The 72,089-nt window shown below is 46.3% G+C and overlaps 1 protein-coding gene across 1 annotated transcript; it reads left to right on the plus strand.

Moving 5' to 3' along the window:
• Positions 1-41,562: 41,562 nt before the first annotated feature.
• On the plus strand, positions 41,563-49,701 carry PRR20G (proline rich 20G). Its single transcript, XM_049642253.1, has 3 exons — positions 41,563-41,616; positions 43,188-43,230; positions 48,970-49,701. Exons 1-3 carry the CDS (start codon positions 41,563-41,565, stop codon positions 49,515-49,517), a joined length of 645 nt encoding a protein of 214 aa, XP_049498210.1. The 3' UTR covers positions 49,518-49,701.
• The last annotated feature ends 22,388 nt before the right edge of the window (positions 49,702-72,089 follow it).

The following is a 72,089-nucleotide window of genomic DNA, read 5'->3' on the forward strand; positions in this document are numbered from 1 at the left end:
AAAAAGACATCTCCTCCTTTGTTGAGACATAATTGAGAAATAAAATTATGTAAGTCTAAGGCATACAAGGTGTTGATTTGATACATTTATATATTGCAAAATGGTTACCAGCAATGGTTACCTTAACTAACACCTTTGTGCCATCACGTAATTACCATTTCCTTTTCATGGTGAGAACATTTAAGATCTACGCTCTTAGCAGATTTCAAGTATATGATACAGTGTTATTAGCTGTAATCACCATGGTGAACATTAGCTCTCCAGGACTTGTTAATCTTGGAGCAGGAAGTTTACACCCTTTGACCAACATCTCCCAACGTCCCCCAGTCCCCGGTGAACGTCACTCTACCCTCTGTTTCTCTGAGTTCCAGCTTTGTTAGGTTTGGATTTTTTAGACATATAAGTGAGATCATACTGTAGCTGTCTTTCTCTGTCTGACTCATTTCACTTAGCACAACACCTTCAAGGTCTGTTCATGTCACAAATGGCAGGATTTCCTTCTTGCTCATGGCTGAATAATATTCCATTTAACACAATATATTTTTTTAAAATTGACCTACTTATGTCATTGGGACAGCAGGTGTAATTTAAAGGGTGCGAATATGAAAACCTGGCCTTGTGCTGTGTCTTCTCTGTTCCACTTTAGACCATTTAAAACATGTCTTGGATCACTTGAAGTCACATTTCAGCAAAAGTGTCCAGGTCCTTCCCCCCGGATCCCCTCCCATGGCTGGTGGCTTGTGACAGGACAGGCAGCCTAGTCCTTTGGGTGACATTTGTCTCTTCTTCCCCCCCCCCCCCCCCGTTTGGGTAGAGGAGACGTAGGGTGACAGGTGCATCATCACAAGGTCAGGCGGGCCACTGCGGAAAGGAGGTTTTTTACCACTGGGACCTTTTTATGTGTCCTTTGCTGGCTCTTTCCATGACCAGGCCATTTTACTCTCAGAATGCACCTTCTCACTCCTGTTGGGCACAGCTTCTGGCTGTTTCTCTCTCCCACGTGGCCCACATCTGGTTCACTCACTCATTCTTGCTCCCATGTTGTTGCCAGTGTAGCTACTGCCCAGTGAGAGGTAAGTGTGCATGAAGTTTTGGCCTCAAAATCACCCCTTGCTCAGGTCCTGCCCAGGCCTGGGAGGGGTCCCAGCAAGGAGCTCCTGGAGGGAATCTGCTTTCCTCTTCTGGAAAGAAGGCCTTGCAAATTGTGCTCCATGGAACCCAGACCACCCATGTGCTCAGTGTGGGACTTTTTCTGTCTGCCCTGTGGCCCACAGCCGCAACTGCCTGCCTTCACGCCTCTCAGAGATGCATCACAGACCAGTCTCCACATCCCTCAGACTCAGAGACACATACCAGGCTCTCCCGAAAGTTCTCCCTGAAGCCCCCTTCAGTAAGTAAGAGGGGGAGGGCACACATGTTCCCTGTAATGTCCCTGGTCACCTCCCGCACGTGATCCACTCGCGGATCCCCAACATCCCTCTCCAGAAACCCTCCTTCCCCACTCTCTGACCCTTCAAGCTTGGGTCTGACTGTTTCCAGTCACGTCCTCTGTGAGTTCTGCCTCTGACCTTCCAACGCCTTCATGGAGCAGCACCTGTCGGGCTTGGAGGCCTCCACTGAAATTCCCAACTCCGCATCCAGTTGTGCTTAAATTTATTTTAAATGGAAACATTACATTGTAGATATCTTGGGCTAGTTATATTTTAGCAGAGTGCCCCTGAATGTAAATGCATTAGAATTTCAATAATAGAAGATGTGAAAATCATTGCTGGTGTCACCAACGGTGACACTGCCATCCTTCGGGAGCCACCGTGTTAGCAGAACGCCAAGGCGAGTCTTCGTGTGAAAGTGCACCCCAGGGCATGACCCGGTTGGCGGGGACAGAGGCAGCTAGGTCGCTGGGCACAATTAAGTGAGAAAATTGTTGAGCCATCTCTAGCGTACCAGGAAGGAGTGGGGGGTGGGGACACCCAGAATGGACTGAGAGAGGGAGGGCTGGGCAGGGGCAGGGATGCCTAGTGATTAGAGTAAACCCACTTGCCGTGTATCCTTTTTACTTCCTTGCTTGGCACTCTGGCTTCGGGACGAGGGGCTAGATTCTAACCTCACCGCAGGGTTCTCAAGTTCCGTGGGACCATCTGACTGGGGGGAGGGAAACACATCCCAGAACAACCTAACAGTCCTTTACCTTTTCCCCTGCTTCCTTGAAGGAGGCATGCTCTTATGGGTTCATTAGCTATGGCTGTGTAACAAATGATACCACAACCCAGTGGCTTTATTTACATTTTAAATGTTTATTGATTTATTTTTGAGAAAGAGAGAGAGAGAGAGCACAAGCAGGGGAGGGGCAGAGAGAAAGAGGGAGACACAGAATCTGAAGCAGACTCCAGGCTCTGAGCTGTCAGCACAGAGCCCGACGTGGGGCTCGAGCTCACAAACTGTGAGATCATGACCTGAGCGAAGTCGGATGCTTAACCAACTGAGCCACGCAAGTGTCCCAACCTGGTGGCTTTAAATAACAAGCATTATTTCTTATGAGACTGTGAGTTGGTTGGGCTGTTCTGCTGATCTCGGGTAGGCTCACTCATGCATCTGGGGCCAGTGAGGGTCAGAGTGAAGCCTATGAAAACCTCTAGCAGCCCCCAGTCAAGGCCAAAGGCATTGCTTCTCTACTATCGTTGGGACCCTCTGTCAATGCGGTTTCTAGGGTGGGAGGCACATTTCACTCCACCGGGAGGCAGGACTGCGGTGACCAATGCTGTGAAGGGGCATCAACAGTGAAGCTGCCAACAGGACAGCAGGGGCAGGACCCAGGAGCCACGAGACCTCCTGATGGGCGGTGGAGAGCCACGCGCCACATGGCTGAGAGCCTGTTCACACGCAAGCCCTCGCCAACACAGTCAGCCAAGGGAAATGAGAGTGCCAGAAGGAGCTGGAATTCATCTCCTGGCCCCAAGACGTCCTGGGCAGGGAACCGGAGGACTCAGGGCCCAGATGGTGTTTTTTATCTCGTATTCCAATTGGCGGTGGAGGCTTTGGAAGAGAAGGGGGGAACATATGGGAATTGAACAGCTGGCTATGTAGATGCAATCGAAGAACAAAACTTGGGTTTCTGGACCATGGCTGAAGATGCGTTCTTGGCTAGGACCTAATATTCACCGTCTCAATATCACGCATTTGTACAAGGCTGAGCTGTTGAGAGCTCACTTCTATCGCTATGGTGACTCATTCTCACTGTGCGTTGCCTGGGGTTGAGGGTGCTGGATTTTTACTCCCTTTCTCAGTGAGCGCCAGGGAAGAGAGGTCCCCTGCCTGGGATCCTATGGATTGGTCAGGGTCAGGGCCAGGTCTCGAATCTAAAATCGGTGCTGGTGTTACTTCTCCACCTGCTTCCAGTGAGAATGGTTTGGAGCGATGTTTTTCCCTTCTTTGTGACCCACAGACATAAAAAAAATTTATATTGAGGCTCAGGTTATATATATATATATATATGAGTGTGTGTGTGTGTGTGTGTGTGTGTGTAGTACTTGTGAAAAAGACCAGAAGGCGATGTGCCCTGACATCCAGAAGGAAATAACCGGCAAGATGTTCCACCCTGTGCCTGGATGTCTTTGTATAAAGGATGCAGAATGGGAGCTGTCCACTGTGCTCCCAGACATTCTCATGTGCCCCGCCTGATGTCACACTGTTTCCTCTGCACCTGGTCTGATCATGAGATCCCCAGCCTGCCCACTCCTGTTGGGACGGTTCCTCTGATCATGGGGTCCCCAGCCTGCCCACTCCTGTTGGGTTGTCCTCTAAACCCTTTTGCAGAGAATGGCTGCTGTTGTCGCCTGCCCCACCCCCCTGCAGTGTCCCTTCCCTCTCTCTGGCGAACTCGCTCATTGGTTTCACGGCCCGTCAGGGCTTGAGGTCCACAAGTTACGCGGTGGGAACTATCCTGTCTCACCTCCTGGGACTGCCTTCTTCACTGTTCCGCCTCCCCCACCATGGCAGTGGGGGAACGTGACCCAGGCTGGCTGACCAGAGTGTCCAGCTCCCCCAGGGCAGAGCTGGACCCCCAAGGCTGGGCAAGATCTGACCTCTGGGTGTGTGTATACTCGTTGCCAGTGCCCATCAGAATCGGACACAAGGGTGTCTGACTTGTTCACAGCAGTGCTCACAGACACCCAATAAACACGTGGCGACAGACCGACTGGCCCCAAAGGGAGGACAAGTGTAGGCATTCCCAGAGCAGTGTGCTCTCCAGGAAGTCCCGTGAAGTCGCTGTCCTTCCCCACGCGAGGGAGCATGGGGCATTGTCTGGTGTGGCAGTTCCAGCTGGCTGCTCTGGGAATGACGTGCGGGCTGGATGGTGGCAAGGTGGGAGGCGGTTGGGGGCTCTCTCAGCCACAAACGTTCCCGGAAGGGTCCCTTCTACCCCTGCCCCACCCATCCCAGGGTGATTGGGAGGAAGCTGTCAGGTGCCTTCCACGTGCTATCTCCCTGCACCCTCCTACCAGTCTGACAGAGACCACAGACCCCCTTTGACAGATAAGGAAACTGAGGCCACATGGCTGCCCCAGTCCTAGCTCATGGGCTGAGCACAGCTCCCTCTGACTCTGAGACAAGGCTCTTACACATCTCTGGTGTCCCCTGGAGTATGGTGGCTCCCAAGAGGCGTATTGAAGAGAACCAGGCTCCCAGCGTGGAATCCTCTCAGATTCCACAGTGAGAGGTTATTTCCCTACAAATTAAGCTGCAAGTCTTCCAGGCGCTTCAAGGAGAATGCCTTGATTTCACCTTTATAATCGTTGCTAATCTCTCTTCTTCCAATGAAGAGGGAGTGGGCCTAAGGCTGAGAGTCTTGCCAGGCAGTGGTATCAAATTAGTGTTTAGTAATAAATACTATTTTGACTTTATTGTGTTTTCTTGTACCCAAAGTGTGGAAAATGAGACTCCTTCCCATTTATGATGTGATTTAGAGCTTTGTAGACACAAAGTAGAAATGAAAGGAATAGAAACACAAAAGAAAATTTAGGCACAATTTGTTTATTTAAAAAAACATTTTTTTTACATTTATTTAATTTTTGAGAGACATAGAGAGACAGAGCACAAGAGGGGGAGGGGCAAAGAGCGAGGGAGACACAGAACCCGAAGCAGGCTCCAGGCTCCGAGCTGTCAGCACGGAGCCTGACATGGGGCTCGAACTCACAAACCGTGAGATCATTACCTGAGCCGAAGTTGGAGCTTAACCGATCGAGCCACCCAGGCGCCCCAAATTTAGGCACAATTTAAAATTAACTGAAACTTGAGAAAGTCTGAAATGGGAGTGACGGGAACAGCTGAAGGAAGATGTGGCACAAGTGACCAGACCAGGAGGACGTGGGCGACTGCAGGCCAGAGGGCCACCTCCTCAGGCAGGCAGCAGAGCGGCTGTGCACCCTGGGACCAGCCCACCACAGCTGGTCCTCACAGCTTCTCAGCCCGACCCTTCCCTGCCACCACACCCTGTCAGCTGGAGGGTCAAGATGTGGATGTTGGTACAAAAAACCCAGAGCTAATATCCTCAAAGGGGAAAAACTGAGAGCTCTTCCCCTAAGGTCAGGAACACGACAGGGTTATTCACTCTCACCATTATTAGTTAATGTAGCGTTGGAAGTCCTAGCCTCAGCAATCAGACAGCAGAAAGAAACAAAGGGCATCCAAATCAACAAGGAAGAAATCAAACTTTCACTCTTTGAAGGCAACATGATCCTCTACATGGAAAACCCAAAAGACTCCACCAAAATATTGCTAGAACTGATACATGAATTCAGCAAAGTCGCAGGATAGAAAATCAACGTACAGAAATCGGTTGCATGTCTATGCACAAATAATGAAGCAGCAGAAAGAGAAGTCAAGGAATCAGTCCCATTTACAATTGCACCAAAAACCGTAAGATACCTAGGAATAATTCTAACCTGAGAAGTAAAAGATCTCTACTCTGAAAACTATAGAAAGCTTATGAAAGAAATTGAAGAAGACACAAAAAAATGGAAAAATATTCCATTCTCCTGGATAGGAAGAACAAATATTGTTAAAATGTCAATACTACCCAAAGCAATCTACACATTCAATGTAATCCCTATAGAAATAATAGCAGCATTCTGGCCAGAGCTAGAACAAACAATCCTAAAATTTGTATGGAACCAGAAAGGACCCCAAATAGCCAAAGTAATGTTGAAAAACAAAACCAAAGCAGGAGGCATCACAATCCCAGACCTCAAGCTGTGTTACAAAGCTGTAATTATTAAGACAGTATGGTACTGACACAAAAACAGACACTCAGATCAATGGAACAGAATCGAGAACCCAGAAATGGACCCACAAACATATGGCCAACTAATCTTTGGCAAATCAGGAAAGACTATCCAATGGAATCAAGACAGTCTCTTCAGCAAGTGGTGCTGGGAAAACTGAACAGCAACATGCAGAAAAATGAAATTGGATAACATTCTTATACCACATACAAAAATAATTCAAAATGGATGACAGACCTAAATGTGAGAGGAAACCATCAAAATCCTAGAGGAGAACACAGGCAGCAGCAACCTCTTTGACCTCTACCGGAGCAACTTAAAGGACACATTGCCAGAGGCAAGGGAGACAAAAGCAAAATGAACTATTGGGACCTTATCAAAATAAAAAGCTTCTGCACAGCGAAGGAAACACTCAGCAAAACTAAAAGGCAACCGACGGAATGGGAGAAGATATTTACAAATGACATATCAGATAAAGGGTTAGTATCCAAACTCTATAAAGAACTTACCAAACTCAACACCCAAAACACAAACAATCCAGTGAAGAAATGGGCAAAAGACATGAATAGACACTTTTCCAAAGAAGACATCCAGATGGCCAACCGACATATGAAAAAATGCTCAACATCACTCATCATCGGGGAAATACAAATCAAAACCACAACGAGATACCACCTCACATCTGTCAGAGTGGCTAAAATGGACAGCTCAGGGAACCGTAGAGGTTGGCGAGGATTCGGAGAAAGGGGAACTCTCGTACACTATTGGTATGAATGCAAGCTGGTGCAGCCACTCTCGAAAACAGTATGGACGTTCCTCAAAAAATTAAAACTAGAACCACCCAGCAATTGCACTATTAGGTATTTATCCAAAGGATACAAAAATACTGATTTGAAGGGGTACATGGGCCCCAATGTTTATAGCAGCTTTGTTATTATGGGCAGAGCCCTATATATAGAGAGAGAGAGCCCTATATGAATATATATATATATGAATATTACTCAGGCTTAAAAAAATGGAATCTTGCCATTTGCAACAATGTGAATGGAAATTGAGTGTATTATTCTTTTTTTTTTTTTTTCTGGAGTCTTGGAAGCTTGACTACCCTACGTTCTCCTACAAATGGACCTTGAGAGCTTCTTTGGAGGTTCTAGCAGGGGAGCGCAGCTACTCGTATACCCTTGACCGAAGAACGGTCCTCCTCTATCGGGGAAGGTTGTCCTCTTTGACCGAGCGCGCAGCTTCGGGAGGGACACACATGGAGTGGTGAGGGAGGAAGGGGACACCCGCCTAGCCAGCCAGATCAGCCAAAATCAACCCTGGCGATCAATGGGGTGACAGATGTCGCAGCCAGATCACCCTCACATTCTAGAGTGTATTATTCTAAGCAAAATAAGTCACTCGGAGAGAGACAAATACCCTGATATCATTCATATATAGAATTTAAGAAACATAATAAATGAGCAAAAGGGAAAAAAGAGAGCGAGAGAGACAAACCAAGAAGCAGACTCTCAACTGTAGAGAAACGATGGTTACCAGAGAGGAAGTGGGTGGGGGGTATGGGTCAAATAGATGACGGGGATTCAGGCAGTGCACTTGCTGTGATGAGCACTGGGTGTTTTATGGAAGTGACGAATCGCTATGTTGTACTCCTGAAACTAATATTACCCTGTATGTCAACTAACTGGAATGTAAATAAAAACTAAAAAAAAAAAAAAAAAAAAAAAGATGTGGATGTTGGTTTCTGGGACCTCTCAGTTGCGTCTATGACTGAAAGTTGAGAGCATATGAAGTCATCTCCACCATCCACCTGCCATGGCCCAGGGATGGATGAGCGAAAGGCTGACTCTGGGGGATTGTCCATTTTTTCCAAATCCCAGGGTCTTGCGATGGTCCTGGAACACTGCCCAGCTTTTGCCCTGCCCATTCCATCAGTCAGAATCTTGATAATTATAAAGAACTGCCTATCACACTCTTAAATATAGACTTTTTTTCCCCACACTCCCTGTTATACCTGCTTTCCCTTGTGCCTGGGTTCATTGGGACCCTTTTGGGTGTTTAGACAAAGATCCTGGGATGGCTGATCTAACCAGGGTGGAGTATTGGTTGGTTATTCACTCAAAGCCATTGCTTCCATGTCCCCGTGGACCCCGTGTCCTCTGTGTTGTTAGAACCCCAGACCTGTCTGGGTGTCCACTCTCCTCCAGGAAGCCCTGAGCAGAGGTGGGTCTTAATTGTCTAAGCCAATCCTAGTAATGCCATTTCCCTAGCCAGTGATTGGTTTAGGAAGAAGCAGGTGACCCAATTCTGGCCACTGAAATGTGAGGTTGTCTCTGTGATGCCCGGAACCTTGGCAGCTATCTTAGCCTCATGGGGGATGTTAGCCTAAGGGAAATGTGCTGAGAAGGACTTGAACTCACAAACCGTGAGATCATGATCTGAGCCGAAGTCGGACACTCAACCAACTGAGCCACCCAGGTGCCCTTTTCCTCATTTCTTTACCCCTGTCCCTTTCATTTCCCTTCTCCTCTAGGAAGGCTAGGGTTTTCTTCTGCTTTGCTGTAGCCTGAGGGCATGAGAGTGGGTGGGGAAGCTTATTTGGTCAGGGGAGGCCTGGAACCCATTTTCTTTCTAGGGATTCCAGCAAATGTGGAGGTCAGGGCCACTCCCTGATCAGGCCCAGGCTGTGACCCCAGCAGTAGGGTCAGTGGGCTCGGTTTCTTCCCCACACATAGCACTGGACACTTCATCAACTCCTCCAGCCCCCATTCCCCATCCTCCAGGATATCTTCCTTCCCAGTCACTTCTCTGGCACGGGGCCAAGGTCAGGACACACACATCCCCCCACCCCTCAGCCCTGAACATTTCTTTTTATGGTTATTTTTACAAGCGGTGTAAGGTTTATTTCTTATAGATTATTACTCATCTATTTTTTTTTTTTTAAGAGAGAGAGCACATGATCTGGGGAGAGGGGCAGAGGAAGAGAGAGAGAGAATCTCAAGCAGGTTAGCATGGGGCCTGACACGGGGCTCGATCCCACGACCCCGGGATCATGACCTGAGCTGACATCCAGAGTCTGACGCTCAACTGACTGAGCCACCCAAGCGCCCTGCTACTCATCCATTTTTGACTTGACTGTTTTTTTAAAAATAGTTTTTCCCCTTTATTTTTACTATTTTTAATGTGTCTCACTAGGTATTGGGGTAGGAGATTCTCTGACCCTGTTTCACTGTAGCATCTTTAACCCAGTTCAGCCTGGCTCACCTCTGTGGTCCCCTCCTGAGCAAGGCATCCGGGTCACCAACCCCTCTCCCACCAGGAACACTCCAGCTCAGGCAAAACCGAGGTTACAGGTCCATCTGCCAACCCTCTGTGGCTTTGCATCTCCAAGGTGAGCAACCCAGAGGCGGCTGTCAGCACACGCATGCTACCCAGGGGTGACAGTGATGTGTTATTGCCCGATAGACCACCTGCCACGTTCCCTGTGCCCCTGAATCTCTGACTCTGGGTTATGGGGCACTTTCCTATGTGTTCTTGCTTATTTTGAGACAAGGTAGAACTCTGTGAGAATAGCTCAGTATAAGCCTTTACTGTGTTAAAAAAAAAAATGAAGCCTATTTATAGAAAACGGTGTAACACCATAAATCAGATTACATTAAGGCTCTCAGGGTCAGACAGACCTGGATTTGAATTCTGGTTCCGTGTGGGTAAGTGTTCAACAGGTTCTTATTTAATGGAGGGACAGAATGTGGGCAAATTATGTCGTCTCTCCTAACCTCAGATTCTTTCTCCATAAAATGAGGATAATAATAACCATGTTCCTTCAGCTGTTTGAGGAGGATTAAAAGACACCACACATGTAAAGTGCCTGGCACAAGGCTCGGCCTGCATCAGTCAGGAGTGGTTGTCACTATTTAGGGCAAGATAGAAAGAAATGCAACCCTGGGGTATACTTCTGTGCATAACTTGCTAATTTGAAACGCTTGTCAATAACCATTTTTTGATGTCAATCCCAGCTTTCTCGCACTCAAGCAAACCGAACATGACAAGGCGGGCAGCAAACCTCCAGCCCGACGTGTTCAAAACAGAGTTCCCCTTCACCTTCCTCCCCAGGACCCCCCTTTCCAGCTGCCCTCTCTTCTCAGTGTTATCATTTCCCCCAATTTTCCACCCTAGCAGGTGCACCCTAGGAGACTTTCCTCTCCTGCATCTACTGTAATGCCCACACCTAAGCCACACAGTCTGATCAGGTGTCTCCACTCTCAGTCCATGAACTTGGCTTCCTGGCTCAGTTGGAGAATAAGACCTATTTTTTTTTTCCCCTAGAACCCAGTGCTGGACGTACTGTAGTTATTTAAAAGATTCCTATCAGCTGACTATGCTGTAGGCTCTACGACCACCTTATCCAAAATCCTTATCCCTCTTCTCTTCCCATCCTCTCTCCCGTGTGTTTCTTTGTACGCTCGTCACTAGTGGACAGGAAATGTTGACCACCTGTTTGGATCCAATGGGACGTAAGCACCACAGGGGCATCCCAACCATCTGTTTTGTTCTCTGCTCTTTCCCCACCACCTGCAAGATTCGTTGGCACATAGTAGGTCTTCAGGAAATATGTGTTAAGTGAACCAAGACCCCAGACCAGTCCACTACTATGAACCTTTGGTTACTCGCTAAAAATTGGATTCCCACAGGAAGTCACAAGGACTCTTGTGTGTGAATGCACACACTTTACTCAATGCGATAGAGTGGGGACCAAAGGAGAGAGGAAGAGAGAGGGGTAGAGAAACAGAGACACAGAGAGACAAAGAACACACACACACACACACACACACACACACACAAACACACGCACTGATTAACTGTATCTAGTGATAAGTCACCAGGAGTCGGCTCAATACTTTTTTACCTGTCTGATGGCCTAATCAAAGTCTGCCTTCCTTAATCCTGCTCACCATCCCTCACATTGATCCCACACCAGACGAGACAGAGGAGCACACGCCTGGGGGCAAAGAGAATGCAATTAACAGCCCTGTGGCTTCATTTCAAAGCTGCAACCAGCAGTTTGTCCTAACTCTGCAGATTTTTTTTTTGTCCTCTGGGCTATTTCTCTTCTCACCTTTCCTTTCTGTAATTCATGTTTTGAACAGTAAGCAGGCCAAGAACTTATAAAAAGAAACTATGGGATTACACCAGGGATTCCCAAACTTTTGGAAGTCATCGAAACTTGGCTTTAAAAAAAAAAAAATCATGACAAATGGGAACGTTGCAGTTGTATTCAGAGGTAGGAAATATTCACAGCAGTCTTATCAGATTCAGAGAGGTAAAGATAGTTGCTAAAGGTCACACAGCAAAGCAGTAGAGTTGGGATTTGAACTTAAGCCCCGGTTCTAGGTGTAGAATTCAGGCTTTCCACGCCCAGGACCACTGCCTAGGCCAAGGGGAATATTTGCAAGGCAACTGCGTTCTCACCTATGAGTATCAGCCTAGGATTCCCGGAGCCTGGGTGGCAGAAATGGGGCAGGTGGGGCCTCCAGACCCAGGCATCTTTCCTGGCTAGTCCGGAAGGACCTTGGCGGTCCCTTTCAAATCTGACTTCCAGGATCAGGCCTCCACCTTGGAGTGGTTGCCAGGGATTGTCCCCAGAAAGCAGAGAGGTAGCACCTGGTGCTCTCTTGCTGGGCTGGACTCTCAGACTCCCATTCAAATTCCATGGCTGATCCGGTGGGACAAGGGGCTGGGGGTTGGTCTGTGGATGGTGGGAAATGAAGACGCTTTAGTAAATGGAGTGAAGTGGGGTAAGAGGGCAAAAGAAAAGAGGGAGTTGAACTGGAGCTCAGCTGAGAGGTGGCCCAGCTGAGATGGATGGCAGAAAGGGCCAGGAAAACCCTGGGCAGGAGAACCAGAAGTGGATGTGGACTCCTTAGAGAGGTGGGGAGTGCAGCCACCCTCGCTGGACCCGCAGCTTGGACCTCCCTGGGGGGCTGCCCCCAGCAGTCCAGGATGAACTTCAGGGCTGGTTGGGGGCTCCCCCAGTGGCACTTCAGCCCAGATCCTTCTGGAGCAGCAGCTGGCCACAGTGATACTGCAGGCCAGCCCTCCCAAGGCACATATTTGTTCCCCCCACCCTGGATGCGGGGCTCGGTCCAGCCTGTGCACCAGGCACAGTAGGAACGGGAGACAAGGAACGACAAAGATGGCAGAGGGGTGTGGCGGCCACATGATATGACCTTGAGGCCTCTATCACCCGAAGAGCGCCCACGTTGCTCTGGAGAGGGCTCTGGCCTTCAGCCTGGGAGGCGTTGTGTACTGGGGGGTCGGGAGGGGCAGGCAAGCAAACCTATTCTGGGAGGAAGTCACGTGAGGTCTGCATAGTCCCTTAATTTTTTGCCCCTCCCACTGAGAGCCTTCTGCTGGGTTTTTCTCGGTGGTCTACGGCTCCTTTGGGTCCTGCCAGCCCATCAGTATGTCAGTGGCACTGGGGGCAGGAAGAGTGCAAGGAGATTGCAGAGGTGAGAGCCAAAGGGGCCATTAGACAGTATGTTCTGGACCCGTCGGTGGGCCAAGTGTGTGCTTGCCCTAGGTGGCCAGCTTCATGGGCAGGGAGGACGGCCCTCTAGGCATTGGCTGAGACAAACGGCTGTGCATCCTTCACTCCCACCGGGAACCCTGCCTTCTGCCTGTGCCTTTGCAAATCGGTCTGTGGGGTGGTTGGCAGGGTGAAAAAGGAAGTGGACTAAAGAACCCTGGGGGCCCTGTAACGGTGGGGGCTCACTGGGGTCCTGGGAAGACTGTCAGCCAGTGGGGGACTTGGATTAGCTCACAGGTGCAGTGCAGGTGTGAGTCCAGGTGGGAAGGAAAGGCCCCCTCCCTAAGGCAGACTCCTACCGTTGTGCTCCAGTGAGACAAGAAATACATCCATATGCTCTCTTTTACAACAGTAAAAAGATGCCAGAGAAAACCAAAGTCCCCTGTGACCAGCCTCTTACCATCACGCACTCCCCGAAGTAATTACACCTGTGAAGCCAATGGGTTTCCATCCTGACTGTTAAAGGTACTCTGCCATGTTGGTCCGCATAGATCCGGGCTCAGCGTCTGAATCGTTGAGCAATATCCTACGGTGTGATTACGCAGCATCCGAGCCACTGCCCAGGTGACGGACACAGTTGTTTCCAATGTGGCATCCGGGGATGCATCTCCTGGGCACCTGGCGGGGGCTCCGGGACCACCCCCACCCTGGCAGGGGAACAGCCGCTCCTGAGACACACACGTTTTCAGGGGGTGCCGGGCAACTGGTTCCTTCAACATCAAACGGCCCATGATACCATCAAACCAATTTTTGCCAGTTACGGGGGATGGATAAGATGCTATCTTGTGGGTGACTTGATTTGCATTTCCCTGCTTTACTGGTAAGGTGGAGCATCGTCTCTTCTGTCGGTTGGCCTATCTGTTTCCTCTTCAGTGAATTCATATCCTTTGGCCATTTTCCTATTTGCTTGCTTATCTTTTCTTATTAATGTGATGTGTTGTTCGTATATTCTAGACACTCCAAGATGGATTTCTCTACAGAGAGCAGCGTGTTAGAGGCCTATTAGACCTGTGGACAGGACTGGCCGTGTGGGGCTGCTGGCTCGTCTCTAACCAGAACCTCTGCGGTCTTTTATTTTTTCCCCAGTTTTGAGATGTGCTTGATATCCAGCACTGTGTAAGTCTAAGGTGTGCAGCATAGTGGTTTGACTTACATATATTATGAAATGATGACCATAATAAGTTTAGTTAATATCCATCAGCTCATATAGAGACAAAAGAAAAAGAAAACGATTTTTTTCCCCTTGTGATGAGAACTCTTAGGATCTACTCTTTTTTTTTTTCTTATTTATTTATTTATTTTTTTGCATTTATTTATTTTTGAGAGACAGAGATAGCATGAGCAGGGGAGGGGCAGAGAGAGAGGGAGACACAGAATCCGAAGCAGGCTCCAGGCTCCGAGCTGTCAGCACAGAGCCCCGTGCTGGGCTCGAACCCACCAACCCTGAGATCATGACCTGAGCTGAGGTCAGACTCTTAACCGACTGAGCCACTCAGGCGCCCCATGATCTACTCTTTTAACAGCTTTCGGATAGATCGTACAGCAGCGTTAGTTAAGTCACCATGCTGCACATGACATCCCGGGGACTGATTCATCACCGCAGCCTCTGTGGTCTGTTTGACTGACAGCAGCACCTTCTACACAGAGAAGTGGGCGTGGGGCAGGCCAAGGTCACCGCGGAGGTCGGGGAGCAGCAGGTGGGCATTTCCTGTTTGGAGTCTCACCTGTGAGTGGATTTTCTATTGGAGAGAAGCATCAATTCTCCGGCAGCCTCGTAGGCAGCTGGTTCTGGGAGTTGGGAACGCAACCCCGGTTCTCAGGAACATGTAGGATGGCGGACCCAGTACCGCTCTTCATCCTGGGCAAGGGGGCATCCACACACCCCACCTTGGAAATGCGTGCTCAGTGGCGTGGAGACGGTGCAGAGGGAGGGGACACTGAGGAGGTGGTTCCCAGTAGGGCAGGGAGATCCCACTCGCACAGAGGAACCCCCCCGGATTCCACGCGGGGCAGGCCGTGCAGCTTTCGGGGGGCCGGAGACCCTCCCCCTCACTACTCTTCCTCCCAGGAACCAGACTCTGGTGGAAATGGCATGCAGGTTGTCCAGTGGGGAGGGGCCCCTGTGGGCAGCCCCTGGAGGGGACACTTGGGTAGGGGGCGTGGTCCGGCTGCAGGCAGTGCCACCTTGCCAATCCCCAGAGCTCTGGGGCTGGAATGCGCTTCAGAAATTGTCCCCAGCGGAGGCCAGAAGGCTGGGTCTCTCTCACCCCTGCATTGCCCAGGGGAGGGTATGGGCTGGACAGGGGGCGGCTCCTGGAGGCGGCTCAGCAACCCGCTCTCCAGACAGCTGGGGACGGAGAGCTTCAGTCTGACAGGGACACGCTCCAGTGGGTCCCATCTTATTCAGAGCACAGCCTGAGCTACCAGATCTCACTGCGGCTGCATCTCTGGCCTCTGCTCTTCCTGTTCCGGTCTTTTCCACTTCGCTTAATGGAGATTGCCCCCCACCCCCGTCCTTCCTGAGAAGTGCCAAACATTCTCCTGCCTTGAGCTCCGACTGGAGTGTTCCGTCACCCACCCCAGAAGCTCATGTCTCCGTCTCTTGCCTTCTTCCATCTTTTGAGTGTTGGGATATCAACTTCTCAAAGAAACGTATCCTGACCCCCCCAATGAGAATGGAAATGGTTCTCCCAAGCATCCCTGTCCTCCAAGCTTTGTGATTGTCCACCGCGTTTATCACCGTCAGACATGTCTCATCATTTTTCAGATCCCTCTCTCCCCAGGAGAACAGAAGCTTGCTGAGGGCAGACATCTTTGTCTCCCTTGTTTACCAATGGGTCCCAGGTGCCTACAACAGGGCCTGGTTCACAACAACCTCTCCACAATGCTTGCTGATGAATGGATGGATGGATGGATGGATGAGGAAACAGAGGGCAGAGCAGGCAGCAACTTCTGCAGCCAAGGAATTTGCTGCATCAAGAGCCTCTGTGCAAAGGTAGCCGTGCCGTGAAGGCAGGCCATGCTCTCTGAGAGGGACTCATTAAGGACAAAGCCATGAGGCGCACCTGGAGGAAAAGTTCAGACTCACAGAAAATCAGACTTGCAGACCATAGCACGAGCCAGGCAGCTGACACTGAGCATGCGTGAAACCATCCACAGATAAAGCTGTTTAGCTGGTGTGTTGGGGCTGGGAGACGGGGCTGACCACACTCCCAGATCCCTCCTTCGTGTCATGGCTGCCCAAACCTGAGAAGAAGATTCTTACCTCTTCCAGATGAGCCGCAAGGGCACCTGTAGGAAATCCACCTTCGTTATTTAGAGGGAGATGCCAGCTATGACAGACTCAGCTGTTCAAATGCTCACCTAGCGGTGCTGGGGAGGCATTTTGTAGATATAAGCAACATCTACAATAGGTTGGTTCTACGTAGAGGAGATTATCCTGGATGACCTGAGTGGACCTGATGTAAGCAGTCAAAAGCTCCCAGAACAGAACTGAGTTTTCCCTGAGGAATAAGAAAGTTTCCAGCCTGTGTTTCCTATTGACCTGCCCTACAGAGCTTAGATTTGCCTAGCCAGCTCCCGCAGCCATGAAAGTCAATTCCTTGCAGCAAACCTCTCTCCCTCTCTGTCTCATTCTCTCTCTGTATACTCACAGTAGTACATAAGGGCTGACAACTCCCAAATTCTATAGAATTTTAGGGAGAGCGAGAGGGCCAGAGGGTCTGACTTGGAGAAGGTACCTCTCAGAAGACAATGGCTATTGTAGGGAATCAGAGAAAGCATAGCTGGAGACAACAATGGCTCTGGGGGTCTAGGTTTGATGTTCTGGCCAGTGCTATTCCTGACGGGGCAGAGAAGGAAACCCACTTTCCTTTCTTCTACTTGGCGAACCTTCTAGACTGCTGTCTGTTCTATGTCATAGGACTTTTATTGGACTGGACTATCATCTATGTATCTATCTCTATCTGTCTGTCATATCTACTTGTCTGTCATCAACCTAATCTAATCTAATCCATCTATCATCTATCTACCTATCTCTATCTACATCTATCTGTCTAATCTCTCCTACTGGTTCTATTTCTCTGGTAGAACTATAACTGATACAGATGAATAATGAAAAAAGATGAACTTGGAGGGGGGATATGAACACATTTTTACTCCATTTGGTATAGCTAATTTTCCAAGACGTGTCTGGTCAGGACACAATCACCAAGGGCCTGATTAGGATCAACCTGGTTATCTAGATATCTGTGGCTTGAGCAAAGATGGCCAAGGTCATAGATCTAGATGGTACGATCAGTATAATAGTTGTCTAGGATACCGTTGACCAGCACATGACGAGCAAGGGCACAGTGTAGAAGATGAGAAACAGATGGACAATCATCCTGGACCTACCTGGCCAAGATGACAGTCACAGAGGAAATGGTCAGTGCCCATAGTTTCCTAGACCTGGGTGGCCAGTCCATAGCCATGAAGACAGAGCCAGAGGAGACTTGCTGTCCAAGATGTCATGGACAGGAACAGAGTCCTTGAGGGCCAAACTAGTGAGGGGAGTGTAGACAGGACTTCACTGGCCAAGAACACGTCTTGGGGACACATAGTCAATGCCAATAGTGTAGACAGCTGTGCAGGATACCCATGGCTATTGTGTGCTTGGGAGACAATTGTCCTTGAGATAGGAGCCATGTGTGCCTCTGCTAGAGGTAGGCTGTGCTTTATTTTTCTTATTTATCCAAGAAGCTATTTTTGTTCATTAAAACCTAGTTACTCGCTGTATCTAGCCAGGATCCTGGAGTGCTCGCTTGGTTAATTTAAGCAAGCGGAGCTTTGACGAAGTAATTTTATTGTCCTCTGGGATTGGCCAGCTTATGCCAAGCCTCACTCTTTCCATCGAAATGGAGTTAATTTTCGCTGAAATTGCTTCTTAGCAGACAAACACATTCCCCATCATTGAGGGCTTATGCTTCTGCAGCTCTATTATTCCTTAACTTCCACACCCAGGCAGCCCAGGAGCCATACTCAAGACAGAGACTCTCCTGCATGGTGAGAGGGAGACAGGGGAGGGCTCAGCAGCACCCGCTCAATCCCCCATACCTGGTTGGAGTTAACCATGAGCTACTAATCTTAAGTCACCCAATAGTCTGCACAGCCAGAGCCCTCCAGTGCCCAGATCTGTGCCTAGCACAGCAAGAGGATGCAAGGAGGAGGGGCTGTGATCCCCACCTTCAGATAACTCAGTGTATTTGTTGAGGTGAGATTTAGGCACAAGACTCAGAAATAACACGGAACAGAATTAACCCAGGCTTTGCCTCTGGTCCAGAATATGGGAGAATGGACCCACCTTCTGATGGGACGGGGAGCGGGGCAGCCTGAAGAAAGAAGGGAATGGCCCTTGGAGGGACCTGCTTTGGGGGAGCCCTGGAGTTTCTGGTGAACTCTGGGGAGGGGCTGAAGAGTGGACAGGGGTGGAACTGGCTGGGTGAGGGGTCCAGAGGGGCACAAAGACACTCAGTATACTTCAGAGAGGTGGTCAGGCCAGGGGAAAGGCCAGCCCTGGCGTCAAAGCCATGATGATTCAGCCAGCATCTGAAGTCAGCAGCAGTGCCCGCATCTGAGTTCGAAAGAGGGCCAAAGGTAAGGTCGATGCTAGAGGGAGGATCAGCTGTAGCCCGTAGGTGCTGGTTCAGCGAGCGCCCATGGCCAGTGGGCAGAAACAGTCAGATCCCAGTCATGCAAGCAGACATGTATAAACTCGCATTCTTTAATTCAGCCTTGGCTGGAAAATGTAACAGAAGCAGAAGCTATGGGCTTTGCCTAGCAGTTAATGAAGAACCTTGAAAAAAAAAAGGGAATCTGTTGACACAGATGCTCAGAGAAGACAAGCAATAAGCTAGCCATTACATCTTGTTAGATGGGTTAGGAGAACGCCGGGGAATATTTGCATACCAATTACCATAAAATTTAAGTCCCATCTATACTTATCTTACGTCTTGTCTTCGGAGTTTCTGGCTACATCTGTTTGCTGAGAAGATCCATTTTCCCGTAATATTGAAAATTTTGTCATAATAGTTTCAAAAAGTGTTGACTTGGAACGTTGAGATTAAAAATGTTTATTAGGGGAAAAACACACATTTGTTAAAATGTTTGTACAAGGAAAGCCTTCATGCAAAGTCATGTATTTACCTTGATGATAATGAACCCACTAGTCCTCTCACCAATCCAGTAAACCATAGTCAACTCAAGATGTATCCGATAGTGCGGGGTCCCTTGCTACTGGGGACACAGGAAGATTCAGATTTCCATGCGAAATGTATCCGTAAGGACAACCAAATGACTGTGACAATGACTTTTAAACACAAAGCATAATCTTTGTTCATGGAGGGGCACGAGTGCCTGGCTCCAGGCTTAAGGATCACGTGTTTAATCCTGCCCCAGACAGAAGCTCCTCTCTCTCTCTCTCCCTCTTTCCCTCCTTCCCTCCCTCTCTCTCTTCCTCCCCCTCTCCCTTCCTTCCTCCCTCCCTCCTTTGTCTCTCTCTCTCTGACCCTGCTCAGCCTAAGCCCCCATCCCTAGAGCCCAGGTCCTCCATGAGCCATCAGGTTTTAATTTTACTCACTTGCACTGAGTTGTCTCTGCATCTACCCTTTGAAAGTTTCAGGTTTGCCTTAATGCATAGCTAGGTTTGGGGCACCTGGGTGGCTCAGTCAGTTAAGCGTCCGACTTCAGCTCAGGTCATGATCTCACGGGTCCGTGGTTCTGAGCTCCACATCGGGCTGTGCTGACAGCTCAGAGCCTGGAGCCTGTTTCAGATTCTGTGTCTCTATCCCTGCCCCTCCCCACTTTTACTCTGTCTCTCTCTCAAAAAAATAATAGATACACATTAAAAAAAAAAATAAAGTGTAGCTAGGTTCTTAAAACTTAAGAAAGCATTTGAGTGCCTCCACACTTTTGGGGGTATACAGGGGTGTCTGTCATTTGACTATGATTTTTAACTCCTGGCTGGTTAACTATTTGGATACTAGTCAAGACCGTGAACCTTCATGATGCCCAGCATGAAATAGGACTTACTACTTGTTCGATGCATTGGTTAACAAGTCGATAAAGGAATCAGTTAAAAAAAAAAAAAAAGACAAAAAGGAAGGAGTAGGTAAGCTCGGACTTTAGGCTTCCTAGGAGATAAACATGTCTGAAGTTCAGGAGATGAGTCACTCCCATCGAGGGGCAGGAGGGAGGCAATCTGTCAGGAACTGATCTTGTACACACAGCCTCACCCTGCTCCAGATCCTTCCTAACACACAACTCTGCTCAAACCTGGGTGATGTGATGGCAGGGTTTATGCAATTGACCCTGGATGTCTCTACTCATCCTTGAGGGAAACAGAGGCAGCCTGTCCCAGACTGGATTGTCCCTGGTTTGGGGATGTGAGATAGAAAAAATCTGAGTTTGAGTCTGGTCATTGCACTTATAAGCGGTGTTGTCTGGGGCAGGTTACTTAACCCTGAAAGCCTGTTTCTTCAACCGTGAAGTAGGGATAAATGAGTGCGGCCACATCAGGGCACAAAGATGATTAGACACCTCGAGCTGCATTCGGCACTGAGAAGGTGCTAACATAACCATTAGTATTGTTGAGCAAGTGACAGGGGCTGCCTCCCCAGGAGCAGCGGTCCCGGCTGTCAACCTGCAGCATGGTTTGTGATCGTCAGGGTCACCAATAAAGACACGGCTCAGGCAGACACTGAATGGAACACTTTACCCAGAGAAGAGAGAGGGCAAGATCGGAGGCAGTAGTGGTTGTCAGTCCCCCCACGGCCAAGAGGTCTTGCCCTGCAACTGACCCCGGGTCATGGTCGGCATGCACCTGTTTTGTGCTGCAAGCAAAGAACTCTGCTCCCTCCGCATCGGGAACAGAAAGCAGTGGGGTTGGCCAGGGGTCATATGACACACAGGCTTAAGCAGAACAAAGAAGTACACATCAAGCCCCGAACACAGACAGTCCCACACTAAGAGATGTGCCCAGCTCGGGCTCTGAGGGCCCCTTCTCTCCATGGGAGGTGATGTTTGAGGCCTGGTCAATGCTGTGCCACCATGCAAGGTTCCAGCAACCTGAACACAACTGCCTTTCCCAACAAGGGTCAATCTTGTCATTAAGGTTTTCCTTCTTCCCACCTGCTTTGTCAGGAAAGTCCGTCTCCTGTGAAAGCTGAGTCCCGGACCTGCTCCAGGCTCCGAGCTGTCAGCACAGAGTCTGATGTGGGGTTCGAACCCACGAACCCTGAGGTCATGACCTGAGACGAAGTCGGTTGCTTAATCGACTGAGACACCCAGGCGCCCTGCTATTATTTTCTGGTTACAGAATAATACATGTTCATGGCAAAGAAAAAAAAGAAAAAAAAAAAACCTGAACACACAGAGAAGTGGAAAGAACAAAATTAAAGTCATTCATAAGCCCATCACTGCTATTAATATTTTGGAATATGTTCTTGCCGTCTTTCTTTCTACAAATATATGCACACGTATCATGAACAGACTTGGAATTACATTATTTACAAAGTTTTAAGTACACACGGTTTTACTTAACGTGTCCCCAACATATTACCCCATGCTGTTTGAAGGCACATTTTTAAAGCCTACCTGATATTTTATATTATGGGTATGACACATTTCTGTCACTGTACTGATGTAATTCTGGAAGATGTGATATTTTGAGTATTCAGGTAGACAAGCAATTGGGTTTTACATTTATATATTTCTCTACTTAATTCCACCTTACTTTTTAAAGTTTTTTTATTTATTTAAGTAATCTCTACCCGCAACGTGGGGCTCGAACTCACGACCCCTAGATCAAGAGTTGCACGCTCTACCGACTGAGCCAGCCAGACGCCCCAACTTAATCCCACCCTAATTCACTCTTTCTTAGGGTGGCACTAACTTTGATCTAGTCATTTCCAGGGAAAGTTAGTCACTTGAGATGAAAATCAGATCCTTTCTGCTTCTTCGATTTTTCTCCTCTTCTAGGGTGACATCTGAGTTATTTCTTTTCTTTTTCTCAAAAGCAAAACCCTAGAAGCCTCAGGACATGAAGCCAATGCCTCAAACCACAGCCAGTTTCCCTATGGCCCTGGTAGGACGCAGTTCTGTGAAGGCTGCAAGAAGGCCAAGGTCACATTCCTACCCTGGAGGTGCCTGCCCCACGCTAATGACTCCGCCTGCTGCAGCAGCGGGGTCACCTGAAGGACCCTGACCAATGTCGTGCTGTCAGGCTGGCTCCGGGCTCCAGTGTTTGTTAAATCTCCCCCAGATTGCTTGAGGACCAGCACTATGGACCCACTGCTTTGCAGTGTGGCCCAGAGCAATGAGTGTGCACAGAAACTCAGTTACAAGACCGCAGGTAGTTTAAATACACCTTGAAGTAAGCAGTTTATAGTGAAAGTGTAAAAAACATTTACCTGGTTCTCAACCCCATCTATATTGGTAGTATAAGAGGGATGAGAATCAGCTTTTGAAAAATACACTGGGGGCACCTGGGTGGTTCAGCTGGTTGGGCATCCAGCTTCGGCTCAGGTCATGATCCCATAGTTCGTGGGTTCGAGTCCCATGTTGGGCTCCTGTGCTGACGGCGCAGAGCCTGGAGCCTGCTTCAGATTCTGTCTCCCTCTCTCTCTACCCCTCCCCTGCTCATGCTCTGTCCCTCTCCAAAATAAATAAACATTAAAAAATCATTTAAAAAAATACACCGAATGGGATTACTTTTGAGAGATCTGTGCTCTGAGCCCCATGGTGCCTGAGGCGTGATCTAAGAAAGGGACTGATGAGGACTTGCTGGCCCCACAGACTGGGTTCTCAGGCACGTGGGACAATTGAAAAGGGACCTGGAGCTGGCTAAACTAAGGGGCTCTAATGTGGAAAGTCACACCCCTTCGAGAATGCATAGGGACAAGGGATGAAAATGGGTTACAAAAATGCATGCTGAATGACCCTTCTATGCTGTACATGGGCCAGTGTAAGAAGGGATATAGAATAGCACTATGTAAATATTCACCTATGACATCCAAAAAGGTTTACATTACAATATTAATATTCATTTTATGAAATTATGGGTAATTTTTATTTTAATTATGCATATGTTATAATTTCTACATAGGATATGTATTACTTTGATTAAAACAATAAAAATTCATTTTAGAAGTCCCTTCCCATACTGCCGTAAGGTAAATTATAATAATTTTTATTTCTTCTTCCCAAAGTTTGCCTTGTACATTGAAATCTTTAATCCATCTGTAATTTACCTTGGCCCAAGTTTATGTCCCAGTAGCGTTTACGGAAAAATCCAGGCTTTTTCTCTGACATCTTAGCCTTTCTCTGAATTTTTTTTTGTTCCTCAATTCCATGTCACCTATATGACATATAAAACTATTATACCTGCAGGGGTCAGTTTCTGGGACAGTTGTCCTTTTCCATCTATCTGCCCAGCTATACTGGTGGCAGTATGGTCCCATTTTATTATGCCTTTCAATGCTTTTGTTTTATCCAGGAGTACAAGCTTGCCCTTATTATTTCTCTACATGTATTATTCCATATAAGCTTTGGATACTCTGTCAGGTTTGAATTAAATATTACAACAACTTAAGAAGAATTAGTATATTTGAACTACTTAGGCTTTGCATTCAGGGCACGAACATTTCTTCACACGTTTACCTTTTTAAATGTCTATCATTACCTGAAAATTTTTTTCCTTTGACAAGTATCTGCAGTCTTCTGAAGGAAAAAAAGTCTCTTTCTAAAGAAAAGTAAGACTTTAAACTTTGTTTAAAAAGTAACGATAGTGAAAGCACTACATATTTAAACAAATGGAGGCAACTAAAATTATCCTCAGAGTAATATTCAAGGTTTTAAATACTGTCAAGAGTAAGTAATAAGACAAAACAAAACCTTATATCTACGAATTCAATTTCAAGTCAAAAAAAAAAAAAAGCTAAAGAAAATAAAAGGAAGTAAATAATAGCACTAAAAGCAGAATTTAAAAAACAGAAATTAAATTTAAATTTAAATTCTTCCAGGATTTAAAAAACAGGAGAATTGATAAAGAAAGCCAAAATCCAGTGACTTATTCTCCAGCGATAGTAGCAGACTTGGGTATTACTTCTTTCAGTCCTAGGAGCTTCTGCTCTATGTGTTTTAAAGCTCTGTTGTTAGGTGCATATGCGTTTAGGATTGTTAACATCTTGGAGAGTTGATGCCTTTCTCTTGCAGAATGTCCCTTTTTCTACTAATAATCCTCTTTTGTTTTTTAGAAGCCTACGTTGTATTATGTTAGTGTAGCCACACCAGCTTTTGATTAGTGCTTTGTTTTCATGGTATACCTTTTCCATCCTTTTGCTTTTTTTTTTTTTTTTTTTAATGTTTATTTATTTTTGAGACAGAGAGAGACAGAGCATGAACGGGGGAGGGGCAGAGAGAGAGGGAGACACAGAACCAGAAGCAGGCTCCAGGCTCTGAGCCATCAGCCCAGAGCCCGACGAGGGGCTCGAATTCACGGTCCGTGAGATCATGACCTGAGCTGAAGTCGGACGCTCAACCGACTGAGCCACCCAGGCGCCCCCATCCTTTTGCTTTTATCCTCTCTCTGTCTTTATATTAAAAAAAATGTTTTTAATTTTTTTTTTTTTTGAGAGAGAAAGAGAGAGACAGAGTGCAAGTGGGGGAGGGGCAGAGAGTGAGGGAGATGGAATCCGAAGCAGGCTCCAGAATTTGAGCTGTCAGCACAGAGCCTCATGTGGGGCTTGAACCCACGAACTGTGAGATCATGACCTAAGCTGAAATCGGATATTAACTGACTGAGGCACCCAGGCACCCCTCTCTGTCTTTATACTTAAGTGGATTTCTCATAGGCAGCATTTAGTTGGGCAAGACCTAGTTATTTAAATATACCAGAAAAATAATTCAAACCTCTAACCACACCAAAGTGAAATAAAACAAAAAATTAAACGGAACTTAACACAAGAATGTTGCTGTGCAATTGGAGAAAACTTGATTTTAAGAAAAGTTGCCCCTTCCCAGTAGGTGAAAAGGGGGTGGAGCCTAGAAACTTACAGGTTCACATTGACAAAGATATTTTTCCAACAAGAATTTTAACAATAAGGTTACTTTAACAGGTATGACTGGGTAATTATAAATACCTAAGTGCCATTGTTAACGTTATATTTTCATTAGCTTTTGCTCTAAATTGCGTCATTCCTTTGGCCCGCACCACCCATCATAGAACATAGTCTTTTACACATTGCGGTCCCATTTTATCATTCATTGCTATGATTTAAAAATCCCAAAAGTATTTACACAAAGCGGTCACATTGCTTTCTCCTACCCCCGTGTCATCCTCTTAGGATTTCATAGCCTTCTTAAACCACATTTTCTAAAAGTTCAGTATCTCCCTATGAAGATTTATCTGCTTTATTTGCCTTCGTAGTACTCGGCATACTCTATGTTTTTACTTGTGCGTCTCACTTGTTCCCTGGCTCTCGAACATGAGAACATAAAGTCTATGAAAGCAAGGGTTCATGTTGGTTTTGTTCACTGGTGTATTCTCAATGCCTGGTATGTAGTAGGCGCTCAATAAATATTTGTTAATGATAAATAAATGAGTTGCTTAGGGTGAGAAGCTGTGGTATAATAAATATGTCTAATCTTTACCCAGGCAGTTTCAAAACCCCTTGAAGCTTCCTGAGCGATTAGGAGTGTCTTTGTTATGCTAATGAGTGACTACTGGTCACACCCTTGATAGCTTCAGGATGGGGGCTGGTCATGCAAAAGGCCAAGCCATCAGTTAGAGGGTTGGGCCTTCACTGACCAACCTCTGGGAAGAGAGAGGTACTTTAATCATGCACCGGATGATTTAAGCGCTAGTGTCTACGTAATGAGACCTCAGTAAAAACTCTGCACTGTGGCTCAAGTCTTCCTGGTTGTGGAAGTGATGTTCTGTGCCAGGAGGGTTCCAAGAGGAGAGGGCACAAAAGCTCTGTGTCCCCTGTTCTCCTCCTCTGCCTTGACCTATGTGTCTCTTCATTTTGCTGCTCCTGGTCTGTCCCCTCTAATAATAAAGGCGTGACCCCAAGTATAGCACTTTCAATGAGTTACTGAGTTGTTCTAACAGATTATTGACGCTGAAGGGGCCATGGGAACCCCTGAGTTTGTAGATGATTGACAGAAGTGTGGGCGGCATGGGAAGCAGGTCAGTCTTATGGGGGACTTTGCCCTTACCCGGTGGGGCCTGCTACTCACTCAGGGTAGTTAGTTTAGGATCCTGTTGCAATGTATACCCACTCAGGGCAGTTAAAAATAGTAAGTGTAAAAAAATTTTTTTTTATTGTTTATTTATTTTTGAGAGAGATAGAGACAGAATGCGAGTAGGGGAGGAGCAGAGAGAGAGGGAGACACAGAACACAAAGCAGGCTCCAGGTCCCGAGCTGTCAGCACAGAGCCCCACGTGGGGCTCAAACTCACAAGCTGTGAGATCATGACCTGAGCTGAAGTCAGACGCTCGACCGACAGAGCCACCCAGGTGCCCCCCAAGATAGTAAGTTTTTAAAGTTTAAAAAAAAGTAAGTTGATCTAAAAATAAGATCGGTGGAAACCAATTTGACAATAAATTTCATATTTAAAAAAAATAAATAAAACTAATATCGCGTGGTAATGGCAGCAGACATAAGGGGTCAAGGAAATACTGGTGTGATGGCCTATAAGTAACTCAGCTCGTGGAAAACTCCCTGTGAGACCAGTGATCAATACAATAAAAATGGAGGCCCCTAAATTATTGACTGTGGCCCTGCCAGCAGGACAGATAATTAAGCCATGGGAGAGATAATTTTTACATTGGGATGAGAAAGACATTATTTCAGGCAACAGAGGCAATCCATGTGGCATAAATGCATACCACATCAAACTCGACGCTGAAAGATTTGAAACCTTGAAAAACTGGGCAATTTCATGAAAACATTACAAATGATCACAACTTACCCAAGAAAAGGCAGAAAGGGGGGATACACCGGGAACTGTGAACAAAGGTGATAAATTCAAATAAAAGAAAAAACTGACCTTCTGCGACAGCTCTGAAGTTTGACATGATTTTTTTTTTTCAACCTTTGAGAGAATGGGTAGATTCTCAGCTGTATAAATGTCCAGTAAAATCTCTCACCGAGGCCGGCTGCAGGAATTATTTCTTTCTTTGTTTAGTCTAACTTTATCATCTTTTGTTGTCCAGACTCTATTGATTTCCTTTCTGTCCCCGGGCGGGACTGGTGGGCTGGTTGGGGTCTCCCAGCGGGACCACGCTCTTTGCTGGAGACCAGACCGGTTGGGTTCTTACCCTGGCTCGGACAGCAAACTCCTCATAAGAGAGTCCTTATAAACCAATTTCTTGTAAAAATGAGTAAATACACAAGGAATGTTCCGTCGTTACGAGAAGACGAGGGGGAAACACAAAAGCCCCAGTTGCAGAGATCTGTACCTACGGTCCACAGTACCATGTGCTTAAAAATTTGTCAAGAGGGTAGATCTCATGGTAAGTGTTCTTAACACAATAATAATTTTAAGAAGAATATTAAAGTTCATGAGAGCATTCAAAAAAATTTTTTTTTAATCTTAACTGAATTCATACACTGAAGGAAATACCTCTATTTTGAGAAGACGCTTTCACTTCTAGAAAAGAAAAGATACATACTCCTGGAAATCAAAAGAAAGCTTAATTTCGAAATTAGTTGGAGAAAGACAAATATCATATGACTTCATTCACATGAGGACTTTAAGAGACAAAACAGATGAACATAAGGGAAGCAAAAAGAATATAAAACCAGGGAGGGGGACAAAACATAAGAGACTTCAATACAGAGAACAAACTGGGGGTTGCTGGAGGGTTATGGGTGGGGGATGGGCTATGGGTGACGGGTATTAAGGAGGGCTCTACTTGGGATGAGCACTGGGTGTTATATGTAGGGGGTGAATCACTGGATTCTACTCCTGAAATCATTATTGCTAACTAAATTGGATATAAATTATAATAAATACATACATACATACATACATACATACATAAAGCCTACTTTTTTATTTTTTTTAAATGGGGAATAAAAAGAGACAAAAAGTCTCTGGAGACAACTTTCTTCTTTCCAAGGAGCTCCCTTTTCATGGGAGGCTCGTGGAATGGATAGGCAGGGACCGTGTTCTGTTGCCGCTCTCCGTGGGGAAGAAAGAATGGTCTGCAGAGACCAGAGGTCTTTTGTGCAAAGACCTTATTTCTTTGTTTTATAATTGTGCTCTATCTCAATAGTTTTTTTTTTTCTCATTTGTCTTGCTTTTTCTTTTGATGTATATATATAAACATTATTCGACATTTTGGTTATTGGCATCCCAATAACCAAAAAAAATAAAAAAAATTTAAATTTAAATTAAAAAATATTTTTTAATGTTTATTTATTTTTGAGATAGAGAGAGAGAGAGAGAGAGAGAGAGACAGAGTGTGAGCAAGGGAGGAACAGAGAGAGAGGGAGGCACAGAATCCAAAGCAGGGTCCAGGCTCCCAGCTGTCAGCACAGAGCCTGATGCGGGGCTCAAGCTCAGGAGCTGTGAGATCAAGACCTGAGCCAAAGTCGGATGCCCAAGCGACTGAGCCACCCAGGCGCGCCCACCACCCCCCCACACCACCAGATATTTTGTTTAGATGTTGGCGTGAGTCCTTATTTAGTGTCTCAAGAGAAAACATAAAAAGGGATAGAACTTGGCAACACCCACCACTCCTTTGCCCCAAAGATTCCCAACTGTATAAATGTCCACCCTCAGCCCCTTCTGGGACTTATAAAGTCTCGTGGGAAAGTCTAGAAAAGATGTCAGCTGTGCCCTTCTCACCCAGGTGGGTTGCACGGGTTATCTTTGAGGAATCCCACCTGTCAGGGAGTGGCTGGGATTAGTGCAGCCAGTATGGGGCCTGGTGTTAAAACAGCAGGTGAAAGTGGGACTTTCCCTGACATGGAAATCTTGGTGGAGGCCCCCAAGCCCAAGGCCACGGGGGTCTGCATCCATCCTCAGGCCAGGTGCTAGGTCACCTGTTGCAACGACACACAGTCCCTTCCCTTCCCGATGTGCGCTCTCCTTTCTCCCCACTTTATCTGGAATGCTAATGGGAGCAATTGTAAAGGAATTTCCCAGCGGCCCTTGCAGCAAAGAGTGATAACAGAGTTACAACCAGGCATAGGGGGAGGGAAAGGAGGCTGACCAGGCTTGCCTGTTCATTTCCTGCTTTTCCTGCTTGAAATACAGATATGAAAGCCAGCGTTCTGTCCTGAGGATGAGAGTGTGGGTCACATCTTGGGAGAGACAGAGCGGGAACCTCATGGGGGCCCCAGGCCAGCCCCGCCCCGCATTCCTATCCTCAGGCTTTCATGGGGTGAAAGCCATGTAACTGTAATTTATTCGGGCCACTGTCTGGGGAGAAATACGGATAAAGCACAGTTCCTAAGAAACACAACATTCGTGCTGGACTTCCCAAGCCATAGATGGGCGAGCAGGGAACTGGCCCTCGGATGTGACACTGGATGGTCAGGGGTATGGGCACACTGGCGCTTTCTCTCCCCTGGGAACCGTGCCCCACAGGGTTGATGAGGGCGAAACTAACAGGAGATTTAAAGCTTGTTTTCCGGAGACCTGTTTCTCCACCATCAGCTGGTGGGTCTTTTCAGACCCTGCTAACAAATCCACTAGCGGGGACTACAGGTCACTGACGTGGTGGTCCAGCCTGTGGACAAGCAAGGCCGTGCACTCCCTACCCGAGAGCCTGAGCCCAAGCTCCCATCCAGTTCGTAGCCCTCTCTGTCCTACGGATGATCTCCTGCCATCGTCGGGGGTCGAATTCTGTCTCGCTCTAATGTCGTCTCCACCCCAAAGTGAACACGGGATGTACTTTACATATACGCTTGCTCAGGGCGCATGCTCCGTCTTTCCTCGAGATTAGTCACGTCTCCCCGCCCTTTTCATCAATATGCATGTAATCCCAACCCCTATGATTGTAAAAACTTGTTCTAATCTCAGCCGGCGAGCCAGATGCGAGCCAGCCTCCCATCTCCTCCTTTGTCTGCCTTTCGAATAAACCCCTTCCTTGCTGCAGACTCGGTGTCTCGGGGATGAGCCATGCTATACCCCTTGGGCAGATGAACCTGGTTTCTGTCACTCCCTTGCCAGGTGAGGGGCCTCAAGGGAACAACTCGGAGAGATTGGCAAGCCCCCTTCCCCAAACCGGGAGACACGGGACTGAGCTGACTCATCCGTGAGACATCGGAGACGTCTCCCGGAGAGAGGCAGGGATGGGCTGGTGGCCCCAGAGGCAGAGCCAAGGCACCTGTGACTTCACATGCTCTCCCCTCGTCTCCTATCATGGCCAGGCACCCGGCAGGCCAGATAAGGGCCCCGTAGGAAGAAGCCAGACTGGGGCACCTTGAGAGAGATTCTGTCCAGAGGCACCACCTGCAGGGGGGGTGGGGGGCCTGGCAGTTTGAGTGGGGTGGGAGGCCAGGAGAGACGGGATGTAGAGGATGGAGAGACCCCCCGCAGAAAAACTAGCTTGTTCTGGAAGCTGCAGATGCAGGCCCCTGGGGAAGGACGTCTAGGGAAACCGAAGAAGCTCCCCCTGAAAGAAAGAGCCTGCATGAGGCACGCGGCACATAGGGAGCCTGGCCCCCTCTGCCCCACCACCTTCCTCAACCACAGGATCTAGCATGCAGAGAGGAGGAGACAGAAGAGAGTAACCACCCTTCCTTCCACCTCCAAAGGCCCAACTGAGATCAAAGCTGGAGGAACACAAATTCTAAATCAGATGAGAGCCCGGAGTTCTGGTATCACACAGGACCAGATCGTGCTGTCTTTGTTTGGGACCAGAAAGGCTGTGAAACATGCCCGCAGTTTCACGGAGGAGAGGATAAAGGCAGAGGTGGGAAAAAGTGATTTTGCTTTCTGGCTGCCCCTTTCCGAGGCAGCCTTGCTTGGTGACATGATTTGAAATGTCAAAGAAAGCAAAGGGGAGTGCCTTCTTCGGGCTGGCTCCCGCCTCTCCGGATCCTGTGATTTCTGTTTCATGGCAAGGGGACGAGTCAGAGCACTTTGCTGTCGGAGAGGGAAGGCACTCCCAGGGGTGGCAGACCACCGGATAAGAGACAGGCGTAAAGAATCAAATAAAAGTGGCTTGTATTCTGCTTCTCAGAGACACCATTTTTGTGTGTGTTCTTTCCGATCTGATTGTGGGATTGCGATGACACTTTCTGTTGTGGTGGAGAAGCGCTCCCCTGTTTGAAAGCCTGGGGCAAGACCCATCCATGCAGGATTTTATACGCCCCCTCCCCACTACGGAATTGTGGCTGTGTCTCTACTGAGAGCAGAGGTGAGGCAGGAGGGATGTGCGTTGCTCATGTCAGGGAATGAAACAGAGGGTGGGTACCTCTGAAGACCCCACAGACGAGCTGCCTGCAACAGTCAAGAGAGAGTCACCGGCAGCACCAGCAAATGGAAAGGTCTTTCCCCCCTTTTCTCTTGTCCCTAGAGGATGCAGAGAAAAGGAAGGGGTCGTGGGGAAGGGAGTAAAAGCATAGACTATGCCTTCCGTCTGGCCCATCCCAGGTCTTGGGCAGAGCATCGTGGGCAAACGGGTGGGGAAGAAGCAGCTTTAAGTTGTATTTGAGATTAAAGTTTTCATTTAGACTGGCTGGATGTTTTCATACTTGAAGATGAGACTTCTCTCCTTCCTGAAAGTGTCATATGTGGCCAGGGGGTGGGGAGGGAGACCTGAGGACTAAGTGACCAGCAGTGACCAGAGAGTAATGAAGCTGTTGCCTACCTGCCTGCCGGAGTAGAGGTCCACGGTATAGTGGGCACACGTATCCTTCCTCCTCCCACGATCACGTCGCCCCCTACATGGTTTTTGGATCTTGCATTTGACCTAACACAGTGTGGACATGTTTCCATATAAACACTTATACCTGGTGCGCCTGGGTGGCTCAGTCGGTTAAACGTCTGACTTCGGCTCAGGTCATGATCTTGCAGTTTGTGAGTTCGAGTCCCACGTCGGGCTCGGTGCTGACAGCTCGGAGCCTGGAGCCTGCTCCCGATTCTGTGTCTCTCTGCCCTCTCTCTGCCAGATTCCGTCTCTCTCTCTGCCCCTCCCCGACTTGCACTCTGTCTCTCTCTCTCTCTCAAAAGTAAGTAAACATTAAAAAAATTTTTTGAACCTCTACATCTTCATTGTCAATGCTTAAATGAGTAACTTATTCCTTTTCCCAGGAGACACTGGGTCTTTGGAAGGATTCCTTTTTTTTTTTTCATCCAGCCTTAGAGACTCAATCTCAAATCAGCAGACACTAAAGTCTAATAGGAGTTAGGAATAAAATGTGGATATTAGCTGCCATCATTTTTATTTAACATTTTCCTGCAGTTCCTAGCTACTTCAATTACATATGAACCATAAATAAGAGGTGTGATTCTCATACATGAAGAAACCGGTTGGATAAGTGCCATCAAAGGCGATCCCATTCACTAGAGGGACAGTAAATTTAAAATGTTTGAAAATAACATTTACAGAAAAAAATTGAAGAATGTTATAAATAAATTCACTATATTTTGCTGAAAAAAAATCAGTGGAGAACTTTATTTCTAGATAAGAACATCTAATATGTATTTTCAATGTTGTGGCAAATAAGCATATAAAAAGCTGAACACCACAAGTCATGAGGAAAATGCAAATTAACACAAGATGCCATTACACGCCCATCAGAATGGCGAAAATCTGAAACATGACCTCAGCCTGGTGATCAAGGTCAGTATCACCAGTGATATATCATGTTGACTGCACGTACCCTTGCTAAGATGTGATAAAAATGGCACTTTACCTCTCCAGTCTACCTCACAAAAACGCATAACATAATCCCCAGTCTAATAATGAGAAAAACACCAGACAAATCTCAACTGAGGGACATTCTATAAAATCACTGACCAGTGTTCTCCAAACTGTCAAGGTCATAAAAAATAAGCCCGATAGAAAGTGCCAGCCAAGAGGAGCCTGAGAAGACATGACAACTAAATATAACGTGGGACAGAAAAACTTCATTACATAAAAACTAAGGGAATTTCATTCAAGTGTGGACATTCGTTAATAATAACATATCGACATTGTCTTGTTCATTGTAACAAATGTATCTTAACTGTAACTAAGGGAAGAGGTTAGTCATGGGGAACTGGGTGTGGGGTATAGGAGAATTCTCTGTCTTTGCAACTTTTCTGAAAATCTAAAACTGCTCTAAAGTAAAAAAAAAAAAAAAAAAGATTATTTAAAAATATATGTCAGCTCGGGGCGCCTGGGAGGCTCAGTCGGTTGAGCATCCAACTTCAGCTGAGGTCACGATCTCACAGTTCGTGGGTTTCGAGCCCCGCATTGGGCTCTATGCTGACAGCTCGGAGTCTGGAGCCTGCTTCGGATTCTGTGTCTCCTTCTCTCTCTGCCCCTCCCCCGCTCATGCTTTGTCTCACTCTGTTTCTCAAAAATAAATAAATGTAAAAAATATATATATATATATTTTTAATTTGACCTCAGGGGCACCTGGGTGGCTCAGTCGGTTGAGCGTCTGACTTTGGCTCAGGTCATGATCTCGCTCCTGGGTTTGAGCCCCTTGTCAGGCTCTGTGATGATGGCTCAGAGCCTGGAGCCTGCTTCAGAATCTGTGTCTCCCTCTCTCTCTGCCCCTCCCCTGCTCACGCTCTGTCTCTCTCTCTCAAAATAAATAAACATTAAAAAAGATTTGACCTCAGGAGCAGAGGGTAAGGTAGTCACATTCTTCAGATCATGGCCTGTTCCCGTCATCCTTCCACAGGAGGCTCTATCTGGCATGATTTTGCTTTCCCTTCATCGTTGATTCCTTCCCTCTACTTCCCTCCTTCAGACACATCCAATCCAATGCGTTTGGTTTATGTGTTGAGAAATCTAAGTATTTTTGAAAAACAGGTAGTATTGTTTTAAGTATGTATTTTCAAATTACAGATTCTTTTTTAAAGAATTTTTTTAATGTTTATTTATTCTTGAGAGAGGGAGAGAGAGACAGAGACAGAGACAGAGCATGAGCAGGGGAGGGGCAGAGAGAGAGGAAAACAGAATCTGAAGCAGGCTCCAGGCTCCCAGCTGTCAGCACAGAGACTGACTGGGGTCTCGAATTCATGAATGGTGAGATCATGACCTGAGCTGAATTCAGACGCTTAACTGGCTGAGCCACCCAGGCACCTCTATTATTATTTTTTTTAATGTTTATTTATTCTTGAGAGAGAGAGAGAGAGACAGAATATGAGTGGGGGAGGGCCAGAAAGAGAGGGAGACGCAGAATCCGAAGCAGCTGTCAGCACAGGGCCCGACTCGGGGCTCAAACCCACAAGCTGTGAGATCATGACCTGAGCCAAAGTCGGACGCTCCATCGACTGAGCCACCCAGGCGCCCCTCAATTTACAGATTCTAATTTCGAATTACAGATCTAACTGTATGTGTCCCTGCTTTTACCCAATAGTATGTGTTTTAAGATCTGTCCAAATTGCCGTCCACACTTCCAGCCTAAGGTGTTGGACTGCTTTGTAGCATCTCATAGTACACAGCGCTATGTTTATTTATCCGCTTCCCCAACCTTCCAAGCCCTCTAAATAATACTGCGATGGAACAACCTCCCCATCCCTGTTTCTCATCCACGTGTGGTTTTCACCAGGATTGATACTCAGGGTTTCAGAGTCACAGGTCTACTCACTTAATTTTGCTGAACTCTGCCAGCTTTTTCTCTGTAGCATTTGGATTGCCTAACTTTCACATTCTTGCCATCTGATGGGCATATAGCTGCATCTCATTGGTGTGAACGGATTGAGCACACGCCCTCTTGTTCTCCGTTCCCCTTCCATGGATAGTTCCTCATATTCTGGGCTCATTGTTCGCTTGGATTTCCTGCCTTTTTCTCATCGATTTGCAAGAGTCTCGTGCAGATCGTTCCAGATCAGCCCATGTGGCTGAGTGCTGTCTTTCTGCCTTGCGGTGGGGGATCAGCAGGCTATGGTTTATTCAAGACAATGTGGAATGAACACGAGACCAGAGTTACCCCTCAAGTACCCCCTCCTCACCTCCCTCCGTGCAGGAAGATTCCGCCCTCTTTCTCAGGGCTCTGACTACCCAGTCTCCCCGCCCATCCACTGGGATGAGTCACAGCCAGTTCCTGGGGGTGGGGGTGGGGTTCTCACCGCTTTAGCATTGGTTTGACAAATCCACTGACCTCCCATCTGCCTTTGGTGGCATCTCCAAGGCTATTTTGGGGAGCAGTGGCCCCGTGCTAATGTGACATCTTTTCTAGAGCCAGAAGACAGGGAGCTGCATGCAATTTTACACAGGAAAAAAAAAATAGGGAGAAAAACATTTAAGTACTCTTTATCCATGTGTATTGGAAGTATATTAAAGTGGTTTTTTTTAGGGAAAACATATAATTATTGTGTTTGCCACATCTAGCAGCTGAAAGCTGCTCTTCTTTTTTTCTCCAAGTCCTTATCATTTTCTTGGTTGGTGGCGGACCAAACTACTACTCAGCAGCCCTTGCACGGTGCCCGTAACATTAAACAGAACCTGGTGTCACAGCGACTATTTCACTGTATTTGCATCATGGGCTGTGGAATGGAGAGATTTAAATCTGAATGGCTAAGGAATGATCCAACCTCTCTTTCCCTTGTCTTGGGTATCCCATGGCTCATTATTTTAGTGGGGGTGGGGAGGGGGGCAGAAACAACCCAACCCATCCACGAGGAAGGGAAGCTTGTGTCTTCCCATGGCCACGCTCCATCCAGATCTTTGGGGGTGGGACCCAGGCATCAGAGGTTTTAAAAACTCTTCAAGTGGGGTGCCTGGGTGGCTCAGTCGGTTAAGCATCTGACTTCGGCTCAGGTCCTGATCTTACGGTTTTTGGGTCCAAGCTCCACGTCAGGGCTCCTCAGAGCAGCTCAGAGCCCGGAGCCTGCTTCGGATTCTGTGTCTCCTTCTCTCTGTCCTTCCTCTCGCCTCTCTTTCAAAAATAAATAAACATTAAAATAATAATAATAATAATAATAATAATAAAAACCCACACGACTCTTCTGGTGATTTTCCCTGACAGCCAAGGTTGACCAGAAGTACCAACTCAGGCAAGTTGTGCATTGTGTCACCTGGGAGATTATAGAAGATTCTGCGTCCTGGCTTCCACTCCCAGAAGTTTCTAGTCGGCATGGAAGGCAGCCTGGGCACCGGCGGTTTAAAATACTTCTCGAGCGATTTGAATGTGCAGCAAAATGAAAAAACCCCAGACTTCCAGGGCTTTAACTCTGTCTATCGTCACAACCCGCCACATCATCGTGCTTTTGAATTTAATTCTGATAAGTGCCCCTCTCCAATATCATAATTTATTTTTTGTACTGAAGGCTTATGTGGGTTTTTTCATATATTTATCAATAACTTATTCATCATTGCTCCTTGAGTCTCATGCCTTCCTTTGGAATTGGTTTTTTTTTTTTTTCATGACAGCATCCTTTAGAACTTCTTTTAGCAAGAGTCTGGATGTAGCTATAAATTTTCTGCATGTCTTCTCTTTAAAATTCTTTATTTTAGCTTCTCGGCGGATGGTTTGGCTGGGGAGGGGAGTCTGACTTGACAGTTATCTTGTCTCAGCGCTCTGAAGGTATTATTACATTTGGGTCTTTTCTCCTCTGCTGCCAGTAAGAAGTCTTTGTCAGTTGATTAGTTGTTTTTAGATAATATGTTTCCTTTTTATTGGTCTGGTTACTTTCATGCTTTTTCTCTTTGCCTTTTGTTTTTGGCACTTTTGCACAAGTAATGTTTGGGTGTAAATTTCTTTTTCTTTCTTTCTTTCTTTCTTTCTTTTTTTTTTTTTAACCCTGCTTGCAATTTCTGATTCTTCCTTCTGAGCATTCCAGTCTTACCCTGTTCCAGAGAATCTTCAGCTATGTTCTCTTTGACTGTTGCCTCCTCTGCCTCCTCTCAGGTGTATGTTGGATGCCTTCCATTCCTCCTTCACGTCTCTTAAGCTCTTTTCATATTTCCCACCTGTCTGCCTCTCCATCTGGAGTGTGCTTGAATTCTGCACCTTTAAACTATGTCATATTCACTTAATTTTAAATTTCAAGGACTATACTTCTTTCTAGAAGTTGCATTTGTTTCATTTTTAAATGTACCTGTCTTTGTTTCATATTTCCCTGTTTCAGTGTTCTATTCCTTATTTTATCTCATTAATTATTTAAAGCACGTGAGTTTATACTTCTGACCAATTTTCTATGTCCATTTTTTGGTAGGCTAATCTTCCCTATTTTTTTTTTTTTCAGCTGAGTCTCCCACTTAGAGACTCGTTTCATTATATTTGAGGTAGAGTCCTTATCATATATATATATATATATATGATATATATATATATAACATATATATATATAACATATATATATCTCATATATATATATAACATATATATATCTCATATATATATAATATTTATGATTGAAATGGTATCATGCCTAGGGTTTGCTTCATGGGAATCGAGTGTTGAGGAGGTGAGCACAGATAAAGAAATAAGATTGGCCTTGAGATTTGTAGTTTTCATTTATGAGCTCATCTTGACCAAGAATTATTATTTTTTTCTTTGGGGAATTCTCATGTTCTGTGTGTGGAATTATTAGTCTAAGGCAAATGTTTGTTTTCCTCAGCTAGTTAGCCTAATGGATTTCGTGAACACTGGATATGTTTTTTTTTTTAACTGATTTCTTGTCTTTGGGATTTCTGTAACATGTACTGAGTATAAGTTGAGACCTCACACCGTGATTAGGACCCTAGAATTTGTCTGAAGCCTAAGCAGACCTAAGCTTCTTTGTTGCTTCTCTGGTCTGCTGGGAAGATTTACTTTAGCTTCCTTATCACTGAAGGGCATTTTTTCCAGGATCCCGGGTCTCAACTGAAGTCTCTCCTCTGGCTCTAAAATGTGGGGGGTGCAAGGGCAAGTCTCCATTCTAGAGGCAACGTTAAAGCCATCTACTTCAGGGCACCCGGATGGCTCGGTTGGTTAAGCATCCAGCTCTTGGTTTTGGCTCAGGTCGTGATTGCACAGTTCATGAATCTGAACCCTGTGCTGGCAGCACAGAGCCTGCTTGGGATTCTCTCTCTCTCTCTCTCTCTCTCTCTCTTCCCCACTCCCACTCTCGTGCTCACGCTCCCTTGCTCTCTCTCAAAATAAATAAATAAACGTTAAAAAAACCCCTCTATGTCTGTCCTCCAAGAATTATTTCTGAACCAATATTCATGAGGGCTGCCATGACATCAATTATTTTATTAATGACACACAAGCATCCCCTGTTTTTTCTTTCAATGCCAGCTCTATATTTATACGTTTTCAAACATTTCTATGCTGGGTGTATGTGTATGGAGGGCAGGGTCCACATTGGCTCACCCTGTCATGTTGTTGGTTATTAATGGCATATAACTAAGGACTTTTCTTAATTTTCTTATTCTTGGGTTTCGTAGATAAACAACATCACTTGAACATGCTATTAAGAATAATAATTAATATTTGTTTGCCTACAAACAATATCACCCATTATCGTTTCATTATTCCATCCATTATTTCAATTTATCCTCAGAAAAATCTCGGTAACCTAGATACCGTTACTAATCTCTATTGTGCAAATGGATTAAGTAAGGCTTAGAGGAGTTAGATGGTTCAGGCAAGGTCATATGTACGGAGTAGTAGAGCTGGAATTACAACCCAGACACAACCCCTCCAGGGTCTGCACAGTTGACCTCTACCCAGTAGCACATCCCTAAATGTTTAAAAAAAAAATTGTGTGTGCGTGTGTGCATGCATGTGTGTTATTAAAGTGGTCAAAGCTTCCAAAATGATCTTTCGGTACAAACCTCCTGTGGGATAACAAGTTGGTCCACACCCAATCTCCAGGTCCTCCTCCCCACCCCAGGCACTTAGGTTGAGCCACGTTACTGGAAGTGGCCAATAAAATGGGAATGGAGGTTAAACGGAGACCATGTGCTTCAGGTGGGAAGTCTACCCAATTCACATTGACCTTCACATGAGAAATAGGCCTTGACTGAATAAAACCACTGGGATTCAAAAGGGGGGATTTCGACTGTGACAGCCCATGTTAATTACCCTCATATATTTCTTTCCCAGCATTTCCCTCAGGTTCGGGAATGTTCTACCTGCACTGAGAAAATAGAGAAAATAGAAACCACTGGGTGACAGCTTCAGTGACAAATGCACACACTCACCTCAATCTCAGATTCTGATGATTGCCTCTGCTCTTGTATCTTCACCCCCCTCCTCTTAACTGGACCCTCTTCATTTCTTTTATTTTATTGAAACATCCTTATCATGGCTATGTTTTATGAAAAGAGCTCTTACCATTTAGAGACACATAATGAAATATTTACGGTTTAAATGGCATCATGCCTGGGATTTGCTTCAAAAATCCCAGGCGTTGAAGTCACCCAGCATCGGAGGAGTAGCAGGGTAGAGATGAAGTTGGATTGGCCATGTGTTGGCAACTATAAGTGCTGGGTGATGGGCACGTAGGGGAATCATCACAGTCTCCTACCTACTTTTCTGTCCTGTCTACTCTTTCCCTACACACAGTTTTCTTAAAACGGTACACAAAAAAAGTCATAAAAGACGAAAAAGCCTTTGGGGGCGCCTGGGTGGCTCAGTCGGTTGAGCGTCCGACTTCGGCTCAGGTCATAATCTCACGATTCTTGAGTTCGAGCCCCACGTCGGGCTCTGTGCTGATTGCTCGGAGCTTGGAGCCTGCTTCTGCTTCTGTGTCTCCCTCTCTCTCTGCCCCTAACCCACTTGCATTCTGTCTCTGTCTCTCTCAAAAATAAATACACATTTTAAAAAAAGAAAAGAAAAGAAAAAGCCTTCTATGAGATTATTTTTCAAAAATGGGAAAAGAAAATATGTATTTTTGCAACTGGTAAAAGACACATATCCCCCAATTCCTCTTCATTTCACTCGCTCCCCAGTTAATCATCATGGGGGACCCCTAAAGTATTTTTGTTACACTGTGGAATTTGAAGATGGAGAGTATGGCCATGAGCTAAGGAAGGCAGACAGCTTCTAGAAGCTGGAAAAGGCAAGGAAACAGATTGTCCCCTAGAGGCTCCAGAAGGAACGAAGCCCTATCGACACCTTGATTTTAGCTCAATGAGACCTATTTTGGACTTTTGGTCCCCAGAGTTTTTTTCCCAACCTCCAAGTCATCATTTATTGATTTATAAACCACGAGCTTTATAATACAGTAAACATCACAACAGAACTCTATAGTTAAATACAACCAACAAATTACAGACCTAAAAAAACAACAACAACAAAAAAGCTGGAGTGAAGCCACATTATGCAAATTTCAAAGATGCTCAGAATTAGCAATAGAAAAAAAGGTCATTCCCCCAACTGGAGACCAGACAGGCAAAGATACCCAAGCACCAAAACCCAAAGTAGTCAGATTGATAGAGAGCCAGTGAGCATATAAAATAAAATGTCACAACAGCACAAAGACAATATATTTGTGTTATTTTTAAGTGACTATGTTTACAGTAATTGCTTACGGCAGCGATTGGAAACTAATACACACATTTTCTAATCAAATCACAATATGATCTTGGTTTGGTATTAATTTCCCGTACAGATGTCAGCACCAGAAGAAAGAGGTTAAGATGTTGGGCTCTTACACAAGAGAGTCAGGTTCAAATCCTGACCTATGCACACTAGACAAGCTACTTAATTGTCCTGTGCCTCAGTTTCTTCATTTGTAAGATAAGAATAACAGTAGCACCTACATTTTAACGTTTCTGAGAGGGTTGAATGCATGAATATATGAGAAGTGTAGGTAACAATGCCTGGCACACAGCAAGCATGCAATAAATGTTAATTATCGTTGTTAGCTGTTATGTGTTTCTCATTTATTCCATCCACTCATTTGCCTGAGCATACCCCATTATTTTGATAGTTGGGAAAGGTTCTTGGTTTGTTTGTTTTTTTTTTCCCTTAACTTAATTCGCCACATGAAATTTAAAACTCTCATCCAGTTTCATGAAAGAAAAAAAAGCATTGATTTCTTTAAAAAATTTTTTTAATGTTTATTTATTTTTGAGAGACAGAGAGAGACAGAGTGTGAGTGGGGGAGGGGCACAGCCTGACGCTGGGCTCGAACTCAGGAACAATGAGGTCATGACCTCAGCTGAAATCGGATGCTTAACCGACTGAGCCATTCAGGCGCCCTGACACCACCGATTTCAGCAATGGTGCTGGAACACACTAGATATTCGTATGCAAAAGTGCAAAATTTACCCTTTACCTCACGCCCTGCACAGAAATGACCACAAGTGGGTCATTGACCTACAGGCAAAAGCTAAAACTATAAAACCTTCTAGAAGAAAATACAGGAAAAACTCGTCATGACCTTGGATCATGACCCTAGATCTAGATGGAACACTAAAAATAAAAAACAAACAAACATGAATTACACAAGAAAATATTGATACATTCTATGCAGTGGACACTGTGATTTACCACCCAGACACTTGCTCAGAAATAGAGGGTGTAGGAGCCCAACGGCTAGATGGCGCCCAGCAGCCGGCTCTCAGCCCCCACAGACGGCTGTGGGCTCCTACGGGTCAGCGGAAGCATAACATTGAGACCGCCCTGTCCTGCTTCCTGCCCCCCTGCCCCTAAAACGCACCCCTCATCAACCTCCTTAGCTCTGATTTCCCTTTCAGATTTGGTTCCCTGGAAATCTCCACCTGAGACATTGGGCCTCATTAAAATTAAAAATTTCTGTTCGTTGATAGACACCCGTTAAGACAATGAAAAGGCACGCCGCAGACTGGGAAAATACATTCACAATACATGTATCCACCAAGGACTTGTATCCGTAAGTCACAGAGAATTATTACAACTCAATGATAGAAAGTCAACTCAAAAATAAAATTGGTAGGGGCACCTGGGTGGCTCAGTTGGTTGAAAGGCTGACTCTGGATTTTGGCTCAGGTCATGATCCCAGGCTCGTGGGATCGAGCCCCAAGTTGGGCTCCACGTTGAGTGTGGAGACGACTTGAGATTCTCTCTGTCTCTCTCTCTCTCCCTCTGTCTCTCTCTGCCCCTCCCCCACTCGCTCTCTCTCAAAATAAAAAAACTTAAAAAGAAAAGCCCCTTTGACCCAGCGTGTGTGAACCAAGTTTATAATCATCCCACTAGGCAAGGTTCCTGGCACATCCTCTATCTTAATAAGCAGCCCTACAAACTTGGCGGTCCCCTCCCCCTCCAGGGTGTGTCCAGACCAGCACGGCTTTGGTTCTTGCCTGTAAATTTCTCTCTAACCGTTTCCCTTCTCCACTGCCCACCGCCCTAGTCTAATAAGACACTATCTCAACACCGAGGGCTGCAGTGGCCTCCTTGCCCCTCATGTTTTAATCTTGGCACTTTCAAATCGCTCTCCATTTCACGGCCAGGGTGATCTCTTATGAAATGTTAATCTCATCACCAGCATCTCCCTCTGCCGAAAACCCCCCTGTGGTTTTCTGTTGCCCTTAGAACAAGAGCAGTACCTGGGTGGTCTGCCCACTTCATCTCCCTCCACCCCCTCAGTCTGAGCCAGCCTCCTCTCCATTCCTGGAAAGAACTGGGCTCCCTTCTACCTCTGAGGGGCTCTTCCTCACCTGTCCTCTGCGCCCTGCTCTACCCAACCGGGTTGGTGCCTACCTACCAACCCTTCCAATTTCAGCCCAGATATCCTTCTCTTTGACGCCCGGCCCCAGACCTAATCCGATTTTATTAATCGCTCTCGTGACATCTCCCTTTCACTGGCACTTAACACAACATTAACTACGCATTTTTTTTCCTGTAACGATTAGATCAGTCGATGGGGCGTACCCATCTATGAATGATTGAGTCATGGAGGGCCCATTTGGCCAATGGAAAACTCTAGTCCAATAAACTCCTCCCAAGTCAAGCAAGCCCTGCCCACCTTGGCTCCACCTACCACCCACTTCTATCCAATCGTGTGCCAGGGTAACACCCACTGTCCTATATAAGGGGACTGGGAAGCCCAAGGCTCAGTAGACTTCTTGGAGGCTTGTAGGAAGGACGTCCGACGGCTAAGGTCTGAGCTACAGTCCTGATCTGTGGACACTTCTGGACCCTCAACCCCTTGGACCTCTCTTCCTGAAAGGGTGTCCTGCTCTCCAGGTTTCCAGAGCCAGCTTCGAAGAGTTCAACAGCAGGAGGTCAGGTATGTGTCCGGTGCCCCCTTTTTCTTTTTAAAGTTTATTTATTTATTTTCAGAGAGTAGGGGGGTGGGGGGAGAGAGGAGGGACAGAAAGACACAGAGAATCCCAAATAGGCTCCAGCAAAGACCTCAATGCGGGGCTCGATTCTACCAATGGTGAGATCATGACCCAAGCCAAAATCGAGTCAGAGGCTTAACCCACCGTGCCCCCCAGGCACCCTCAGTTACTTGCTTTCTAACCTTTTCCTGGTTTTTATTTTACTTTTGGTATTTACTTATGTAACTCAGAGATCCCAATAAGGCACATTATGAAAAGCAGCAGCCCCTGCTACTTCTCAACTTCTCACACTTTAGAGACAACCGTTTTCATCTGTTTGGTTTCTTTCAACATCACTTTCTGTTCTCTAAATACCATGTTTACACTATTACTAACTCGGTTTTCCATTTTAGACTTTATTTATGGTCTTCCCTCTGTGGGAGAGGAGGAATTAGCTGTAGTTCCTGCATTCCCACCATCCTCACTGATAGCCGCACTCGCCCCCCCCCCCCCCCCCACACCTTCAGGCCCCCACCTCCCCGCAGAATGTCACTATTCAAAATGGGACCATCTAGTCGACCAGGATCACTTTCTCCTTTGGTGCAACTTGAATTTTCCAAAACCTAATACTTGGGCTTTTATCTGCCAATTGACCACTAATCCATTCTCACTCTTCCTCAGTTGTTTTTAATTTTTTTTTTTAACGTTTATTTATTTTTGAGACAGAGAGAGAGAGAGCATGAACAGGGGAGGGTCAGAGACAGAGGGAGACAAAGAATCTGAAACAGGCTCCAGGCTCTGAGCTGTCAGCACAGAGCCTGACCCGGGGCTGGAACCCACAGACCGCGAGATCATGACCTGAGCCAAAGTCAGACGCTCAACCGACTGAGCCACCCAGGTGCCCCCCTCAGTTGTTTAAATTCAAACTCAATAGAGTGTCTTATCAATTTCACCTTCTGGTGGCATTACTGCCACACCCTTTTAACCTGCTCCAGCCTAGACTGGCTGCTCTCAGCCAACTTCAGGCTGCCATCCTAGGATCTCCCTTGACCATCATCTGGGGAATTCTTCCCCACTTTGGAATTTTATACCCTCTTAGTCTGTCTTATTTTGGTTTTTTTTTTTTGTTTGTTTGTTTATTTTTGTTTTTTTGTTGTTGTTTTTTGTTTGTTTGGTGGAGCAAACCTTCTAGTAGCATTCCTGGGGAAACATGCATCCAAAAAAATTATTTGAGACCTTGCATATTTAAAAGTGTCTTTTTTCTACCCTTCTTGATTCATGATAGTTTGGTTGGGTATTGAATTTTAGGTGGGAAATCCTTTTCCCTCAGAATTTTGAAGACAGTTCTTCCTTCTATCTCTCTTTCTCTCTGCTTCTCTCTCTGGAAGTTTTTAGAATCTTCTCTTTGTCTTTATAACTCAAAAAATTTTTTGATAATTAGCTTTGGTAATACTATGCTTCTAATTTTCTTATATTTTATCCCCCTTATTTTTTATTTTTGTGATTTTTTCTGGGACATTTCCTCAACTTTGTTTTTCAAAATATCCACGGAGATTTTATTTTATTTTATTTTATTTTACTTTACTTTATTTTATTTTATTTTACTTTATTTTATTTTATTTTACTTTATTTTATTTTTATTTATTTTTGAGAGAGTGAACACACACACACACACACACACACACACACACACGTGTGAGTGGGGGAGGGGCAGAGGGACAGAGATAATCTTAAGCAGCCTCCAAGCCCAGTGAGGAGCCCAATCTCACAGTTGTGAGATCCCCTCCATGGAGATTTTAATTTCTGCTCTCATAATTTTAATTTCGAATGGGTCTTTTTGTTTGTTTGCTTTTCTGAATGTTCCTTTTAAAAGTGTCTTGTAATTGGGGCACCTGGGTGGCTCAGTTGGTTGAGCATCTGACTCTTGATTTCAGCTCAGGTTGTGATCTCACAGCCCATGGGATGGAGCCCCATGTTGGGCTCTGTGCTGACGTCATTGAGCTAGCTTGGGGTTCTCCTTCCTCTTCTCCTCCCTTGCTCATGCTCTCTCTCTCTGTCTTCCTCTCTCTCTCTTTCTCTCTCTCTATCAAAATAAATAAATAAATAAACATTAACAAATAAAAGTATCTTGTAATTGATCCATGGGCATCATTTCTTCTCTTCTCTCTCGAAAGATATTAATGATATGTTTTTTTGAAACTTTCACCTATGGCATAAGCTACTTCCTGCAAGTTGCTTTCTTTCTGTTTGATTATCAGTTTCCTGTCTCACGTTAGTCTTTCTTCTGATGTTTTATGTCCCCTTGTTGGCTGCGCATATTGAAAAAGGGATGCTGAGAAGCTGAATGGTCGCTCTGAGCCAATGAATGGGGCCTGTTGACTGTGGGTTCTGCAGAATTTATGTGGCTGGCCTGCCGAATTGGGGAACCCCAACGTGCCGGTTTCTTGGTTTTTGTTTTTTGTTTGTTTGTTTTTCTCTTAGACTTCACAGGCTTCTCAGGGAAGAGTCTTTAGATGCTCTTCAGTGCCAGCTCTGTCATCAGCTAAATCTCCATAGATGTGGATCCAGTCTGGGCTGTCTGTTCCATTCTATCGCTCAGTCATTTATCTCTCTTTGAACATCACACTGTCTTCATTCCTATAGCTGGATGCTGCTTCATGATCTATGATAAACCAAGTACCTCCATCATGTTCTCTTTCTGGAGGGCATTAAAATTTTATAGCTATTGTGAAATTGTTCACCATAACATTTCTGTCCATACACTGAGTGTCCTAAATCTTGTCATCTTTACCAGTCTGATAGATGCATAGCAATGGTACAACTTTTCCTTTAATTTGGATGGCTTCCTTGTAAGTGAGGTTTAGCATCCTATGTGTATAGGGACCATTTGCTTTTTCCCTTTTATGGATGGCCTGTGATTGCTTTCTGCTATTTTCCTCTGTTTGGTTGTTTATCTTATTGATTTTTTAGTGTTCCTGAATTAGGGGGCTTTATCATTTCAGACTTTCTTTGGTCAATGAATGATCTCACACCTCCCTCCCCTCTGCCCCCACTTCTGCTGGGGTTAAATCTAGGTCAACACAGGGAAACATGCTCTGGTCCTTGCTTCTGGTCTGGAAGCTACCCCTTGCTTCTGTTCCTACTGGTGTCTGGCCATTAAGTCCATGCAGATCTCTCTGAGCCCTCTAGGTCCTATTGGCAAACCCCCTGCCAGCTCACCCAGGACATTCTTGGTTGCTTCTGGAGTCACATTGAGCTCTGAGCCTGAGTTTGGGACAGCAGATGTAAATGGCTCTGCAGGACCACATGAGTCATTTAAGTGTTGAATAAAGCTTGATATGCCTGAATCTCCCAGGACTCTGATTTCTGAAACTCAAAACCCCCAAATTCAAATGTTTTTTAACTATTATACCTGTCCTTAGTTCCAGAACTCTCCTATAGTGTCCCTTTCTTTCTGTTTATGCCAGCCCCTGAGTGCAGAGAAGATGGGGTCAAAGGAACTAGCAACAGGGCTATGGCCGTGTCTCAGAGCCTGTAACTCCCCACCTCGTGCTGTGGGGACCCTGACCATTCTGAGATTGATTTAAGGTATTATTATGAGTTTGAGCTTTGGTAGCCGGGAACTGGAAAAAAATTCACCCATGAGAGGATCTGATCCTGGCTTTTTTTAATTTTTGGATGATGATTGTAGAGAAAGAAGGCGTTATGTTGAAATGCTCTCAATTTGTTCCATGGCAGTGGGTCTCTTGGAGCCGTTCTTTATGCCTGGTGTTCTCTATTGTTGGGTTCTTGTGTCCCAGGACTGCCCCCCAACCATGACTCAACGACCCCTGGGAAAAGCCCCACATTTGCTGTCTCCTGCTTACCGTCATCACTCACCTGACATCTTCCCTACCACGCTGCTGTGGAATATGGCCTCTGCCACTGTCCTCATGCTGTTCTCACTGAGTCCGGGGGGCCAACAGAAGTGGCCCCAAAGCAGTCCTGCTCTGTCCCACGTCGCCAACACTGTGGGCAGTTCATCCCTCCCTGATCTGTTCCCTCCATCTTGGATCTGGGTAAACCCTCCCAGTTTCCCTCTGCACCAGTGGCCCTGAAAGGTGCTATGTCTCTACCCTTCCCTTAGAGGTCAGCAGCGGACTTCAGGGTTCTATCAGAGGCGCTCTCTGCTCCTTCATTCTCTAGTACCAATCCCATCAGCTCCCATGGCGGTGATGACCAACTCTGCGTAGATGATTCAAATCCAGCTCCAGCTGAGCCCCGCGTGGAGCCTCAGACTCACATCTGTGTTCTCACATTGCCACTCGGGTGACACAAACCTGCACCTTCTCCCTTGAGCCCTACCTTGGGGAAACAGCCTCCTGGCTCTCTCTGTTGGCGGAAGGCACATGGCGGTGGGGGTGTGTTTAACAAATGGTCAGGAGAGTGCCCTGCAGACAAACAGCATCGGTGGGGGCCCCAGATGCCCCCTTTCATCCAACCTGTCTTCAGGGGATCCCTGTGGTCCTGCTGTCTTTCCCTTACCTCTTCCCAGCCTTCCTGCCTCTAGGCACTCCCCCTTCTTTTCTCTGTCCACACTTCACTTTCTGGAGTCCAAACATGGTAACTTGCTCCCTTCCTTAAAATCTTTCAATGGTTCTCCTTTGATCTTAGGATTAACTGAAACTTGGCTTAGCTTCAAGGGGTGTTTATGAACTTCTCCCTCCTGCCGTGCTATCCTCCAGCTAGTCCAGTCTTCTTTCCATTCTAGAAGCCTGCTCCCAGTCTCCATCCCCCTGGGAATCCTCCCTCCCTACTCAGCCCTTGCCTTGCTAAATCCCGCTCATTCCTGAGAAGGTCCTGGCTTACAGGTTTATGTTGACTCCTCCAGCCAGACTTTCTGGGCCTCCTGCCCCCAAGGACAAGTTAGGATGACACTAATCTAAGCATTTGCTCTTAGAAACCAAGGCTTTGTAACACCCCAGGGGTCGGTGTATCACCATGTCAATTCATGGAAAAGAAAACTGAAGCTCATCACAGGTCAGTTAAGATAGAATTCCAGGCCCTTTGGATTCAAAACCACCTTCCTCGTAATACCCTAACACCTTTACTTTCCAACTTGTCACCCATTGGTGACATTATATTTTTTTGTTGTTGTGTTGTGTCTGTCTCTTCTATTGAAATTTAAGCCTGGTGAGGGCAGGGACTGTCACTCTGATTCAAATTGAATCTAGTGAATTCAAAGTGAATCTAGAATAAGCTTACCCATCAGGAAAATGGGGATGGCGATTATTTAGCTGGATAAGTGGTGGGGAGGCCAAGTGAAATGGCCAGTCGGGGGGCACCTGGGTGGTTCAGTCAGTTGAGTGTCCAACTTCGGCTCAGGTCATGATCTCAAGGTTCGTGAGTTCGAGCCCCGCGTCGGGCTCTGTGCTGACAGTGCAGAACCTGGACCCTGCTTCAGATTCTGTGTCTCCCTCTCTCTCTGCCCCTTCCCCACTTGCTCTCTCTCTCTCTCTCTCTCTGAAATAAATAAACACTTAAAAAATAATTAAAAATTTTCATAAAAAGAAATGACCAGTGAGAGTGCCACACATAACAAGTCCTTGGCATTTGGGGGTCTCCTGGACCACCTCATACCCTCCCCCCCATTATCCTGCCCCCAAAGCTTCCTCAAGAAGCTCTGATTTCTTCTTCCCACTTTCTGCTTCTCTACTTTGCTTCAGGTGTGCATTCTCAGGAGCCAGACTGCTCTGGGATGGAAGCCGGAGGCATCGTGAAAGCAGATGGCCCCGTGAAGCCAGGCCAGCCCTCGAAACCCTTTGCTGTGGTGAAACCTATGAGATATGTGACCCCGGCTTTCATACCTGACCTCGGAGACAGAGACCAAGGCCATCGTGAAGGAAGGGGAACAGACCTTCACCGAGACCCTGGCCTCCAAGGGAGGCCGAGACGCATGCTGAGACCAGGTCTGGGTGTGGAGTCGGACCGCCGCGATGAGCCCAGACACCACGTGGAATCAGAAGCCACTCAGACCCCATCCCTCCCTTCTACTGGGGCAGCGATGGTGCGACTTACAGCACAGCCTGGGGCGGGAGTCCAGGCGCTGCCCGATGCGTCTGGGTATTGGGTCCTCACCGATGCCCCAACTTCTGGCGTCTATCCCTGCTTGGGGTTCAGACCCTTGGAGGGCTCAACTTTGTTCTTCACGCAGACCCCCTCTGGTACCTTTGTGTACGGGGTCCCAGAATTTTTTACCCACATTGCGCAGTGACCTCCGTCACTTGCCACCAGAGTCTGTCTGAGCTGGGTGTTATTCCCAGGCCAGCCAAGTCCCCATCTGTCCCCACTCAGCCCTCCCTCTGCCTTATGTTGTCCAGACTGCACCTGTAAGTTTCTTCCCAGGATCCTGGCAGGGTCACACGCCTGCCCCCCTGTTGTCTCCTCCTTTTGTTTTATCAAAGATGTGTATGAATTTAGTCCCCCAGTGCTTACTGAAATAAATCCGCAATCTCCTCTTGTCCTCTTCTGTCTCAGTCTGTTCGGACTGCTATAATAAATAGCACAGTCTGGGTGGTTTATAAACAACAGACATTTATATCTCCCAGCTCTGGAGGCTGGAAGTCCAGGATCGCCAGCAGATTCTTTGTGAGAGCTCACTTTCTAGTTTATAGATAGCTGTCTTGTGTCCTCACATGGCTGGAAGAGTGAGGGAACTCTCTGGGATCCCTTTTATAAGGGCACTAATCCCATTCACAGGAGCTCAACCTCTTAATACCATCACACCGAGGGGTTAGGATTTCAACGTGAATTTTGGGAAGACACATTCAGTCTATGCGTTCACAGCTAGCTTTTTTTTTTTTCAATCCTGAGATGTAGAACTGCTAAATGTTTTAGAAAAGTGGACATGGGGGCGCCTGGGTAGCTCAATCAGTTAGGCATCTGACTCTGGCTCAGGTCATGATATCACTGTTCGTGAGTTCGAGCCCGGCGTCGGGCTCTGTGCTGACAGCTCCAAGCCTGGCGCCTGCTTCGGATTCTGTGTCTCCCCCCTCTCTGCTTCTCCCCCACTCACTCTCTATCTCTCTGTATTTCTCAAAAATAAATAAACGTTAAAAAATTTTTTTTTTAATTAAAAAAAGAAAAGCGGACACAGTGAAGGAACAAAAGAAAAAAAAAAGGAGAAGTTACACCAAGGAAATAAGCAACAGGACATTCAGAAAAAGGATTTTAAAGAGTATAATTAATATCCTCAGAGAGATATGGGGTGATAGGATATCTCTGACACAATAACATGTACTTCACATAAAAAGCCAATTAGATAGAGACGCTTGAGACGAATTTTGTTGGAATACAGAATTATGTGATTTGAATCGCGGAAGGGACAGGACTGAGGCACAAATCAGTAAGCTCGGTGTTCAGGCGGAGGGAGCCCCCAGGATGTGGCCAGAGAAAGGTGGAGGGTTTGAAAGCTATCTCACACCGACAGTAGCTTCTGAAGTAGGGGCGTCCAACACCGGGGTTCTACCAAGGAGAACAGAACATCTGGACGATAGCAATATACGTGTTGTCTGGCTAACTTCCCCAGCTGAAGAAAGACTTGAATCCTGAGCAGGATGCAGCAATCACATGCACTTGGACGAGGTGTGGCGGAGGCAGAGTCCCCCAAACCGTCTGGGAGACGAGACCTCCAAGGAAGGCAGAAGGAGTCTGACGTCACACTTCCTTTGGCAGCACCAGGGACTCCGAAAACAACAGGGAGGTGTCCTCAAAGCGCGGAGAGGCAATAACTGAGTCTCGAGTTCTAAAGCCAGTCAGAGGTGCGCTCCAGCTCAGGTGCATGGACAGGAGGTTCTGGAATTCCTGTGGCCAATTCACCCCCTCAGGAAGGGTGGGAGGGGCAATGGGAGGAGGGGTGGGGACATGACATAATGAGCCTGAACGCTAAGGACACTGGACCCAAAGCAGGAGCACTCTCTGAACTTGATTGTCCCCGAACTCGTAAAGCGAGTTCGAGCTGAGTTTTTAGTTACCTGCAGCGAAAGCACAGATGGTTTTCAGCCAGGATTAAAAAAAAAAAAATCAAAAATCTAAACAACAACAACAACAACAAACAAGAAGAAAATAAGAGGAAGATGTGGGGGTGCAAGAAGGACCAGTAAGCAGGGAAACTAGTAAACTGTATTCATTTTTTTTTAGTTTTTTTTTTTTTTTAATGTTTATTTATTTTTGAGACAGGGACAGAGCATGAGCAGGGGAGGGGCAGAGAGAGAGGCAGTCACAGAATCCGAAGCAAGGCTCCAGGCTCTGAGCCTTCAGCACAGAGCCTGACATGGGTCTCGAACTCACGAACTGTGAGATCGTGACCTGAGCCGGAGTCGGACGCTCAACCAACTGAGCCACCCAGTGCCCCTCTTCCTATGATTCTGGAAGAGAGAAGAATAACCTGACATTAAAATTCCAGATGACATTGGCATAGAAATTTGGAGGGTGGGGGAGTCCAGGAGGAGCTAAAAAGTACTATAATTCTTGTCTGGTTTCTGGAGACGTTACAGATGCTGAGTATGAAGAAGCAATGGAACTCGAAACATTGTAAAGTCTGTGTACCCATGGGTAAGCACTAAATGAACTGAACCGCAGTGCAAACTTTCCAACAGACAGAGGGAAAAGAAGTGGGTCAAAGAAAATTTGGTGAATCAAACAAAAGGCAAAGGGGGGTTAATAGAAACAAGGAGAAAGCATGACACATCTCAAATGCTAAATAAGAAATAAGTAACTTGATGGCAGCCTCCTGTGTGTTGCTGGCTTCAGTGGGAATATTTTAAATGTTTTACCATTAAGCAGGACATTTCCTGTAGGTTTCTCATAGATATGCTTGATCAAGTTGAGATCATTCCCATCCGCTCAGAGTTTGATAAAAGGTTTATTATGAATTGGATTTTGCATTTTATGAAGTAGGCTTTGACGGGTTGATTTTAAGACTCATTTGTAGGAGAAAATGTCCAAGGAAAACGAAGAGAATTTTTCCCATGAGCGATTTTTTTTTCTTGTGTACTCAACCATCCTCTTAAATAAACCCTTCTCTTTGGCTTTTATTGTAGTACAATCGTTTTATGTGTCTCCCTCTTTATCTGCCTCTCCCCTGCTCACACTCTGTCTCTCTGTCTCTTAAAAATAAATAAAGATTAAAAAAAAAAAAGCCTTGGTTGTGGTTTGACTTTACAGAAATGGGATGTGCTATCTTTCCGGGGGTCTCACGGAAGTGATTAAAGAGTCCAAATGGTGTGGCAGATGGGGGGGAGGGAGGAGGCTGGGGGCTGGCACCTCGCTGGACCCCATTCTCCATCTGAAGCGGGCAGAGGTGCCTTGCTATGGAAGCACTGTCCAGACCACCACGAGCCCGTCCATGGTGGGACCCGCCTCTTGCCTTGCCATTAGGACGTCTCCTATATGCCAGCGTTCACCCTGGAACAGCTTCTGGTCAACCCATGTGTCACTACGTCCCCAGTAGCTGGGTATCTCTCCACAAAATGCATGCACTTGAGGCTACACAAGGACTCTCCGCTGATGGCTCCCATTCCAGGCTGTTTCTACCACTGAGATGTTTGGCTGAATGTGTTGCACACGGGGTCTTAAGGATCTGTTCTTCTCATTTAGTAAAATAAATTTGTGAAGTGAGATTCCTATGTCAAACGGCCATATGTTATTTTAATAGATATTAAGAAATTGCATTCAAATTAGGCTGTATCAATGTCACTTCCCACCAGCAGTATATGAGGGCATCAATTTCCCCACAGTCTTCCCAGAAATCAATGCTGGCACTCTATAATTTTTGCCAATCTCTTGAATAAAAATATGTCATTATTGTTCTAATTTGAATTGTCTTGACTGCTAGTAAGGTTTAGTACCTTTTCTGTATCTATTGGCCGTTTTTATTTCTTTCTCTGTTAATAGCCAGTAGATAGCCTTTGCGCAATTTTCTAGCAGGTTTTAAATCTTTTTCTTATCCCTTCGTAGGAACTTCTTATATATTAGAAATAGTGATATTTTTCATATGTCCTGCAGGTATTTGCCCCAGCCCCCGGGCTGTTCCTCTGGTTCCTACCGTGGGCTCTGCACCACGCCACCCTCAAGGTCACATTGGCCATAGCAGCTGGCCCCCTTGTAGCAACTCAGAAATTGTTTTCTTGGTCATTTCAGGACCACCCCCAGTCTCTATGCTTTTATTAATGGGATGTTTATCCTAAAACATGAAGACCACTGGTCTCTCTATATTAAATATATTTATAATATTAATATAATATATAATATATAATATATAATATAAATATATAATATAATATAAAATAAATATATGTTATAAATGTATTAAAATCTACTTGCTGCTATCACCAGGGGATATGCGTCTCTGCACTTTCATGTTAAACAAGGCATCAAAAAGCATGTTTTGCACCTGAAAGTCATCTGACAAGGACATCTTTCAAGATCTGGAAGTGCATTTTTCAAAAGGCTGGTATCAATGCTGTAAGTAAGGGACACTGGGAGACCTGGCCATCTGGACCCCCTGCTCTGGAACCTTTCTCCTGCTTACTCATGTCACTGAGCTACCTGATGCTGGTTTAGATGGTTCAAGTCTGCATAGAGGATGCCCCTCTTCCCTCAGGCAGATGGGGAATCCCACTTACACTCACCTTCAGTCCCCTTGCCAAGATGTCCCCGAGACCATTTCCACTCCACTCTCTGCTTAAAGATGGCAAGAATGCTAGCTCATGATTCACTTCCTGTTTTTCTCTGATGGGTCCTTTGCCTCCCACCTCCATCCACCGCTGACCATGAATGAACAAGTCCCACCCAAATGTAACCCTCCCACGCCCCCCCCCCAACTCTGCCCTCCCCCTCCAGCTCCCAGGATCTCACCTTGTCTGGCAGGGTGGGGAAAGTGGTCCAGATGCTTTGATGCCTCTTTGTAGCAAAACTTTCTCTCCAGAATGCTTTGGGGCTCTGGACTTTGATCATCAAAAATCAGTATTGTAGGACTCAAAATTTTTCTCAACTACAGATCTCAAGAATGTATTTTGAAAGTTAACAAAAATTGCACAGCAAGCAGCAGAGAGCCATCTCATTATTTTTGTACTTGGAATCACGAAGCACTCCTGCCCCACCCATAGACTGAGTGTGGCAAGCTATCAAGGGCTCCAGGACCTTGGGAGAACAACTAGGGTAAGAACTGGGATCAGATTTAGAGGCTCGTAACACTGGCTGAAACAAACACAGAAGTTTATTTATCTCTCACATGGAAGAAGCTGGGAGCTATGCCATCCAGATCTTATAGGCAGCTTCAGGGTCTTAAATCTCTTCCATTGCAGTGGGTGGCTTCCGGGCACATAATTACCTCGCAATCCAAAATGGCGGCAGGAGGGCCTAGTTTTAAGAATTGGAAATGAGAAAGAAACAAAAAAGCAACCCCTGAGTCCACCGCCTTAAATCAGCCTTCCTGGGAGCCCAGCCCAACCTCTTTGCCTTACATGTCATCAGCCTGAACTTTCTTACATGGTCACGTCCGGTTGCAAGGAGGAGGGGAAATGAAACATTCATTGTTATTCCAAATAATATCAGGGTGTGTCTTTAGGAAGAAAGGGAGAGGAGATATGAGATGGCAAATAATGATGACAATGACAATAAAATACATTGCAGGGAACGTAAACATCTGTTAATACTTTTTAAAAAGTATCCCACCCCAAACCATTTTGTCAAGCGAATACCACCGCTGGTATTTTGAGTAGAAGTGGGCTTCCCGAACAACTAGTTTCAGAAAAGCACACTTTTATAATGTTGAGTCTTTTTATCCATACGTGAGGTGGCCAGAAATGCATGTCTCCAATTACGTACCTGTGGAGAGATGTGGGTTAACTCAGTTTTCCCTCACCATTATGTCCTCGATGTGGTAGGTCTCCCCCAGTATCCAAAAGTGGAGTGTACTCATGAAAACTCGTGTGAAGCAAAATGGGTAAAGTGAAGAAGCAATTACCGTTCATTTATATGGAAAAGCTTTTGAGTATTCCCAGACCCTGAAAATAACCTCTCTTAGGCTTTTTTGATACCTTAGGACACATCTTGCTAATGGATGCAAAAAATAAATCTAGGCAAAGCACGGATACTCAGAGACACAGCTCAACGCTGTAGAGGCTGGATGCTGATATGCTGAGTGTAGTTCCTGGGGAAGGGCTTGGTGCCCAGGATGTGTGCTGCCTCTATAACCACAGACTCTGAACGCTATTTTTGCATTGCACCTTAAAAAAAAAAAAAAGTTTGTTTATTCTTGACAGAAAGAGAGAGAGCATGAACAAGGGAGGGGCAGAGAGAGAGGGAGACACAGAATCTGAAGTCGGCTCCAGGCTCCAAGCTGTCAGCACAGAGCCCGACGAGGGGCTCAAACCCACAAACTGTGAGATCATGACCTGAGCCGAAGTCGGACACTTAACCGACTGAGCCACCCAGGCACCCCGCTTTGCACCTTTTTTTTTTTCTTTGTAAAAGCATAAATCCTTTTCAGATTTCTTTCAGCTAGAGAAAAAAGGTCCTAATGTGGGTCTTCTGTAAAAACAATGTGGTGTTAACACCAACTTTCCAAAAGCAAGGGGATACCTGTAATTCATACTGGAAATTACAGTTATGAATTAAAACAGGTGTAAGGATTCACAGCCTTATATACTAAAAACAACATTTTCCCTTTAAAAAAAAAAATTACAGTGTGGGGCAATAAACATCCTCCCACGTATCCTGACATACTCGAAAGCGAATTTCTGTAGTATGGATACCCCAAAAGTGGAATTTTTGGTAGCAATAGAAGTGAATCTTCAGCTTTAAAAAAAAAAATAAGTTTTTTTACTTATTTATTGAGAGAGAGAGAGCGAGCGAGCGTGCGCACAAGAGGGGGAGGGGCAGAGAGAAAGGGAGAGAAAGAGAATCCCAAGCACAGAGCCTGATGAGGGGCTCAATCTCACAAACTGTGAGGTCATGACTGAGCCAAGATCAAGAGGTGGATGCCCAACTGACCTAGCCACTCACATGCCCCAACCTTCATCTTTTCTAAAGTACATCCAGATGAGCCTTCTAGATATCTGTGCCCATTGGCTTCCCCACCAGCAACATGGGACACATTTCCCATGACCTTCAACAACATTCCGAGTTATCAGTCTTTTGGTATTGTATCAGACTATTTATTTTGCATTTCCCTGGGGACGAGTGTTATTGGGCATCTCTTCAAATGATTATTCCCGTTCCTGTTCCTTCCTTACCCAAAATATCACCCATCTGTAAATGGCCATAATAATTTTACTTCCCTCAGAAGGTGCTATTAATTAGATGGAGCCATACTTTATATGTGTATATACATTGTATCAAGTCAAGGTTATTATTTTTTTTTTAATTTGAGAGAGCAGGAGAGAGTGTGTGTGAGTGCAAGTAGAGGAGAGGGAGAGAGAACCTTAAGCAGGCTCCACATTTAGCAAAGAACTTGAGGTGGGGCTTGGCCTCACGACCTGAGACCATGACCTGAGCCCAAATCAAGAGTCAGGCACTCAACTGACTGAGTCACCCAGATGCTCCCATTGTATCAAGGTTTTATTTGCATTATTTATGTCCTTAACTTATTTCTTAATTTATTTCTCTTACCCGTTATTTACCAAGAGGTGTATACTATATTCTCGCACTATGATTAGGGATTTGTTCATTTTTCCTTATACTTTTAGTCAATTTTTTCCTTTTAGCAATTTAGGAGCTAAATAGTGAGGCATACAAGTTCAGATTTTTTATATCTTTCTGGCTAATTCCTGGTGAACTTTTCCTTTTATTATTATGTGCTTGCTACATTTACCCTTACTAATACTTTTGGCTTAGTCTATTTTGACTTATTCTTATATAACTACAGCAACATTTGAAATGTATTAGTAACTGCTTAATTTATCTCTTTTTTCATCCTTTTACTTCCAAAGTTTGGGTCAATTTATTGAGGATATGGTTTTTATAATTAACAGGTTAAAAAAAACCAATTTATCTAACCTGAGAATCTTTTAATTTGATGGTTTAGTCTTAAATTTATTTCTGTCATCGTCTCTTGGGGCATTTACTTAAAAGTGGTGAATATCCATGTCTAAATGCTGCAGAATAGTATAAAGCTAGTGATTCTAAACAAAAATGCGTTATTTTATAGCTGAGGTCTGATGTGTTTTAAATCGACGCCTATGTATATGGCCAGCCACAAACCTTGGGGATGCTCGTTAACTGAACATGCATATACAACAGCCTGTACATATTTATGCACACAGAGATGCATTAATTTGTGTGTGAGATTTATGAAATGATATACATACACACACATGAGTATCCATGTGCATATATCTACCTTCAGGTCACTTTTCTAACACGTGGCTTCCTCTTACTTCTGCCCCCCACTACTTTTCCTGCCTCCTGTAGGAAGGGATAGTTTTCTCCCCTCCCCCCACCATCTTTTTCTTGTTTAGAAGTTACACAGTGTATTAGGTTGAACCATGTGAAATTGCTTTCATGTTGGCCAAGGTGGGTCAAACATCAGCAATTTCACATGGTGCAGTAAAATACTATGCTTTTAATGGTTACTCAAGTTTTCAACACACCCACTTAAGTTAACAAAACCAAAACTGAGTCAATCTCTATACTTCCCTTGAATCCTATAAAGACCTTCAGATATGTTCACTCTTATCACTACCACTTCCATTTGACCTGGTGTTATTTTCTACCTTCAGTCCCACTGTGCCACACCAAAATAATCATCATCAACACAAGTACTGTTTACTGTTGACACTTACTTTGCTATATTTCCACATTTTGCCCATCTGTCTTTTCATGCATTCCTCCTTTGCCTGGAGTTCAGTTTCCTTCTTCCTCAAGTGCCCTCTTAAAGATTTTCAGTAAAGAGAAGTTCTCTTAGCCTGTCTCAAATGTCTGTGTTTCATACTCACTCTTGAATAACAGTTTGGCTAGGTATAAAATTTTAGTTTGACACTGATTTTTTTTTCTCAGTGCTTGGAAGAGATTCTCTTTATTTTAGGCCACGCTTGGTGTTCAGAAGACTTCTGTAGCCAAACATTGTTCTTTGGAGGTAAACTTTTGTCCTTCTCTGGATTCCTTCACAATTTCCTTTTAGACTTTAGTTTCTGAAGCTTCCGTTAGAGATGTCCATATAGAGTCATTTAAAAATATATTTTTTAATGCTTATTAATTTTAGAGAGAGAGAGAGATTGACAAGAGACAGAGTGCAAGCAGGGGATGGGCAGAGAGAGAGAAGACACAGAATTGGAAGCAGGGAACAGAGCCTGATGCGGGACTCGAACTCACAAGCTGTGAGATCATGACCTGAGTCAAAGTTGGACACTCAACCAACTGAGCCAGCCAGGTACCCCTTTATAGAGACATTTTTTAAAATCTTCCTCTTCACTTATTAAGAGTCTTCTGTCAGAGAATATATTTAATTAAAAAATGGAAAATTGCAAGCTCTTATCACTTTCATTTTCTCTTTCCTCCTTCTAGAACCCCTTGTATGTGTGTAGGGTCACATCACCCTACTTGTCTTGTATAAGACCTCATCTACTTGTCTTGTAACTGCACTATATTCTGTATTGTCTTCTGGTTGATTTCCTTATATCTGTTTCTGTTTCACTATGTTTCTACTTATTCAGTCCACTCTTTAATTTCGATTTAATTGATTCCCAATAATCCATTTTTGTTCTTTTCTAAATCCACTGTGAGAAGGGCTATTTGCTCTGATTTTTATAAGGCTTATTTTATTTTTGAACATTCTTGTTGTCTATTTTTGGATTTTTTTTTCAGTTAACTAACATTTTCAAGGAACAACAAGTCTTCCCGGCTTTTTCCTTTTGTGTTATTTTGCCGGTGTAATTTCACTTGTGATGGAATCATTTCTTTTTGGGTGTCTGTGTCCCTCAGTGCACATATTTAGCTAATCCCAAAGTTTATATTTGCTGTGGGAATTGTATGGTGCCTGGATTGTTCAAGTGAACTTTGCTGGTGGCTTTATTTTGGTTTATGCCAGGTATTGGGGGTAGGGGTGAACAGGGGTTCCAGTTCAGGAACAGATTCTGTGTTGGTTTCTCAGCTTCTGGTCACCACATCAAGAGCCAGAGGTAAAAACCAGATTCCAAGTCCTCAGGAAAGGAAAGCCCAGGGCTTTGGATTCTCATTTAGGTTTATAAGCCTCACAAAATCATAGTAGAATCAGGCTTTCTTCTTTAGGACATGAGTATGAAGTTTATTCATTTTTTCCTCCACTGGGGTTGTATGAGTCCTGGATTTTTGGAGCCTTCACAGTTTCAATTCTTCATCTTCTATGGACCAAATGCTTCACCTCTTTTCCTTGTGTGTGCAGCAATACTCCGGCCTCTAATCTGTGGGGTCCGTAACTAGTCAGAACTGCTGGTGTATGAGCCTACATGCTCCCCACTCTACTTTCACTTCCCTCTTAGTCCTTGCACCCTGAGCATCGTCCTTTCTGTCCCGCCTTCTGTTTCATGCGTGGGCCTGCATGAGCGGTCCAGAAGAAAAGCTGAAGGCACAGCCTCAGGGGCCAGACCGACTGCTTGGGTTCCCATCCCGACACCAACACTTACAAGCTGTGTAACTACAGGCAAGTTCCTTAACCTCTCTGGGTCTCAGCTTTCCCAGCAATTACATAGACATAGAAAAGGACCAGCCTCATGGGACTATGAAATGAGTTAATACATTTTAGGTGCTTGGAATTGTACCTAGAAGATGATGAACACCCAATAGATACTACCTAATATCTTCTACTATTATTTTTAAATGGGAAAGGACTGTTCTATTTTTTCCAGAAACCTACATGCTTCTTAATGTTTCCTTTTGTCCAGCATGTAATCTTTAAGCTTGTTGTTTATGGCATAAATGCCCTGGCTTTATTTTGTGGGGGGTCAGGGTACCAAATCACTCTTTTGGAAGGAATGGCCTATGAAAGTATGGAGACAGAAAGTAAGTGGAGGTTTTTGATTATGGAAAGGTTTTTTATTATGGAGGTTTTTGATAATGCAAAGTTCTGGTTATCTAGTGCTATGTAACAAAGTACCCTGAAGCTTAGTGTCTTAAAACCACCATTTTATTTCACTCACAGTTTTGTAGGTCAGGAAATTCAGGAAAGACTGTGCTGGACAGGTCATCTCTGACCCATGTGGCATCAGTTGGGGTGTTTATGACCACTTCCCACATGGTTTCTCTGCTCAGTTACAGGCATAGCTATAGAGCATTGATTTTCATTGCGATATAATATCCAATATCTGAATTCATACCTCAGTTTATTTTTTCCATTGTCCTACAGGTGGCTTTTGAATTGTTTCTACTTTCTTTTCCATTATGATCAGTGTTGCCATGCACAGTTTGGTACATATCTTCTGGTAGACGTGTGCAAGTTTTTGTCTTTGGTATGCATCAAGGAGTGGAATTGCTGGCTCCTAGGGCATGCATGAGGCCAAAGTGACCGTCCTAAGCTCCACTCCCTTCAGCCATATGTAAGTTAATATATATTAGTTCCAATATTCAGGACCGTCAGGTTTGTTAATTTTAGTCAATAAAACAATCTTATAGTTTGGATTGTATTTCCACATCACTAGTGTTACTTGGAACTCCTGTAGGTGTTTTCTGGTCTGTGTAGTCCCTGGTTTTTTGTTTTGGTTTTTTTGTTTTATTGTTGTTTTTAAATGTCCATTGGGTTTTTTCCTTCCTTTTGTTTTCCCCATACTGATTTGAGGTGTTCTTTATTTCATCTTAATACCAGCTCTTTGTCAGTAATGTAACTGACAAATATATTTCACTCACACTTTGACTTATTTTTAATTGATTTGAATTGTCTTCTGATTTACAGAAGCTCTTAATCACAGTGTATCCAAGTATAGCAGTCTCTTTCTTTTCTGTGAGCACTTTTTGTACTTTAAGAAATTCTTTCCTACCTCGAATCGGAAATTCTCACTTGTATTTTCTTCTAAAACTTTAAAAATGTTGCTATAGATATTTGCTTTGACCCACACTTTTAATCCATCTGGAGTGGATTTTAGTGTATAATTTAATTTTTTCCATAGGGATAACCAGTCATTCCAAGTACATTTATTGAAAAGTCACTCCTTTCTCCACTGGTTTGCCATGTGACCTGTGTCACACGTAGAAATTCCATATGTGCACGGATCTATTTGGGGACACTCTGTTCTCATGGTCAGTGTACTTAGCCTGCACTAATACCATATAGTATCATTTCCTAAAGCTCTATAATAAACCTTGATATCTGACAGAGCAAGCCTACCTTCCTGCTTTAGAACTGTCTTGGATTTTCTTGGCCTTTTGTTCTTCCATTTTAATTTTAGAAGCAAATTGTCAGGTTCCACAAAGGGTCCTATTCAGTTTTGATTGGAGTTACATTAAATCATTAGCTAAGTTGGGGGAGATTACATCACGATATTAAATCTTCCAATTCATAAATATAGGATATCTCTTCATTTATTCAGATCTTATTTCATATCCTTTAGGGAAATTTTAGAAATTTCTGCCTACAGATCATTACATCTTTTGTTAGATTTATTTCCAGTTATGTTTGTAGTTTTTGTTGCTACACAAATGGTAGCAGCATCTTAAAGTTTCTGGATGATGTATAAAAATACAATTGACACTGCATAGGTAACTTGTATAAGGATCGTCCATTCAGGTACACAGCAAAAAATCCCTTATTGCTAGTAATGTTTCTCCAGAGCCATTTTGATGTTCTGAGTAAAAAATCATATCATCTGCCCACCCCTAAAAGACGGATTTCTCTTTTTTCCTTTCCAATCTATATGTTTCAATTACTTTTTCTTGTCTTATTTCACAGTCTAAGTTCTTTAATATTATGGAATCGGAGTGGTGGCTTTGAGCATTCTTATCTTTTGTCTGATTTTAAAGAGAATTCATAGATAGAATGCTCTTCACCATTCTCTCTGGGTGATCTCATTCATGGGCATAACTTCAGTAAGAATGACAATTCCTCAGGCTACCATGGTCCCAGTCCTCCCCCTGACCCAGAGCCATTTATTCAACCGACTGTGCAAGATCCCCTCCAGAACATCACACAGAAACTCCTTCAAAGATGAACACACTGTTGTTGCCACATAGCTCCTTTGCATACAGCATCCTCTGTGTCTATCCGTGCCTCCCCTGTCCACCCAGGAACCCTGACAAAATTGCCCTCTTCCTCCTCTCCAGTCAACAACGCCCAGTATATTCCATCTCCAAAAAGAGATCTGTCCACCTCTCTCCTTTCCTACTGTTCATTCACCAAATGCTCCCTAATTCAGGTTACTATCACCTGCCTCCCAATTGCAGCCACCGTCCCCTAGCTTGTGTTCCTTCCTATGGCTGTGCCCTCTTCCAATATTCTCCAGCTTTTAAGTGAGTGAGCTTTCTAAAATATACAGAATATCAGGGGTGCCTGGGTGGCTCAGTCGGTTAGGCGGCCGACTTCAGCTCAGGTCATGATCTCATGGTTCATGAGTTCGAGCTCCACATTGGGTTCTGTGCTGACAGCTCGGAGCCTGGAGCCTGCTTCAGAATCTGTGACCTCCCCGCCCCCCCCCCCGTTCCCTCCCCAGCTCATGCTCTGTCTCTTTCTCTCAAAAAATAAATAAACATTAAAAAATAAAAATAAAATAAAATAAATATACTGAACATCAAATTGCTCCCCTTCTTAAAAGTTTTCGATGGTTTTCCACTGCCTTTCTTGAAGGGCCTGTTAAGGAATCTGCACAAGCTGACCTCCACTGGCATCTTCAGTCCCCACCTCCCACTTTGTCCCCTCCTTAGGGCACCCTGGTTCTGACGTACTCTCTAAGACCTTACAGTTCTGCTCGGTTATTTAACCCCTGACTTGTGCCTGTGTAATATCATCTTAGGTACCACAAGTGGTAGCTCCACCATCCTTTGGAAAAGACCTACAGAAGGCACAAATGAAACAAGAAGATGCATGAAGAAGAAGAAGAAGAAGAAGAAGAAGAAGAAGAAGGTGGTGAAGGGCTTAGCACCTTGCCTGGTATCCATAAATATCGTCTACCTCCAGTCCTCCTAAGAACACTGAGGGAGGTTATCTTTTGTTCAGATGCCCAGACTGAGGCTGGTGGGGTGCAGGGAGTAATTTGGGGAAGGAGAGATGTGGAAGAGCAGCAGCCTCCCTGCCAACAGAGGGACTGGGAATCAGCTAATGGCTCCCCACTGACCCCTTACTCAGGGCCAGGCTGCCAGGAAGCAGGGGGTCTGTTTCCAACACATGGGCTGCCCTTCTCCCCTCCCACCTACCTCCCTAATTGCCAACACTGTGATGGAGTGAATGAGTGTCATTCAAGGTCCTGCAGACCTAGGCATAAACCTGGCCTTGGACTAGCCACGCACACGTGAGCCCATTACCAAATCCAGGAATTCCTGGTGTCCTTAATTGCATAGAGGGCCACTGTGATGGCTGATGGCAGCCAGCATTGGAGAAGGAGCAGTTTACATTACCTCCATTTTGAAAGGACCTGACCCTGGCACTCTGGAGGTAAGTGGACGCTCCCCTTCCCTACCCAGGGCCCCACTCCTGCCTTCCTGCTGCACAGTCTGGACTCCCAGGCTTGGAAATGACCTCTTCCCCACCCCACCCGCCTCTCCCGCTTCTTCTCATGCAAATGTCCTCCTGCCCCACGGGCAGTGCCTTCCTGCACTCTGCCACCCGTCTGATCCTCTACCAGCTCCGTGAAGTGGGCAGGCGGGGAATATTAATAGTAACATTAATAACTAGCATTTATTGAATGCTTACGATGTACTTGGCACTGTGCTGAGCATTTTAAACACATTATCTCAATTGATCTGCACTGGGAAGCTCCCTTAGTACTTGTTTTCCTGTAAGAGTCTTTAGGATTCATGGCACTCTGGTTTTTGCACTTGAGTAAATCGAGCTTCAGAGGTGGGAACACTGCCTGCCCAAGGTCACCTAGCAACTCGGTGGTGAGCAGGGGTCCCTGGACGCCTGCATCCAGAGTCCGGTGCACAGGGAAGTGTGGCCTCAGCCTCCTCTCTCGGCTGACTGTTCCTCTACCAGGGCCCCCCACGGCTTCAGGTCTCTGGGTAGGAGGTTTGATGGCTGCAGCATTCCTAGTCAGGGTCAGCAAGACCAAGATCAGGCAGGGTGTGGTTTAGTCTGGGGCCAGGCTTGGCCATCAGGGCCTGCCTAACATCGAGGGTCGGTGTGGCCAGTAAAGGGTAAACATGGCTGAGGTCAAGGGTTGGAGCATGACAGCCAAAGACCAGTGCGTGACTGGTGTCAAAATCAGGGTGTAACTAGGGTTAGGGGTCTGTGTTCAGGAGTCACTATGTGTCTGGGTCAAGGATCCGTGTGGGGCTTGGGTCAGGAGGCAGTGGGTGGCCAGCTCCCCTCAAGAAGCTGAACCACTCCCGGAAGGGACCAAACCCTCTCCCTGCCCCCATCACACCCTCCCCACCTCCCCAGTGACCCCAGCTGTGAAGGAAGGTCCTGGAAGGGGCAGGAGGAAGGGAAAGAGAGACCAGTGGCATAGGAGTGAGTCTGCAGGGGGAGCTGGCTTGCAGTGGGGCCAACCAGGAAGCCCCAAGGAGGATTTGGAGCTGGACCAGGCAGAAGCTGTCAGCAAAGAGAAAGAAAAGGCGTTTCTAGGGCAGCCCCATCTTGCCTCCCCACCTCTTGGCCCCTGTAACCCCCACTCACAGCAGCTATCATGACATCTCCAGGGACGGCTCACTCTGTGCAGGCCCCATCAAGGCACCCTTCTGGATGTGGCTGTACTTCCTGGAGAGCATAGCACCAAATGCAGCCTCTTCAAGGCCCCGAGACCCCCGCTCAGCTCCAAGGAGGCTGTCCCCCTTTCTCTGCCTTACATCTTCACTTATGTTCTCCCCCATGAGATGCTTTTCTGACTCCCAGCTTGGAAATCGTCTTCATTCTCTAAAGCTCGCCCGTGACACCTTCTAATCCAAGCCCTGCCAGGTTCCCCACTGGCATGATCACTTCCTGGGCCCCTCAGTGCACACATCCTTGTCTCATCCCTGTAGGGTTCAAGCCCTTGGGGAGACACCAGGCGAAGTTGGCAGGAGGATCGCATCTTCTGCGACGAGTGATGGTGACCCTCACGGCGACAGAAAGTGGCATCTGGGGGCAGGGCTCAGCGGCTGCTGGGCTCAGATGGCAGCTTGCCCAGAGCTGGCCTTAGTTGTCATAATATTCATACTGTTTTTAGTTCCTTGTTACCCCGTGGCTGTTGATATTATTGATATTATTATTGATATGATTACCAACAGGCATAGAAAGTTTTCTTTTGAAATGCCAGGAGAGGCGGGAGTGGGTGCATTCCGGTGGGTGGTGGCCCATTCTCGGGAATCCCCGGTGGGCCCCCTTTCCTGTGGCTGCAGGACCCTTACCCAAGCCTCACGGCCTGCGGGAGAGTCGGACTCATTAAAAATAATTGCCTGGCCACGGTCAGTAGCTTCCCCTGGCAGAGCCCCGTTCCAGGCTTCCTTGGCGGGTCTGGGCTGCTTCTGTGCAACAGAAACCCGCAGGCCCCTGGGGATCCTTCACCCCGAGGAGAGGGAAGGCAGGAGATCAGAGCCAGCCTGGATAATGAGGGGAAGAGCTTCAGCCCCGAGCACCCCAGGCCCCAGCTGAGAAACCCTGGCAAGGGTTCTGTGAGGCTGACACAGCCACCCCCCGTTTTCCTGGTGGAGAGACTGGGGCTCAGAAAGGCAAAGCCCCCTGCAGACACACAGCCAGCTGGTGGTACGGAGATGTGTCTGGGAGCCTGGCTGTTGGAACTGGGCCAGGCTGGCACCCTCTGGATGGGGCAGAGGGCTCCGGGCCAGGCGTCCTTGGCTGGAAAGGCGTTGCCTCCTGGGGGCTGACTAGGCCTCAGGGGATCAGGGCTTTGGAGTCTTTGCACTTGGGTGGGGTGAGAGACAGGGTCATGGCCAGAAGCAGGTTGTCGCTGACCCAGAGGGCTGGACAGGCACCCCTAGGCAGAAGCCTAGCACAAGTGGGCAGCCAAAGCCCCAAAAGGCCAAATGGGTGTTTGGCCATAACGGGCAGGACTGAGATCACTGCCTGAACACTCCCGTTATGCTTGGCGAGTGCCGTAGGCCCTGCAACTTACCGCCTGTCATAGGACCCAGAACTTTGTCAGCACCTGGGAGAGCAGGTATACCCGCCAGGTATGCCAAATAGGCCTTCTGTTCTAATCCACGTGGGCATGCACACACACTGCCAGGAACCGAATATCTCCATCCCCTCAATTCATATGCAGAAGCCCTAACCCCCTATATTTGGAGACGGGGCGTCTAAGGAGGTAATTACATTAAATGGGGACATACGGGTAGGTCCCTAAGAAGAGACACCAGAGAGCTCGGCTCCCTCCCGACCTAAGCAAGAAGAAGAGGTCATGTGAGGGCATAGCAAGAAGGTGCCCGGCCATCTTCAACCCAGGGGGAGAGATTTCACCAGAACCCAACCTTGTTGGCATCTTGCTTTGGGACTTCCAGCCTCCAGACCTGTAAGAGAATAAATGTCTCTGCTATCTTTTTTTTTTTATGTTTATTTTTATTTTTGAGAGAGAGAGAGAGAGCATGAGTGGGGAAGGGGCAGGAAGAGAGGCAGGCACAGAATCCGAAGCAGGCTCCGGGCTGCGAGCTGTCAGCACAGAGCCTGACGTGGGGTTCAAACCCACGAACCGTGAGATCATGACCTGAGCCGAAGTTGGACGTTCAATGGATTGAACCACCCAGGCGCCCCATCTCTACTTTCTTATTGTGGCAGCCCGAGCAGACTAATTCACACACAACTGAAGTTCTTTCCTATGTCCCTTGCCTGGGTCCCCCCTTTAGTAGATGCCACAGTGAATGAGATAGAGGGACCACATCGGATCTGGAGGGGCTAGAGCCTGACTCAGAGGTGATACTCCCTCTATAAGCTGTGGTGGGCTGTGGGAGGGGTGTGTGTGTGCCTTAAACATCTTACCTCGGCAGCGGGGGGGCGGGGGGGGGGGCTCAATTTCCTTATCTATAAAAGAGGGACTGTACTTACTTCCGAGGGTCAGAATCTAGTGAGCGATGTTTGACAAATGCTCAGCCTGGAGCACGTGCCCGGTGAACACTGTCACTTATCAATAATGTGAAGGTCCTGGTCGCAATGGGAAGGGTAGAAAAGCAAAGATGAGAGAAATGATGTGTAGACAGGAGGGGGCTACATGCATGAACATGAGGAAGTTCATCTTAGTGTGGAAACAGAATTTGTAACAGAGAAGGGGAGGGAGAAGGAAGGATACCGTGGTTCGGGGGCTGGGAGTGATGTGGGGAGAAGGTGACAGCGGGTGAACAGGGAAGGATCCTTCCAGTGATTAATGTGCATTCATCAAAAGACTCAGACAAGGCTGGGGCTCAGCAGAGCCCGATGTGCACCAGGAGGCATGGGGAGGTCTACCCAGCAACCTCATGTTAGTGTAGGCAGGACACAGAGGTGGCTTCATTAGCCACCCCGCTAGAGTGGGGCGGGAGGGTCACAGGCTCCCTGGCTGCACGCTGAAATCAGCTGGGAGCTTTAAGAACTGCAAGGTCTGAGTTCCACCCCTAGAACCTGAGGCAGCGAATAACTATTTTTACATCAATCAAAATAGACCAAGCTAACAAAGCCTTATTAGGGTTAACAAGGGTCAGTGCATGATAAGAGAAGGAACGATTCACTGAACAGATATCAAGATCCTTAAGGGATATGCACTGAATAACGCATAAAAAATATAACCAGAATACATACGACAACATGTTTCACCTCACTAATAATTTTAACATTTAAATGGAAAGAGCGTTGGTCTAACATTTGTACCGATTAGATGCGTCAAGTTCCAAAACGGGTGTATATATCTCTATATGTATACACACACACTCATTGGACATCAACTGATACAGCCTCTTGGGAAGCCAAGTTCATCAGGATAAACCTTGCAAACTCTTTGCCCCAGCATTCCCTCTTCTGTGTTCAATGGAATATTGAATTCCATAAAAGGAGCAGGTGCATGCATACCTGGGAAGGGGCATTGTTTCCCTCTGTGTGCCTCTGCAGGAGTGACAAAGCACGTGAGTCTGGGCTCAGGGCACCCTTCAGTCCTTGGCTCCAGTCTAGCCAAGGAGGTCACCTCTAGAGAAACAGGCAGGTGGACCCTCCACGCCGGCTCTGGTGATGCTTTCAAGCTCATGAACGGTGGGGAGGAGAGAGAACTTCCTGGAAGTTAAGAAGTGGGTGGAGGCAGAATGGTTTTTCCAAGGAAGGGGACTTGGGTGTGTTTCTACTGCTGGGAACAGGTCAACAGTAGCAGGTAAAGACAGCAGGGAGTGATTTATTCATCCCATGTCCTAAGAGAGAGAGAGAGAAAGAGAGAAGAGAGTTTAGTTTAGGGGGAACCACCTTCCTTTGAGAGGTGGGATGGGGACCTGGCTGGATCTCACAGAGAAGAAGAGTGGGGTCTGCCCGCTTCCTGACTACTGGGGACTCCAGGAACATCACTATGTTCCTTCACTGCTTCACTCTGCTGGAGTTGGCCTCGGTTGCACACCAGCAAGTCCCCTGGCTGACCCAGAGCTCAAGACCAAAGGCAGAAGGTGGATGTCATGGATGGGCTTGCCACTGGGGCTGTTGACCAAACCCTGGCATCCAGCCGCCTGCCGTAGATAGATTTGCTCTCCGGTGCCTTCTACCCTGCTGTGTGGTCCCCGGGCGGGCCCCCACTTTATTCAATGATCAGACATTTTCACCTCCAGAATCCCTAATTCGTTCTTTTTCGTAACGGCTAATTCTTATTTTCACAGTGCTTTTCCTCTTCATCTGTAAAGATACTAATTTTCCAATATCATAAAATAATTCCTGTTCTGATTGATCTGTCACATTGGGCTCTTCGGGGCAAGTTTTCACGTTAGTTTCACCGGCTGTTACCTTCCGTGACTCAGCTCCCCTGAGTGAGAGTGCCTTTACTGTGGAAAGTTCTAGGTCTTGCCTACCTATGCCTGATCCAGTGTTTTCTCTTGCCTGCGAGGAACCAGCACGTTTTCTGGCTCACCCAGCTTTCTTGTTTTGGAACGTGTGTTTGTTAGATCATATCCATACCTGCTTTAAATCACTTTGTGGGCTTACTGTGGGAGAGAGAGAGGGGCAACATGCTCTCAGCACATCACGAGAACCAGAAGTGGTTCCACGGCCACTAGTGTCACTTGTGATGATCTGTCCTAATCTTATGTCATATTTTCTACAGCAAAATGTAAATGTGGTCACCATCAAAGATGCCATTGAACTGAAGATCTAACTGCCTTTTCAGTTTTTTTTCGAAATATTTATTTATTTTTGAGAGAGAGGCAGAGCGTGCATGGTGGAGGGGCAGAGAGAGAGAGAGAGAGAGAGGGAGAGAGGGAGACACAGAATCAGAAGCTGGCACCAGTCTCCGAGCTGTCAGCACAGAGCCTGATGCGGGGCTCAAACCCACACACTGAAAGATCATGACCTGAGCTGAAGTCAGACGCTTAACTGACTGAGCCACCCACGTGGCCCCTGAAGATCTAACTTCTATAGGAAGATGACTTTGATGTTTTCGGTTGTGCTCAACAACTTACCCGAGGACCCTCGATTAATTATGAGTCTCTTTTCACCTGATTGTATCCGGATCAGATCAGGCAGGGGCTGGACAGACACAGAATGAGAGCCCCTGACATAAAAGCTTCAAGGAGTGGACCAGGGCTAGCATATGGCACTGCTCTCCACACCTCACCCGTCCCTTCCAGCTCGCCCTTCACCCTCACCGGGGTGTGGCCCTCAAGGTCCTGTCCAAGTGGGCAACTCCAGCCACGAAGCGCATTCCAGACTGCAGGACAAGGAGGGCAGAGGAGGAAGCAGACAGGCATATCTGCAAGGAAGATTCTTAGCAGCTGCCGCTGGCCAGACCCACATAGCCACGCCTGCTGCAAGGCGGGAGGACAGTGTAGTCTTTCTTTCCTCCAGGTGGCCATGTGCCCGGGCTAAAAATGCCAGATTTGATGACCATGAAAGTAGGAGACAAGGGATACCGGGGGGACAGTTAGCTGGCTCTGCCATGGTATCGCTGACAAATGATGATGATTTTATCCCTGCGCTGTGGAGAAGGGTACCTCCTACATTGGCTAACAAGGAAAAAGACGATGAGGCTTAACATCACCTCCTCCAAGCCCGGCTGGCCACAGGGCCCTCTGAACTCCCCACCAAACCCTCCCACCACCCCTCTTCTCCCTACCCCCATTTGTCATGACATTCGTTTGCATTCGGCTCCTGCTAGCTGGCTGGAAATGGCAGATATGCTTTCCAAAGAGGTGCAAGGAGACTAGCTGTTGGACGGGATGTGCGGGTGCATCAGGTTGACTTGAGTCTGAGGAAGGGGGCACCCTCCCCCCTCCCCAGGTGCTGACCATGGCCTCTCCCTCCCTGCCCCTCCCCAGGGAGACGGAGCTCCAGAGATCAGCCCCCAAAAAACCCCAGTTGAATGAGCCATGCATGACCCTGGTAACCTTAATTTTCACTCAGCCAACCTTAACTATGCCTTCTGGATTTGGTGAAAACCTATCAAGCCATTTTTGTATAAGGTAATAGACCATTTCATGCACACTATAAACTTTCTCTTTTTTGGGTCTCTCTCACTCAGTCCTGGGGGTGGCTCATGAGGTGGGTGCCATTATTCAGAACAAAATATTGAGGTTCCATTTGGCCAACAAGTGGACATGAGGTCCCTCGGCCAGACCAGGAGAGATGAAGGGAGGCTTCTTAGGGGAAGTTCCTAAATGGGTTCTAGAAGGTTAGATAGGCCAGATATGGCAGAGACAGGAAAGGCATTCCAAGTAGTGGGAAAAGCATTGTGCAAAGGCATGGAAGCAACGAAGCAAATTTTTCGTCTTTCTTCCCTCCTCCTAGGGGCAGGGAGCACAGGAGTTTGTGGCCCCAGGGCCTTTCCCTTTCAGAGCTCTGGGGGGACTGTCCCTGGCTCTTCCCCAGAACTCCCATCCTTGAATAATGGAAGGGACACACCTGGGGGCTTCGCCAACCACACAGAGGCGACGGCAAGCCTTGCAGGGAGGGCAGGTGTTGGGGTTGTCTGGTGGATGGGGTACAGGTAAGAGTTCTGGGCCGGAGGGAGTCATCTGGTGCCAGATTACCAGGCTCAGGAACCGGGTGGGCAAAGGAAAGAGAAGTCCCATGCTAGGATAAATTACCCAGATGCTGGCCTCCTTGGAATCCCAGGGCCCGAACAGGTTGGACTGGTTGGACTGGTTGGAGGCTGGATGCCCATCCAGGGACAGTGGCTGAGATGGTTGCCTACGATGTGCCAGCAGGTGGAGGCACCAGGACGCGGAAGCTCCACATGGAAACAAGCAGACGCATTCCTTGTTTGGCCCCAAAGAGCAAGGAGCCTGGAGGCTGGTCCCCACTCGGGGCCTCTGGTCAGGGCAGCCCCCCAAATTAGCCCAAGGATGGGGGCTGGGTGACTGGAGCAAACCAGAGGCCTGTGTCCTCATGGCGCCTGGCTTCCCCAGAAGTCAGGAACCATGTGGAGGGCTGGCTCTGCAAGCCGACTGGTGGCATGCTAAAACAGGGTTTCACACAGTGGCCCACCTCCAAATGGCATTCCCACTCCAGAGACCACACCCACCGAGATTCCCATGGAGGAGTGGGAGGCAAGAAGATGAAGGACACGAGTGTGTTCGGGGG

This window comes from Panthera uncia, chromosome A2 (genome assembly GCF_023721935.1).
Source record: "Panthera uncia isolate 11264 chromosome A2, Puncia_PCG_1.0, whole genome shotgun sequence".
Taxonomy (NCBI): Eukaryota; Metazoa; Chordata; class Mammalia; order Carnivora; family Felidae; genus Panthera; species Panthera uncia.

Coding starts and splice junctions, on each gene's coding strand:
- PRR20G (XM_049642253.1), top strand. CDS start 41,563: ATGGCGCCCAGCAGCCGGCTCTCAGCCCCCACAGACGGCTGTGGGCTC. Junction 41,617..43,187: donor ACGGCTGTGGGCTCCTACGG/GTCAGCGGAAGC, acceptor CCTGCTCTCCAG/GTTTCCAGAGCCAGCTTCGA. Junction 43,231..48,969: donor GTTCAACAGCAGGAGGTCAG/GTATGTGTCCGG, acceptor ACTTTGCTTCAG/GTGTGCATTCTCAGGAGCCA.